At 46.8% G+C, this 71,620-nt stretch overlaps 2 protein-coding genes across 2 annotated transcripts; both read right to left on the bottom strand.

Moving 5' to 3' along the window:
• Nucleotides 1–11,543: 11,543 nt before the first annotated feature.
• On the bottom strand, nt 11,544–13,388 carry LOC132027723 (importin subunit alpha-1-like). The gene has a single exon (XM_059416465.1). It carries the CDS (start codon nt 13,269–13,271, stop codon nt 11,682–11,684), a length of 1,590 nt encoding a protein of 529 aa, XP_059272448.1. The 5' UTR covers nt 13,272–13,388; the 3' UTR covers nt 11,544–11,681.
• Nucleotides 13,389–24,055: 10,667 nt separating this feature from the next.
• On the bottom strand, nt 24,056–50,344 carry OTULINL (OTU deubiquitinase with linear linkage specificity like). Its single transcript, XM_059416923.1, has 8 exons — nt 50,176–50,344; nt 31,326–31,485; nt 31,215–31,246; nt 31,021–31,112; nt 30,127–30,276; nt 27,550–27,678; nt 26,367–26,636; nt 24,056–25,006 (listed from the first exon to the last, which is right to left on the bottom strand). The coding sequence occupies exons 1-8, from the start codon at nt 50,243–50,245 to the stop codon at nt 24,833–24,835; spliced, it is 1,077 nt and encodes a 358-aa protein (XP_059272906.1). The 5' UTR covers nt 50,246–50,344; the 3' UTR covers nt 24,056–24,832.
• Between the last annotated feature and the right edge of the window lie 21,276 nt (nt 50,345–71,620).

Genomic DNA, 71,620 nt, shown 5'->3' with positions numbered 1-71,620 from the left:
AGGAAATGGAGGAAATGTATGAGGGCAGGAGAGGAGCTGGGTTTGTTGCTTTTCAAGAGCCCAACACATCCAAGCAAAACAAAACAAACAAACAAAAAAACAAAACAAAACATGAAAGCTAGGTGGAACCGGAGACCTGGAAGGGAAAACCATAGCATATATTAAGTCCTTTAGTCCTGAGCTCAGCTCCACGAAACCATTACTACCCACATGAAGACATTACACAAGACTATTATTGGCTCCATTTCGCAGAACAGGAAAGTCAGTGATAGAGGCAGGATTCTAACGCAGGTCCGCTAACCTCAAAGGCTGTGCCCTCACCATCCAACTACACAGCCTTTCAGTAAATGTCAGATCTCTACTCTCACCAAGCCCTAGTCTATTAAATATCAGAGATAAGAAGCCCTATCAGAAAGCTACCGTGGGTTTCATGCTATTACTGTTGGGGGTCTAAAGTCAGCTGGGCCTCGGTCCCATCACCTGTTCTTTGTTCTTGGTCTACGTCCTCTCCCACGTCCTGCGGTGGCCCCTAAGCCCTCCCCATCCTCTGCTCTCTCCATGTTTAGCAATGAACTTGCCTGTGGCTCACAGAGAAAACTAGTGTCATTCAAGGCGGACTCTCGGGGCGCGTGGGTGGCACAGGTAAGCATCCCACTCTTGATTTCGGCTTGATCTCAGGGTTGTGAGACTGAGACCCATGTTGGGCTCCATGGTCAGTGCAGAATCTGTGTGGATTCTATCTCCCTCTGCCCCCCTCCAAAAGAAATAAAATAAATCTTTTAAAAAGAGAGACAGACAGACAGACAGACTCCCTCAGCTTCTCTCCTTCTCTCCACTTACTTATCATCAAGAGCACAGTCTCACCCTCTTTTCCAGCCTGTTTCCAAGCAATATGTGTCTGTCTGTCCTTCTGTCTCACACCATTCCCTCCCTTGTCCTTTCATTTCCTCCAGGATTTCCGCCGAGGGTCCTCTCCAACGTCTCCAACCTCCCCACTCTCTGCCAGGCTCTTTCTCTCAGCCCATGAACAAAAGAGGGTCTTCCCTTCAAGTCTCCCCATCCATAATTCGTCTAGACAACAGGAACTTCCAGATCTAGTCCCAGAACTCCTCAATAGTGATAAAATTTTACTAAGTCATTAAAAAAAATGAGAAAAACAGGGATAAAAGGGAGTTTCTCAGTAAGCTAAGGTAATTAAATTTAAGTGATTTTGTTTTGATATTTTGGCCTTTTTTTTTTTAAGTATTTATTCTTTGTATGCTGCCTTTCAAAAGTGTAAAGACCTCACGCGCAAGAGCAAAAAAAAATCACCTTTGCTGTGTTGACTTTGACATTGAGCTTCGGGCGGTTCTTTGTTACTGCACCTTACCTAGCCCGCTTCTCAAATGTCTTGTCTTTGAACACCTCTGCGTTCTTCACATTCTTAACTAGTAAGAACAGTGTTTGAGGAGGCTAGCTTATCTCTAGAGATAACAAGCTACTCCCCCCGGAGCTCACCTTTCACATGCAAACTAACCAATCCAAAGTCCTGCCTTGCCCACACACCTTTATCAGGCTTTCGTAGGGTTCTAACATTTGGACCAATAGTCTCCTATTCTAATCAGCCCAGGGCCAGATACTGGAAGACACAAGACAGCCCCGACACCCTAGGGCCTACTGAATTTATTCAAACTAACCAATTGTAAGCCTGCTTACGCTGACTCCCCTGTTCCTTTTTGTCCTCAGTAAAGGCTCCCACCTATGCTCTCCCCTTCTTCCTCCCTCCTGACTCTGGTGCTTCTCCCGTGACCTTATCTGGCAAGGCATGCTTCCTACTCTTCAGAACAAGCCACTGTTATTTACAGTTGTAGATACTAAAATTGACAGATTTTTTAAAAAAGATTTGTTTATTAGTTATTTGACAGAGAGAGAGAGGGAGACAGTGAGAGAGGGAACACAAGCAGGGGGAGTGTGAGAAGAAGGCTTCCTCCTGAGCAGGGCTTGATCCCAGGACTCTGGGTTCATGATCTCAGCTAAAGGCAGACGTCTAATGACCAAGTCACCCAGGAGCCCCAAAACTGATATATTTTAAATTCTTTTCAAAAACAAATCTATTATACATTAGCATAACATCTTGCTGAAGAATAACCATATTTTTGGGATGCCTGCCTATGAGGATAACCTTATAGACCCACTGAAAGAGTGCCAGGCCACATTTTGGGAATGCTGATTTAAACAATCTTCATTAATGCGACAAGTGTTTGAGCTCCTGAAATTTGCACACTACAAAGGAATTTATTGATTAAAAGTTTAAATTAAAGTTGTCCTCCTCATATTTTATAGTCATAGTCTTTGAAAATTTTTTATAGTTTTTTTTTTTTTTAAGATTTCTCTATTTTAGAGAGAGAGAGAGCACACACCCATGGGAATGCAAGTTGGGAGGGGGCAGAGGAGAGAATCTTCAAGCAGACTGCCTGCTGAACGTGGAGCCTCACATTGGGGCTCAATCTCATAACCCTGAGATCACGACCTGAGGCAAAAACCAAGAATTGGGCACTTAACCTATTGAACCACCCAGGCACCCCTTTTATGATCATAGTCTTTTTTTTTTTTTTTTAAGATTTATTTATTTATTTGTTAGAGAGAGAGAGCAGGGAGGAGGGGCAGAGGGAGAGACAGAGTCTCAGGCAGACTCCATGCTGAGCGTGGCGCCTGTCAAGAGCCTCCATCTCACCACCTGAGATCACAACCTGAGCCAAAACCAAGAGTGAGGCATTTGACCAACTGAGCCAAAACCAAGAGTGAGACATTTGACCAACTGACCCACCCAGGCATCCTTATGGTCATAGTCCTCATTCAGGTCTTCAAGAAAGCAGAACATTGTATTTGATTTAGGAGTCATATTAGTCTGCTAGGCTGCTGTAGGAAAATACCATCATAAATGAAATGACAATATTTAATAAATGAACACTGTAATCCATCTAATGTGTTCATCAATAGATGAGTCTTAACTTAGAACAGTCTTAGCCTATCACGAAAGTTTGACATTCACCGTATCCACCTCCTAATGAGATTGAACACACTGTATGATTCAGATTTGCTTAAAAGCCAGTGGAGTGAATTCCACTGCTATATCCTTCTAATGAAATGTGGGAAGCCTATCAAATCACTGTGCGACGTGTGAGAGCTCAAGATACATTCATAATGGCAACCAAATTGAGTTATCTTATCACCTCCAGGTAATTGTTAACTGAAAGTGACATTGGGAAATGCCCTGAGAAGGGAGCAGGCGTGGGTTACACTTACTACCAAACCTTTATGTCCTTGTTATTCTGAAGAACAGAAATATGTTAGCTCTCATTGACACCGGGGAGCAAGGACTATCATGGCTACCTGCTAAAGCATGAAACATCTTCATTTCCACTGAATCTTTTTTGAGTTTTCAAATTACTTATTCCTGTGGTATTTATGTATGCATTGTTAGTTTCAAGGTTTATCACATGATTGGTCAGGGACGTGTGTGTGTGTGTGTGTGTGTGTGTATTTAAAGATTTTATTTATTTATTTGACAGAGAGAGATCACAAGCAGGCAGAGAGGTAGGCACAGAGAGAGGGAGAAGGCTCCCTGCTGAGCAGAGAGTCCGACGAGGGACTCTATCCCAGGACCCTGAGATCATGACCTGAGCTGAAGGCAGCGGCTTAACCCACTGAGCCGCCCAGGTGCCTCTATGTGTGTGTGTTTTATGTTTAGGGAGTAGTTATTTCAAGTGGCTAATGGGAAAGCAGACATGGTCAGTGGACAATATTAAAACTCTGCAAAGGACTGAAGACGTATATACATTGTCACCTCTGAAATAAACTAGAGTTAATCCAGAGTAGACAGGGATAGCCAGGCAGGCCAGAGGAACAGGCTTCCCAGCAGTCTTAACAGCTCTAAATCCCATGTAGTGAAGCAGATGATGAAGACAAGAGTTCTGGTGGCCAGAAGTCACACAAAACTCTGAGATGCACACGAAGTATATAATGTCCCCTTAATTAGAAACTCGTTCTTTTACTGATACCTCAGCACCCATGGCTTCCAAATGTCAGTCGCAGTCGCAGTTCCGGACCACACATTCACTGTGACGCCCCCTCACGCTGCACACGGAGTCCACTGCCAACCTTCTTTTCCTTCTCTATTTCCTATCTTAGTCAATATCAAAATCCACCTCTTTTTTTTTTTAACTCTCTTGTTCTCTACTCCTAATTGTATTTGAAGAACAGTAAATTGCCCTTTTCTTTTTTAAATATTTTGTTTATGTATTTATTTGACAGAGGAAGAGCACAAGTAGGCAGTGTGGCAGGCAGAAATAGAGGGAGAAGCAGGCTCCCCACCAAACAGGGAACCCGATGTGGGGCTCCATCTCAGGACCCTGGGATCATGAGCTGAGCTGAAGGCAGGTGCTGAACCGACTGAGCCACGCAGGCACCCCTCAAACTCCACTTCTTAAGTTAGCCATTTCATTCATCCCATATCACATGTTTCATGGTAGGCACTGGGGACACAACAGTTAATACAGTGATGTCCCTTTCCTTATGAATTTTATATTCTACTAGTGAAATGAACAACAGCTAATACTTACATGCATGTGTGTGTGTGTGTTAGTGGCAAGTTCTTCTATGGGGGGAAAGCAGAGTAGAGGGTCATAAGTTATAGGGTATGCTATTTTACATAGGTTATCAAGAAAGGCCTTGTTATATTAAATCACTCTCTTCTTCGCCTCCTGTCTCCCATTAATCCTCTCACCAATCTCCCTGTCTCTCTGAATCTCCCCTCCATCTCCTCCCATTTGCCATGCTTCCATCCAAGTCATTCTCTCTCTCTCTCTCTTAAAGATTTTATATTTAAGGGGTGCCTGGGTGGCTCAGTCGTGAAGCACCAGCCTTTGGCTCAGGTCATGATTCTAGGGTCGTGGGATTGAGCCCCGCATCGGGCTCCCTGCTCAGTGGGAAGCCTGCTTCTCCCTATCCCGTTCCCCTGCTCGTGTTCCCTCTCTCCCTGTGTCTCTCTCTGTCAAATAAATATTTATATTTAAGTAATCTCTATACTCCCTGTGGGGCTTGAACCCACAACCCCAGATCGAGAGTCACATGCTGTACTGACTGTCAGCCAGGCACCCCCCAAATCGTTCTTTTAAAATTCAAATGACTGTTCCCCATTGCTTATTATTGATGTGACGTTCTATGCTCTTCACAATTTGGTCCACCCTACTTTTTAAACTATAACTTCTACTATTCTCCAGTTGCCTGTGAGCATTATTTTCTCCATTTCCATTGGTTCTGAATATAGATAGGCATAAAACAGCTTTATCACTATTTGTTTTCCATTAGTCTCGCCATTATAATGTGATCTCCTTGAATAAAGACTGGCCTGGTTCCTGGCACACAGTAAGAAAGAAGTAAATATTTGCTTGGTTCATTTGAAATTTAAAAAATATTTTTCTTGAAAGTTAATTTCCTCCTTGTTCCTTTAATGGAAGTTAGCCCTGGCAGCATTTCAGGGTATCTAATTGTTACATGGTTATCCAATGCTTTGTGATTGTTGCTCTTGGAGACATCCCAGCAGAGTAACATTCTCTAGACCACCAAGTGGTAGGAAATTTGTTCCCCAGGTCTCGTAACAATTTCCAGTGAATCCTTCCCTAAATTTGGTTTTGCGAACTTTATCAGCTCTGTGCCTGCTATGAAATTTTTGACAACTGAGATGGTGGAGGTTGACAGAGCCCACGCCTCTAAAATGTTCTCATCTCTCTGATGCCATGTAGAATAAGGTAATGACCCAAGTCGTGACTTAGCTGAGGCAATTCTTAAGTCAGGACTTTTGTTGTTGACTACGAATTCCCCATAATCCAGTAGGGAACAGTGGTTAAAAAACAAACAAACAAAAACCAAAAAACCCAAAGCAAAACAAACAAACAAAAAAAACTCTTTTGTATTTATTGTGACTCTGATAATAGTACTAGAGAAAATTTTAAAGCCAGTTTTAGTTAATCATTCATGCGTCATCTGTAAAAGATATAAAATTAAAGCAGGAGCTCACTGTCTTCTAGAGATCATGGTAACATCAAAAACAGAACTCACTGGCTTGGAAGGTGGAGCCTACAACTCTTTTTTTAAAGATTTTATTTATTTATTTGACAGAGATCACAAATGAGCAGAGAGGCAGGCTGAGAAAGGGGGGGAAGCAGGCTCCCCGCTGAGTAGAGAGCCCGATCCGGGGCTCTATCCCAGAACTGGGATCATGACCCGAGAAAAAGGCAGAGGCCTTAACCCACTGAGCCACCCAGGCGCCCCAAGCCTACAACTCTTGATCTCAGGGTTGTAAGTTCAAGCCCCACACTGGTTGTACAGGTTACTTTAAAAAAATAAAATCTTAAAAACAGAACTAGACTTCTACTATGTATTTCTTTTAAAAAGCAAATCTACACAAGAACTATTTGGATAAAATATAAATGACCTTAACTGTTATGACTTTGGGATAGTAGAGTGAAAACTACATAAATTAAATGGGAATTTCAGATATTTGTACATAAAACTACTATATCAGTCTGATTTCTTTCCTAAAAATAAGCATTTAAAAATAAATATTAATAAATACAATTTATGCTATGAACAAATTAAGCTTTAAATGTTTGAATGATTCTTCAATTATGTCCACAATTATGTGGACAACAATTATTGATTTTAGCAGGAGGAAAACGATTCTCTTAGCTTAATTAAGCACATAGTGGAGAACTGCCAATAGAGGGGAGAGATATTTTTGGCTCAGGGCTATGAGGGTTAGAAGATATTTTTTCAACTCAATGTAGGTGTTGGATAAATGCTGCATTTTGAAACTTTCAAGGGAATAAAATTGACCCCAGTTAACTTACTAGATTATTTTTCTTATTCTGCTTTCCACTAAGGGGGCAGAAAACTTGCAGAAGGTAATATTTTTCAATTAAAAAATAGTTTAATCTCCGATTGTGTAAAAGAAATGTATTTTCTTGCCAAAGAACAGAATTTGAAAATAAGAACCTAATCTTTGTTGGGATGGAAAATGGTCCTATGTTTCCATTTATTTTTTTTTTTTTCTGGCAACATTTTCAAGCGGAGTTTGTATTAGTAAGAGGACAGTAGAGTCAGTATAATGAGAAAAGAACAGCATTTGAGGCATGTCTCTTCTCCTACAGGGGACAGAGGTCACATATTCTGCATCACCCAGTTTGACAAACAAGTCTTTTAACACAAAACCACTAAAAGTATTCTTTCATATGATATTTCCCAACAAGTGTATTGTAAATGAGTTCCCTGCTTCATAATGTGCTACAAGAGCTCAGATTTTGGAATTCTTACTACACTCTATTAACAAACCCTTGTAGAGATGCTGAGGAGAGGTCTGAGAAGAACCAGAGAAGGACCACTGTGTTGAAAATAATCCTTTACAACATCAAGAAAATGACAAGACAATCCATAGAGTGAGAGAAAATATTTGCAAATGGTATATTTGATAAGGGACTCATATCCAGAATATGTAAAGAGCTCTTTGACTTCCACAATAAAAAATCACCCAAGTTTTTTAAAATGGGCAAAAGATTTAAACAGACATTTCTCCAGAGAGGATAACAAATGACCAATAAGTACCTAAGGAGATGTTTGGCATCATTAGCCATTAAGGAAATGTAAGCACAAGTGAAAAACTACAGTGCAATACAATTTCACATCCTACTAGGATGACTAAAATCAAGAAGACAGACAATAACAAATGTTGGCAAGGATGTAGAGAGATTTGAATATTCATACATGGCTGGCAGGAGATGTAAAGTACTGCATCTACTTTGGAAAAGTATTTTGGCAGTTCCTCTAGATATTGAAAAGATCATATAACCCAGCAATTCTACTCCTAGATACCTATTCAAGAGAATTGAAACCATGTTCACACAAAAAAACTTGTACTCAGATGTTTGTAGCAGCATAGGTAAAAACTAGAAACAATAAATGTAGCATAGCCATACAATGGATTATTGTCTGTCAATAAAAAGTAACAAAGTACTGATACATATTAAAACATGGATAATCCTTGAAAACATGATGTTACAGTAAGACGCCAGTCACAAATCATCACACATTGTATGATTCCACTTACATGGAAAGTCCAGAACAGGAAAATCTATAGAGACAGCAAGTCTGAGGATGAATTTCCTTTTGCAGTAATAAAATGTTCGACATTAGATAATGATGGTAATTTTACAACTTTGTGAATATACTAGAATATGCTGAATTGTACACTTTAAAATGTAAAATTAATGTTGCATAAATAACAAGGTTATAATCTTAAAAATGGTCTTTAAAACGTTCAAGATGGGAAAATATTTTATAAATATAATTTTTATTAATAATATTGTCATTATTGGGGTACCTGAGGGCACCTGGGCACCTCAGTCAGTTAAGAGGTGGCCTTCAGCTCATGTCATGATCCCAGGGTCCTGGGGTGGAGTCCTGTATTGGGCTCCCTGCTCAGTGGGGAGTCTGCCTCTCCCTCTCCATCTACCTTTCCCCTAGTTCATGATCCGTCTTTCTTGATTGCTGTTGCTCTCTCAAATAAATAAATAAATAAATAAAATCTTAAAGAAAAATAGGATTGTGATTGGTAATAGGAGCCCAGAAAAAAATATGTATGAAAAATTGGTGGTCATTTTTTTACGTACTTGCTTTACGGCAGTTTCAGCACCAGGGACAGCTCCCCAACATAGGCTATGCTTTCAAAGGTACCATTCAAAAGGCTACCCAGGTCCTACAGAAGTTTTCTAAAAGTGACATCTCTATTACGCTTTTCTTCTTTTTCACACTGTCATATATTACAGCAGACATGATTGCCTTTATATATACATATCATGAGCATTCAAGCAGGAAATGAAAGCTCTGCTGCACTACTTCATTAGTCCAGGTAGCAAGATATATTGATTGATTGTTACATGCCGGTACTCAGTCAACATGAGCTCTTAGACAAGTCACTAGCCTCTATTTACTTCATTTCCTTACCCAAAACTTGTCAACTATTACACATGCGATAAACTAAGCCATTATTTGTGAAATAGCTCAATATGGATTATATTCATGAAAGGTACTTTTATTACTGAATTCTTTAGCAAGTCATCATCCCATTGTGTTAGCAGGCAATCTTTTTTTTTTTTTTTTCCTGGGCACACAGAGTCTCCCATGACATCAGAAGCCCAGACTACTGTCCTGGATATACTGAGGTTATTCTGTTAACAGCCTTCATGGCAAGAACTGTCTTCTTAATCATGCTTCAGATGGGAACAAATTTCTAAGACATAATCTTGGATCTGGCCTAGAAATGGGCCTATTTCTAAGGATGATGCATAAATGAAAAGCTATGCATCTAATCCTTCACCTTTCTAAATTTAATTCAAAGATGAATTTCAGCACATAACTCCAGATGCATGTCCACAGCACATATTTCTATATGATCAATCCTGTCATAAGAGAATTTATCTGTAGGGTGAATGTAAATTTGAACCCCATATAACACTGTTATAAAGGAATTCTATAAGGCTTAATGCTTCAAAATAAGAAATTATATAGAAAAGTTCCACAAAGTTGGATAGCAAAATTGTGTCAGATCACATAACTTCATGTTTTCATCTGTATTACTACATTGGATTAGGTAGATAAAATGCTCTACAAAAAAATCTAACCAAATGTGTATGGTTCTGCTTCACTGTTTTCCATTCTTACTCAAATGGCTCCATTTTAGTTGCCATTTACTAATCTTACTCATATTTAAATATCAAAATAACTAGTATATGATGCTTAACTCTGCCAAATTTCATAAAGTCAGATGCAGCTTCCTTAAGAAGAAAAAAAAATAATTATTGATTTTTTAAAGGAAAAGAGTGGAAGGTAGCCATTTGATCTTTCAATGTCCAGCCTCTCCTTTACTTTGGCTTAAGTAAAAATGTTGTGTAAAAGGTCAGAGTACATTTCCATAGGAGCCCTGGGGTTCATTAACACAAAAGTTATAAATAAAACTTCTCTTCCTGAGGAAAGAAAGTGCATCAGTCTGAGTAGGCACAAACAGGAGTCCCTAACACTCTGAGATGTTGGAAGGTAGATCTTCAGTCCAAATGTTTCAAAAAGCAAAAGCTTCCCAATTCTGTTTCCTAATGATTCTTTAATCCTTACCTGTTCCCTCTGTGATTATTGTTTACTTCAACTATAAGCCCATCTGATAGATCGCTGTTCTTCTCTTATGGTACACATTATTCTCAACAGTTTGATGCTTTTCCTTAACAATTTCCTCAACTTGCCTGTCTGTCCTTTGCTGTTTGTTCTCTATTCATCCCATCTGTTCTCTGTTCATTTATTCCCCTATTTCCTACTATTTTAGTTTTTAGTGGCTGTGCTAATGTTTATGACATATCTCCTTAGCTTACCCAGTCTACTCTAAATAATAGTTGAATGTTCTGTAATAACCTTATAACAGTATACTTCCATTTTCCCCATCCATCCTTTGTGCTATTGTTGTCATACATTTTGCTTCTGTGTAAGTTATGAAACCAACGTTATTTTTGCTTTACGTAGTTGAATTTTCTTACGAAAATAAAATACTTTCATATTTGCCCACATATTTACCACTTTTTGTGTTCTTCATTCCCTTGTGTAGATCCAAGTTTTCACCTGGTTTTATTTTTCTTCTGCCTAAAGAATTTCCTGTAACATTATTTCATTGATGTTCAATTACAAAGTCTCTCAGCTTTTGTTTGTCTTAAAAAGCCTTTATTTCACTGTAAGTTGAATATTTTATTTTAACGTTTTATTTATTTAAATAATCTACACCCCATGTGGGGCTTGAACTCACAACCCCAAGATCAAGAGTTACATGCTCTTCTGACTGAGCCAGCCGAATTGGATACAGTAAAGGAGGTTTTTGCTGGATATAGAACCCTATGTTGACAGTACTTTATTTTTTCATTCTGCAATTTAAAAACGCCATACCATTGTATTCTGACTTGCATCATTTCTGAATAGAAATCTGCTTTCATTCTCATCTTTGTTTCCCTGTACATCATGTGCCTTGTTTCTCTGGCTGTATTTAAGATTTTCTCTTTATCACTGTTTTTCAGCAATTTAATTGTAATGTGCTTTGATGTGATTTTCTGTGCATGTTTATCCTCCTTGGGATTCATTAAGGTTTGTAGATCTATGGGTTCATTGCTTTTATTAAATTTGGAATTTTTTCAGCCATTATTTCTTCAGTTATTTTTCTGTCTCCTTCTCCTCCTCTCCCACTAAATTACAGTTCTCTGGGATTCCAATTACACATACAATAAACCACTTGATATTGTCCTCAGGTCACTGAAGCCTTATTTTTTCCATCTTTTTTTTCTATGTTTTTTTTTTTTTTTTAAGAAAAGGGTGGAATTTAATCTTTATTTACAGGACACTGCAAGAGAGGAGAGTCCACATAGAAATAAGAAACCCACTGGCAGGAGGAGCTTCATACAGTTTTTACAGTTTGGAACTGGTCAAGTAGAGTTTTGTTGTAAAAAGTGCTACAATAACAAAACACATTTAAAAAGAGTTCTTAGTAGAGAAACAGTAAGACAAACTTCTACCAAACAAAGCACACCACAAACAACTTTCTGCGTCGGCTGTACAAGCTAAAAGTTAAAGGTCCCAGCAGTGCCATCCTGAACCTGGAACGTATAGCCTTCAGAGGTAGTTTCTGGCACAACATTCTGATCTTCCTCTTCCTCTACAGAGAAATACTTCTCAATCAAGTTTAATGAAGCTTTGTACACAGACTCATTTTCATGGTTTTGTAGAGCCTCGATTTTGTCCAAACCTCCACATTCTTTAATCATTATACTAAGTTTCTCGGTTTCACCTAGTTTCTCAGCAGCCTGAAAGATATTGGAAATGGCATCCAGAATGACCAGAATAATTTTGGTATCCTTCGCAGTTAAGAGGTTCATCAATGGTTCTATTATGCCACAATGGACAAGGTATACAATCTGTTCAACTGTCCCACCACTTGTATAGTTGGTCACAGCCCAGACAGCTTCCTTTTGTGTCTTAAAGTCTGCCTTACAGAGAACACCAACGAGGAACGGGACTAATCCATGATTCACAACTTGCTGTATCTGGTCCTGGCGGCCAGCTGTGATGTTTGACATTGTCCACGTGGCTTCCTTCTGAATATTAGTTTTGGGGTTTGTTAGCAGGCTGGGAAAGATAGCAAGCGCTCCTGCGTCTATTACAACCTGAGTCTGTTCATCTGTCCCAGTGACAATATTTCCTATGGCTCTTAGCGCAGGAGTCGCAATGGGCAATTCAGTAGCTCCTAGAAGCTTCACAAGCTGCGGCATAACTCCTGTTTTCACGACCATTTCAATCCGTTCGTTTGGACCATCCGTCAGGTAGGAGATGGCCCAGCAGGTATCTGCCAAGACCTCTGGGTCATCGTGATGCAGGAGACGAACTAAGGTAGGAAGAATCTGCTCGACGGCATCTAGCGGGGGTGCGGGGTTCCTGTTGCGACAAAGGTTTGAAAGTGTCCATGTAAGGTTACGCAAGTAGCCACATGCTAATGATGACATATCAGGAACCGCGAGGAGAGCCAGAAGCGGATCAACCGCACCGTACTTGATAACCAAGTCTCGAAAAACGGAACCATCCCCTGCAATGTTTCCTAAAGCCCACACAGCCTGTTCGCTGATGTGGGCGTGGGAAGATGCCAACAGGGAAATGAACGCTGGGATCGCGCCTCCATCGACCACAGCCTTGGTCTGTTCTGAGGTCCCGGAAGCAATGTTGGTGAGAGCCCAAGCGGATTCAAACTGAATGGGACTACAATCAGTTCTGCCCAAAAAGGACACAAACTTTGGAATCAAACCAGCCCGGATTATGTTGTCTATGGGGGGCTGCTTTTCCCGAGAAAGCAGTTTCCTAGCAGCTTGAGTAGCCTGGAGCTGGCTTTCCAAATTGTTGCTATTTATGCCCTTGACAGTGTCATCACCTGACCAATTTACAGTGCCCTGGTTGTTGCGGTTTTCCTGCAGTGGAGAGGTAGCATCATCGGGAAACGAGCTTACGTTTCTCCTTTTCAGCATCTGGTCATCCTTCTTTGCTTTCCTCAGCTCCACATTAACTTCTATTCGACGCCGCCTCATTTCTGTACTGTCTTTCCCCTTGTTCTTGAATCTGTTAAGGCGGGCAGCTGGTGAATTAGCATTCTCGTTGGTGGACATGGTTATGAGACAAAGGGAGAAAGCTACACGGCCGGCTCAGGCTTCCACGGGAGGCGGTCCGGGACGCGCAGGCTGCAGGTCAGCTGCCCTCAAAACGTCCACCACGAATCACCCCAAAGACGGTGGGTTTTTTTCTATGTTTTAGATTGAACTGTTTGTATTGCCTCATTTCAAGTTCACTGGTCCTTTCTCTTCCTGTGTCTAAGCTGCAGTTAATCCTGTCCAGTGTAATTTTTTTTCATTTCACCAATTTAATTTTTATCTCTATAAATTCCACTTGGTTCTTTTTGTATTTTAATTATCTCTCCATTCTATTCCCATTAAAGATCATTAAATATATTGAGTCTACAGTCAGTTAAGTGTCTGCCTTCAGCTCAGGTCATGATCCCAGGGTGCTGGGATCAAGCCCTGTGTCAGGCTCTCAGCTCGTTGGGGAGCCTGCTTCTCCCTCTCTCCTCTGCCTGCCACTGCTCCTGCTTATGGTCTCTCTCTCGACTTCTCTCTCTACCTCTCTGTCAAATAAATAAATAAAATCCTTTTAAAAAAATATGTTGAGTCCATTTATAATAGATAATTCAAAATTAATATTGTGTACTAATTCCACCAGCTCTGTTATTGATGGATCTTTTCCTATTGACTATTGACTATTTTTTTCTCCTGGTTATGGGTCCCATTTTCCTGATTCTTGGCATGTGTAGGATTTTTTTTATTGAATACTGAATAACGAGTTGTTAGGTTATTAAGTATCTGAACTTTGCTATCTCTCTTTAAAGAGCATTAGCTTTGTTCTGGAAGCAGTTAAGCCACTGGAAGATCAGATGGGTTTGATCTTTTCATGGCTTTTAGAAAAACTGTTTAAGAGTAGGTCAGCAGTAGCCTCTATTCTGAGCTAGTTTAACCCTACTACTAAGGTGTGATCCTCTGGGTTTCTTAAGTAGTCAATTTGGAATGTGATTCTCTTGAAAGCATAAAGTTGGAAGATCCTTGGCTTGACCTTCAGAAGAGATTCACAAAATCCTCACTCCCCTATGGAAAAGTTTGAGACCAAAGAGTTTTGGGGAGGGAACACAGAATGTGAGGTTGGCTGCAGGTGCACTGAAGGACCAAACATGTGACTGTCTGCTGTGAAACAGAATGCTCTTGTAAAGAAAAGTGGCTGTCAGACAGTCAATCATCAATCACAAGGTCAAGAATTCAATGTGACAATTGATTCTCTCTGTATACAAGGATTCCATAGCTTTCTGGCTGGCCACATAGATAATGTTGAACTTCCTGTTCTCTGTTGGTATACAGTGGTACTGAAGATTGTGTTAATCTAACTGTGCATCTCCTTAGGACCATCAATCTCCAAATAGGAACCTAGAGGTAGGATTACAATTTTGAAGAGGTCCTTCCTCATCATGGGTCTTTGCTTACATTCCTAAACTTTAAAAACCTCTTTAAATGGTTTTATGCAGAGAGATTCTATTCCAATTAATATTTAAAGAATATTTTGTTTCATCCATTTGAAAGCAATTTTGGTTGCAACTTTTTATGACTGCCTCTCATTCAACATAAAAACTGACATTGAAAGTCTCATTATCTGGAGGCGGTTTAGAGTATAGTAGGGAAGATGGTTTGGAACCATTTGAAACTATTTCATCATATTTATTTATTTACTTATTTTTCCTGAGCTGGAGTAAGGAACTGTGGGTAAACAATAAGTAACTATGGGTACAGCACCAGTAATATCCTTTTTATATGGTACTTGCTTCTTCCCACATGGATAGTCAACTTGGTAACTGAGGTCATTGGGATAAAGCTTTCAGTCTGACTGCTTTTGTTATTGTGATTTTCATAGCACTGTTCAGCATATTTATATGTTTCATTAGGTCTTGGTGATCATTAACTTGTAAGAAATATTTCCTCTTCTCTGTATTTATTTTAGTTTTTATTATTGACGTGTATTTGACATACAATGTTATATTAGTTTCAGGTATACGACATAGTGATTCACCAATTCTACACATTACCCAACATTCACCACAATAAGTGTAGTTACCATCATTCAGCATACCACATTATTACAATATTATTGACTACATAAAAATATGGAATTTGCATGTCAACCTCATGCAGGGGCCACACTAACCTCTACATTGCTCCAGTTTTAGTATATGTGCTTGCAGAAGCACATGGCTTTCTTTAAGCCAAAAGTGCCCTTGGCTTAGTTTAGCAGTATTGTTAATCTTTGAAATGCAGGTAAGTTTAATGTGTCCAATACATACTGGTCCAGAAATAAATTTAGTGGATTACCCATTTACAATACCAGACTATCTTTTCTGATATCCACCATGAGGTCCTCCAAAGTTTTCCCACTGTTTTTATTTACTTAATGGCTAGAAAACCACAAATGCAATCTGACCAGTGAGAACCATCACCAGGTTTACACTGCTGAGGGTCTGAGTACTCTGTTTCCTGGCCCCAGGCTGTGTCTTAACAAACATAATATCCTGTAGAAGTCATAATAGGCATGGGGAAACAATATTTCATTACAGTAAACACAAAACGAACTTTTGATAGAGCCACTGGGAATTCTGTGCATGAGGTTCCAGGCAACCAGGTTTGACCTTCAGGCTTATGCTTCAGAGTGGGGGAGCCAACTTCCACTACCATGGAAATGTCCTACCCGTGGCACAAAGAGAATAACAAATTAAGGAAGTCGTCATGGAACCTGGAGGAAGTAGACAATGCCAAATCCAACCTTTGCAACATGAAGTGCTGAGCCAGAATGCTTTACCGAGCTAACCCACTGCAAACTAGAAGGGTTGCTGAAAATGCACCCGGGGAAGGTTTGGAGCGCCTGTAATCCGTTCACATCAAAACACTGCAGGAAAGCTCACAGGACTTTGGTTTGTTTTTGTTTTTGTTTTTAAGATTTGGTTATTTATTTGAGAGACAGAGAGAGTCCGAGTGGGGAGGTGGGGGAGAAGGAGAGAATCTCAAGCGGACCTGCGCTGAGCGCAGAGCCCCACCCAAGGCTTGTTCTGAGGACCCGAAATCATGACCTGAGCCAAAAATCAAGAGTCAGACTCCCAACCAGCTGAGCCACCCATGCGACCCTGGTCTGCACTTTTAAAATACCCCACGTGTATCTTATCATCTATTTAAGCAGATCAGCAGCAAGAAACCTGCACCTGAAGGTAATTACTCTGGGCACCTGCAAAGTTTTCTTCTTTTTATCTTCCACCCTGGCCACCGAGAAGACTACTTCAGGAGGGCACCCTTGCCTGACGGTTACCCTGCCCCCTTGGTGCCACCCATTTGTCTTTGCTCCTCTCCAGTGAGCTCACTAACATTTTTATCAGTGAAGATGCTCACTGATGAGATTACTAACCTTAATTGTACGGTGATCTGAGCTAGTTCTTCCACCGCTGAAGGTCACTCACGTGTGACCCTGAGCTATGAAAATCTCCACATACGATAGATACGGTTCAAGGCACACGTTGCTCATGCCTGCTTCGCAGAAATTTTGAACACTCGCTAGAGACACGCTGGCCTCCCGCACGGGCCACAGATGAATGGACAGCGTGGGGCGGGTGGTTCAAGGTCATGCGTGGGCTGAGCCAATCGGCTTCTTAGGGAGTTTGAACTGAGGGACGACCATGCAGTTTCCTTTGGTGGTAGGAGCAGCGTCGTGTGCCAGGAGGAGGAAGACTGGGAGACAGAGGTGGAGACAGACTGAGTGGGGCAGGGAGGCAGAGAGAAGACGTGTGCGGTGAGGCCCTGAAATCGTGAGCGATGAGACCATCTCTCATATGAACTGTGAGAGGCACAGCTGCAAACCCTAATTCTTGGCTCTCTGGGGCCCAAGCAACTTCCCAGGAACAGGCTGTCCCGTCCTGCCCTGTGCTCTGTGGGATTCTCCCTACCCAACTCACTTACGTGGGCTTCTGTCTTTGTAACCTACACTGCAGGAATGGAGCCCGGAGTCGGTCAGGAGCTCCTATTTCTGGCATTCCTGACAAGACTCAGGCAATATTTCCTACTAATCATACAGCAGCCGCTCAAGCTCCGTTTCTCATTCACAATCAAGCCCACACAGGACTGGAATTCATGGATTTGTCCAAAGTTCTTCCTTACTGCAGAAATTTAGCCTGTGACCCCTCTTCTGTACCCCCCCCCAATATATGAGTGCTGCACAGACCAAGGAGACCGGTGGTCTCGTGGAGCTGGGAAGACCATCAGAAACGAGGAATAATGGGGGATCAGGTTAACACAGTCTAGTGGAAACCCCTGTTATTTAATTACACCCCCCGGTCTCACTTGCCACCAGGCCGCTCACCCTCTTGCTTCCCGTGGCCACACCAGCCTGGCCCTGCATCGCTGTCTCCAACCTGAGACCCCCCCCCCCGGAGGCTCGGCAAAGTCCAGGCTGAGGTCAGGCTCCGTCCAAAGGCATGGAAGGTGGCACGTGTGTTCCCCGGGTCCCTTAAGGTTCTGTTCCTTTTTAGAAGTCCATGACCCCCACTTCATAACATTCTTCCAAGAGCCATCATTTATTTAAAAACCTGTTTCTGGGTCCAGTCAGTGTCCTTGGTTAATTTTAAGCTCACTAGAGATACAATGTTAGCCAAGCTGGGTTTGACCTCTGATGTCCTCTGTGGTCATTCCATAGGTCGCCCTGACTTGATGAGTATGCCAGGTTATCAATAACCAGGAAGCGTCTCTCCCCAGGACATCTAAAAATGTGCTCTTTTTAAGTCTGGATCATTAAGAAGAAATTTCAGGGAGAAATACTCATGCTATTAGAGTCTTCGCTTCTTTAAGTAGTAACAGCTGTGCTAAGCCGTCTTCCTCTTTCAATGGGGAACTCACTTGGTATTTGTGTGAGGACTGTTCTCTTCACAACGATACAAGACCCACATCCCTTCCCACAGGAGTCTGATATCTAGTAAAGAAATAAAGTGTGATGATGAAAATTTTTATTAGCACCAAAAACTGAAATCAAAATGAGGTTCTTGCTACTTTCTGCCAAGGGACTGTAGAAACCTATGAATGAGGGGGGATGACAGCCCCCTCCGCCTCCCCGGGAGGTGCCCGGAGAGAGGTGCACCCAGAGCGACTCCACACAGCATTTCGGTTAGAGAAGTCACGGCAAAAACCTACAAAATGACAACACAAATGCACAAATGCAAAATTCCAAACTCCCAGATAAATAGCATCAGAATCTATTGATTCTTGCCTGAAACTCCTATTTCAGTGCTATTTAAGTGCGTTCTCGAGACCAGCATCACACCGTGAACTCTCTGTCGCCAGCGCCAGCCTGCAGTAACGCAGATGTTGAGAGGAAGGACTGAGAAACTTCTTTGATAGCAACTTGATCTCAGTGTAACATTTTTACTGGTTTTTTTTTTGTTTTGTTTTTTTGTTTTTGTTTTTTTTTTTACTGGCAGTCTGCAGAGCATTGAAAAATTTGAGAACTTGTCCCTCACCATGAATACTTTTAAAAGGACTGCTCTGGCACCATTTTCAAAGGGAAAAAGCCACTTCCCTTCCTGCTCTAGAAAAAGAATTGTTCAGGGTTTCCTTTTCTTGCACAGTACGTCGAGTATCTTTCCATTCACCTGCACTTGTAAAGTGCTATACTATTATGTATAACTGGTCTCACAAGCAGGTCCAAGAGTTCCATTATTACCTTGTGAAATTTAAGCCAAGTGGAAGCATTAATTTCTCATTTACCAGCCGCTGACTAATGCATTAAACGTGGCTCACACATCCACCAGGATGAGGTTTCTTTTCATCTATCTAGTGTGTTAAATGGTAGCCAAAGGTTGCTTCTGATGAGAGACATACATTTATCCCTCCCATTTATGGGAATATCTTATAACACCACTTTCAGCATTCATCAGCTCATCTCTGCTCCTTTTTCATTTAAGGGAGTCGTCAGTGTGTCTACTTGGAGTCACACAGTGAAAGTTCCAGAACATTCAAGCAACTTTTCTGGTCTTTGCTCTGACTGTCGGTCACTTTACACCGGCTGCTTCTCTTCACCTGGCCCTGAGGGCATTTCCACAGAGCTCGGTCCAGCAGAGAAGCCAGCACCCAGAGAAAATTCCTGCACATGTTGATGGGTGCGTGGAGCAGTTCTCAAGCTGTTTCCCAGATTTGTCCTGGGGGATGGCCGTGATAGCAGGAAATGGAGCCGAGTAAGTCTCAGGCTTTTGTGTTCTGGTAAACTTGTTGATCGCTGGTTAGCTGTGATGGGGTAAAGTTACACGGTGTGCACGTAGCATCTTTGCATCGCCGATTTGACCTTCCTGCCCCCTTTCCAAACTCCAGGGTGAACAAAACTGTAAAATGCTACACTCAGACCTAGTTTTAACCACTGAGCTCTATTTGGTTCCATCTGAATATTCCATGTGAGGCTTTATAAGTTAGGGGCAAAAAAAAAAGAGAGAAAATTCTTTATTTACAAATAACAAGCAATTTCAATGGAAAAAAAAATATTTTGTACTTAGGAATGCTTCTTGGAACCCATTCCTGGTTTAAATAAGCTCCCGGTGCAGATGGGTTTTACAGCCTGTCTAGACAAAGCTGGAAATACTTACAGCAAGCATTTTTTTTTTTTTTTAAATCTTAGGAACTCTTCTTGACTAACGTTTCCAAGAATCACAAGTAAGTGACTCTGGTGGAAGCAAAATGACTGAAAGAACAACTCAGGCCCCAATGACATTGACTGTGAAGACCAAGAGACCAACTATATACGGAAAGTTCAGTATTTGCTTATTATTTTATTTATTTATTTACTAATCTTTAAGGTAATCGCTATGCCCAACGTGGGGCTTTGAATTCATGACCCTAGATAGAGTCACATGCTCTCCCTACTGAGGCACACCCCCTCACCCCCCAAAAAGCTGGTCTTTAAACAGAGAAGAACATTTCTCCAGAGACACCAGCAAGGACAAAACTTGAAATGCCATGTGTGGTTCACCCACTGAGATGTTTGCACCACACTTGTTCCAACAGTGCTCTCCATTACACACAGTCTGTGGCCTTCAAGTGCAGACCCACAGCACCCGCCTTTGGCTGTTCCACAGAGCGCTTTGGTCCCGGGGCTGTCCGGTATGGGAGTGAGTGGTTTTCTATTACTTACAAACCCATGTTGATATTAAACATAAACATAATCCCCATAAGCTTTCCAGTCCTCAGCCTATAGGAGGATGGATTAAAACCAAAGTGAATTAAGGGAAGACCCAACTGTTTTGAACAAGTAACGTAAGTGATTGCACAATTTGGACCCATTTAATTTTGTGTCTGACTACAAAACGATCCTTGTGAAGAAAATAGGCCTTGAAAGAAACTGAATGTCTGTGGAGAAAAGTATGCCTAAATACAGTCAGTACTCAGGTAATGAAACGGTAGCCGACTAAATGACAAGTAATCCAGTAGACTGTTGAAGTTTCAGATCCACGAAAATATACATGGCTATTTTTATGTTTTACACAGTAGGTAGTCTTAAGCAGCGTGAAGCACATTCTTGTGAGGACAATCATACCATCTGAGGAACTCGGTGGCACTAATTCTGAATTAGTCATTTCTATATTCGAATTTGTATAGGTTTTCACATATCAGCTTAGTTATCAGTTTAAAAATTTACCTTCTTTTTTTTTAAGATTTAATTTATTTATTTGACAGAGAGAAACACAGAGAGAGAGGGAACACAGGCAGGGGGAGTGGTAGAGGGAGAAGCAGGCTTTCCACCAAGCAGGGAGCCTGACATGGGGCTCAATCCCAGGACCCTTGGGATCATGACCTGAACCCAAGGCAGACGCTTAACGACTGAGCCACCCAGGCGCCCCAAAATTTACCTTCTTTAATATGGAATTCCCAACATTTCCAGAGTACTCAGAAGTCAGATTTTTTTTCTTCTCTAAGATTAGCTTGGACAGAATCAAAATGGTCTATTCCTTTAATCCCACTAAAACATGAGAAAGTCACCTGATATAGAACAATAAGTATTTTCACAATAATTCTTTTGCAGGCAAATCCTTGGAGAATTAATGTGAATTCCCCTGGATTTGGGCTGCTCTTCCCTCCCTGAGGCTTGGCAGATCCTACACTGGTTGGTCTGGGGTCTCCCCTGGAGAAGGCTCTGTGGCTTCCCCTCTTGGTGGAAATGACTTTGGTTTAAGATGATGAAACCCCACATCCAAGAAATGCAAGTCACCAGGGTGGCCCAGAATTAATACAGTTTCTTGGGGACCTTTTCACTGACGGTGTTCCCAGGATGAAACCAGAATTCACCTTTGATTATTTCTTTACTTTGGAGACAAAGTAGAATAGGATCTTCCTGACCCATTTGGTCCCTAAACCTCCTTCACATTGGACTTCTGCACGTAAGTCTGGAGAATACACTGAGATGAGAACGACCTGATATAAAAAATGTGAGAATTAGAAGAAGTGCAAGTGCCAGATGGCGGAATTAAACTTGCCCCCTATCAAAAAAGTCTGTCTTTTTTTGTTTTTTAAAGACTTTAATTATGTATTTATTTGACAGAGAGTGACACAGCAAGAGAGGGAACACAAGCAGGGGGACTGGGAGGGGGGAAGCAGACTCTGCCTACCAGGGAGCCCAAGGCGGGGCTTGATCCCAGCTGGGATCATGACCTGAGCCAGAGGCAGATGCTTAACAACTGAGCCACCCAGGCGCCCCAAAAAAAGTCTATCTTGAAGATAAAAAAAGTTATGAGGATGGATGTTGATGATGGTAACAAAACAGTGTGAATGTCTTTAATGTCACTGAACTGTACATTTAAAGATGATTAAATTGGTAAATTTTATGTTATGTACATTTTCCCTCAATAAGTCAGTCAGTCTTATACTGGTATTCATACACATGTATGGACACAAAATTTAAGTGAGAAATATATTCTAAAACCAGAAAGAGACAGGGTGCCTACGTAGCTCAGTCAGTTAAGCCTTCAACTCTTGATCTCAGCTGGGTCGTGAACTCAGGATTGAGGGGTTTGAGCCTTGCATTGGGCTTAAACAAAAATTTTTTAAAAATCAGAAAGGGACAAGGACATATGTTTTCATTTTTGCCGTAATTTTCTCATCATTTAAAACATATAAGGTTAGAAAAACATTAAATGTTCGTTGGCATCACACAGGAAATTCACCTCCAAGTTACTGCTGGCCTTTAAATGTGGTGCTAAATTTATACACACTTCCTTCTAATTCGTTTGTTACTCATTGTACGACTGCATTAAAAACAAAACCCAAAACACCCGGTACCTCCTCCCTTAAAATCTTGCTTGGACGACTTCCCGAAACATAGCAACTCTTTACACGTTGTTGCTTTTTACTTTCCTTGAATCGAAATGCCCTTTTTTCACAATTTGGTCTCACCCCACCCTGCCCTGCACCCCTCAACACGACATTAAGGATAAACATGATTGGTTAATAGATCACAGAGCTATAGGCTGCCCATCCCTGGGGAGAAGCTTTTCCTTTCAATCCTGGACTGATGTGGAAATCACTAGATTGGGGAAGGAGACGCGAGGTCAGTGGTCACGTCCACATGGTAGGTAGGTGCCCCGATGGCTCGATTAGAAGCGTTAAGTCTAGAAGAGACAATCCAGGAATATCACAGTTGCCTGCAGCAGTCTGTCATCACATCTGCTCATGAACACAAAGGATGGAGTTCATTTTTTCTTCTCCCAGTGACAGATCATGGGGAGAGCTTTGGACAGGACCAATGAAATGACAAGAGTTATACAAAACCATAGACACTTCCAAGCAGGAATGCACTGTAAAAATCAATTAAGAAATCCTAAAAACAGAAAAGAACTCCCATTTCTTGTGGCTATCAAGGTAACACGAAGCCCCTTGGTCTGAGATGATTGCTTTCCAGCTCTTCAAGCAGAAAACGAAATGACAGTAGGCACGACACAACACACCATTGGACATCTAGCTTAAGTAGGACGCTGATTATCCTCAGTACCAAAGAATCTGGATGCTATCTTCATATACCACAGCATGGAATGTCCCTTATTTTATTTACAGAGGACACAGTATGAAAATGGGAGAAAACATTAGCATCAAAAATGTTAAGTTACTCTTAGAACGGATTTGTACCTTTGAAGTAGTATAACATTGGCCAAGGTTTTAAAAGTTATTTTGTATTTATTGAAATTCAAGACAGACCAGCAAAGTACCTTCAAAATAAAGATTAACAAAATAAACTAGAAAACTATTTCTGAAATAAAGATGACTAAAAAGTAGTTAGTTTGAATTTATTAGTTGTCAACTGTTGCTCTAACACGTTACCAGAAACCTAGTGACTTATACCACATAAATGCATTATCTTCTAGTTCTGTGGGCTAGAGATCTGACACAGGCTGTGCTGGGCTAAAATCTGGAGGCTCTAGGGAAGACTCTGTTCTCTTGCCTTTTCTGGTTTTCAGAGGCCACCCCCAATCCTTGGGTCATGGCTCCTCCCTCCATCTTCAAAGCCAGAAATGTTGTCTCTTTCTGTTCTGTATTTCACATTTCCCTTTGGCCATGGCATTCTTCCAATTCCTTGTCCCATTTTTAAGGACCCTTGGAATTATACTGTGCCCACCTAGAGAACCCAGAATAACCTTCCTATTTCCAGGTCAGATTAGTACCTTAATTCCACCTGCAACCTGATTCTTCTTTGCCATTTAACTCAACATATCCACAGGTTCTGGAGATTAGGACATAGACGTGGTGGGGGTTGGGGCGGCATGATTCCAGTTACCACACCTTAAATACACATGTAAATAAATACACCACAGTTTAATGTTTTGTAATGGTTCAGTAATTGTCATTCAGTTGCCTTAACCTACAGAATTAATCTTTTTTACCCATATAAAACAGATTGGACTGGCCAGATGCAAAGGTAACCAAAAAAATGTAAAGCAATATAAAACAAATTGTACAACATTACAAAGTAGTGATTATTTGTGTATGTGTTCATATATGTATATACAAAACTATACAATGTATACACGTGTGTATATGTGTGTCCACACACACACACAAACACACACATGACTTTACAGTTAATCAAGTGGTTCTAGAAAAATCAATATACCATAAAGATTCCGGGGAAGGTAATGCTTCTAAAATGAGGCCACACTTATGAAGATCCAAAATCAGTCAAAGACAAGGTTCCTAACGAGAACATCAACGTTAGAGACAAGGTCTTTCCTGTTAGTCCTATTTCCCTTTTCTTCTCGATTTTTTCCTGTTGCACTGCCCAATTTGCAGTCCTTGTGCCCTGAAAAGCCTGCCACATGTGAAATGACCAGAGCCCATATGAACAAGATCAAACCACCAACCCACAAATATTAGTGAGGCCGGTCTGGAGGAAATTGCTGGAAAACAAAGGAATGCCATCCACGCAGCCCTGTGTCCAGCGCACCTGCCACTCCAGAGAAGAAGGTCCTCGGCCTTTCGGGGACTGCAACGCTACCTTTGGTTTTCCCACTGGACTTTCCTTGAAAGTGTGCCTGTTGTCACTGGTGAGAGCTGGTGCCCAGTCCACACCAGACTTAAAAGACGGGAACGTGGTAGTGGCGGTCATTCTCCGTCAGCAGGGAGATCTCTGGCCACTCCCTGGGCGGCACGTCTGGGTAGCAGACCTCGAAGTCTCTGCAGTTAAACTTGAACAGTCTGAACACTTTGATTTTTATTTCAAGGGAGTGTCCAAGAATAAACATATCGATCTGCAGAAGAGAGGAAAAAGGGTTTACAAACACATATCTCCGACTCCCGTGCCCCAGCAGAGGAGGGAGCGGGTTCTCCTGCAGCTTAGGGAGGAATGAGTAACGTGCTTACTTAGATCCACGCATGAACCACTGAGGGGCCACTTGCAGAAACACACGTCTGTGACGTGGAAGGCGCGGGAAGGCAGGGGAACATCTTTGTGGACCAGCGGGAAAAAATTACAGGGAAAAGCTGTTGGGGGCAGTGGGAGGACAACTAAAAATAAAGGAATGCTCAGAAGAAAAAGGTCACTTTTTCCAACAGTTTTATATCAATTTTGATAAGAATACCAGGTAATTTTGTATGTTGCCTAAGAGAACAAAGCAAGACAAAACCTCTTTACGACAGGGATAAGAAAGTTTTCTCTGGATGGAAAATTTTCTTTTCTTCTTCTTTTTTTTTTTTTTTAAAAGATTGGACTCATTTAATTATCTGAGTATGTGTGCATGAGCAAGGAGAGAAGCACAGGGAGAGAGGGACAAGCAGGCCTCGCGCTGAGTATAGAGCCTGATGCGGGGCTGATTTCACAACCCCGAGATCATGACCTGAGCCAATATCAGGAGTCGGGCGCTTAACTGACTGAGCCACCCAGGTGCCCCTGGACTTAACATTTTTCAATAATTTTTTAAAGTTCAAGTTCATTTATTGTTTTTAGTAATCTCCACATCTGTGTGGCATGAACTCATGACCCTGAGATCAAGAGTTGCATGCTTTTCCAACTAAGCCTGCCAGGCGCCCCTAAAATTTTTCAATAATGTCTATTTATCTTCAGCAAGGAACCAAATGCTTTCCCAAACTTCATCTCATTTTCCACCAGGACTTTCTTCTGGTTCAACTCTGTTGTGGGAGAAGCTGCCACCATCTTGGAGGCAGAGTGAAAGGTTCGAAAGGCTTCCCGCCCTGGGGCTCTCTGGTCCCGGCTGAGAAGACACAGCAAACTGCATGGAGCCGTGAGGCTTATTCCTCTTCTTTCCCTTCTTCTTTTTTTTTTTTTTTTTAAGATTTTTATTTGTTCATTTGAGAGAGATCACAGGCAGGCGGGGGTGGGCGGGGGAAGCAAGCTCCCTGCTGAGCAGAGAGCGCCATGCAGGGCTCGATCCCAGGACCCTGGGATCATGACCTGAGCCAAAGGCAGAGGCTTAACCCACTGAGCCACCCAGGCGCCCTCTTTTCCTTCTTTTTAAGGGTCAATGACATTAACCCATTACCTCTTTGCAGTGGGTTTTCTCACTGCTGGAAGGAAATTCCAGACGCCTGTGCGTTCAAGGACGGCCAGTATCGTCCGGAATCAAACCCACAGGGTTCTTCTGCCCCCATTACCTGCTCCAGTCCACACGTGTCGCCCACAGGATTCAGGTGGTTCATCATGAAGCTTAAAGGGTCAGATGATGTTTCCCGGGCAAACAGGAGTCGAAAAAGACTGGGAATGACCTTGTTAGTCTTCATTTGCTCATAAACCCCAGTGACTTGATAGAGCATGATAAACTTTAAAGCTTCATATAGTTTATATTCCAGAAGAACATCAGAAAAAAGGATGTTGCACATACTTCCTCTCTTGTGGTAATCTTTAATTCCACTAAATTCAGCCCACTGAAAATACAGATGCAAAAGGGAAATTTACAGGGGAATGGTGAATTCCTACACCATGGCATCATTTTTAAAGTACTTGTAAAAATAAACCAAAGATGAATAGAGGGGAGCTTGAACTTCTCATTTTATAGCTTTTGACCCTGATTTTTTGTTAACCACAAGTATGTGTTACTTTTACAATCACAAACCAGTTTAAATGAAACATTTTTCAAAAAAAGCACTGTCAACTTCGTAAAATGCCAAGCAAGTGAGTCTCCTGACAGCTTAAGATAGTTGAGTCACACAGAAGAGACTCCAGAGATAAACAGTACTAACTAGTACTCTTTACTGCTCACTTGCCAAGCACAGATTAAAACACTTCGCAGACGTGAAATCACTGAAGCCTCACCATAACTGTAGAGGGGACATACGATTTACACATCAGTTTTACAGACCAGGAAACTGTGGCACAGAAATGCTATGGTTATCTACCAAGGAGAGTTCATTTCAACAATCCAAAATCTGTGTCTATTATAAAGGCAGGAAAAACTCTAAGTTCAAATTATAGCATCTGTACTATCCCCAAATTATTAATAGGGCACATCCCAGAAGGGCATTTCTGAGTGCCCTTCCTGGACTGTGCACCCCATCTTTCAAGGGGAAACAGGTAAGTGTTAAGTGTTAAGGTTTCCCAGAGAGCCCACAAAGGCCTCCTTAACCCATCACTCCAAACCCTCATTGTCACATGCAACATGGCTCGTTCATTACTTGGAAGGTGAAAGAACAGGAAAGCCAATCTCTACTTCCTAGAAGAGATGCTACTGGCCACGTGTTCCCCTTATGTGGAATCGAGTGACATGCCTGACAGAGAAGGGTCACTACATCTGGGGGGCGAGCTTTCATTCCTAGTCTTTTCCTCCCCCGGGACACTCACCTGTGTTTTCAATAATTCCACACATTTACGTAATTTTCCAAACACATTGGAACCTGTATACTTCTCAGGACCAAAACTGTATTGCTGGATCCAATTACAACCTTGTGAAAAGAGCAGTTTTTCAGGAAGCTTGAAAAGGAAGTAGATGCAGCCATGATTAGTACCTCCACATTTATGGCCCACAATTCAGAATACGTCACGGTCTATGGTCTATGATCTCATCTCCCTTAGTAATCTCCATTTAAAAACATGATGACAACAATTAAATAAAAGCATATCATTCCTTCTTTTCAATTTGTGGATTATAGGATTTGGATCAGATTCTTAATTTATAATTTTACAACTGATGAAAACATACATGAAGATTGTGTCTATGGAAACAATCTTTCTGCATAAAACACTTCCTAAACTGCCTAGTTATATCCCTTTAGAAATTGCTTTTGCCCAAACAATGCTAGAACACCACGGTTCATCAGGGGGCATGTGGACTTTAGGACGAGGCGCTGGGGTCCGATCTGCGCACTGTCTTATCAGCTGAGAGACTGCTCAACTGGCATCACCCTCTTGGCCTCACCCTCCACCATAAATCAAGGACAATAACACCCACTTTACAGAACCTTTGTTGGGATTAAATAAGATTACAAAATACATAAGACTCTGATCAGTGAAGGGATCTAATCCATTTTCCCACCCCGCTGAGACTGGGGAGCCCAGAGGCTTGGTTATAGTCTCTGTCCTCAGCAGGTAGCAGGCCTAGCCCACCATGCACACTTGACAAGTACTTGCTAGATAAAAATGAAACTAATAAAAACAAGTGTAATTTTAAAAATGGTAAGGAAATAGACCGTATATAGTTACATATATTCATATACTTTATATTTCCATGCTCCTCCATCCTTAAATGTACGCCCTAGATTAAACACCCTACATTCAAAATAAAAATTCAGGTTGTGGGGCGCCTGGGTGGCTCAGTGGGTTAAGCCTCTGCCTTTGGCTCAGGTCGTGATCTCAGGGTCCTGGGATCGAGTCCCATATCGGGCTCTCTGCTCGGCGAGAGCCTGCTTCCCTTCCTCTCTCTCTGCTTGCCTCTCTGCCTACTTGTGATCTCTGTCAAATAAATAAATAAATAAAAATCTTTTTAAAAAAATTCAGGTTGTTCATTAAGAGGGTTCTGCCTTTGAAAGAAAGCTAGGAAAGAAGGAAAGAAGGAATGAACAAACGATGGATGTACTACCTTACACTCTTAAAATGAAAGAAAAACAAACAGGGCACAGACTGGGAAAAAATATTTGCAAATCACATATCTGATAAAGCACTTGTACTCAGAATATATATAGAACTCTCGGGACACCTGGGTAGCTCAGGTCATAATCCCAGATGCTTAAGCATCTGCTTTCAGCTCAGGTCATAATCCCAGGGGTCCTGGGATCAAGCCCCATGTCGGGCTCCCTGCTCAGCCAGAAGCCTGCTTCTCCCTCTCCCACTCCCCCTGATTCTGTTCCCTCTTTGGTTGTCTCTGTCTGTCAAATAAATAATTAAAAAAAATTTTTTTCCTAAAGAACTCTCAAAATTCAGTCGATAATAAGATAAAAGTAAAAATAATTTTAAAATAAAGTAAAAAAATAAAAAAATTTAATAAAAATGTGCAAAAGACTTCAACAGACACTTCTCCAAGAAGATAACAAGGAAAGACATTCATCCTTCCACACTAGAGGAATGCCAACTAAAAGCAGTGCTACCAGTGAACGCCTATCGGAATGGCTAAAAATAACCCCAAATCGATCCTGGTTAGAATGTGGAACAACTGGAACTCTTATACTTTACTAGTGGAAATGCAAAAAGGCAGAGCCATACTGGAAAACAGATGGCAGGTTCTTATGAACTTAGACCTACACCTACCACATGTCTCTCCCAGGCATTTGCCGAAAAGGAAAAAATCCTGTATGGAGATATTTATAACAGCTTTAGTCATAGTTGTCGAAAACTGGAAATAATCCGGATGTCCTTCAAGTGATGAATGGACAAACAAGCGGCGTCATACTCATGTCCAGGAAAAGCACTCAACAATAAAGAGGAATGAACTACAAGTTCACGTGGCCTGGGTGGACAGCAGTGCATTCTGCTAAGTGAAAGAAGTCAGAGCCAAAAGGCTACATGTTGGATAGTTCCATGTCCTGGACATTCTGGAAAAGGCAAAATCGATAGGGACGTAAGACCTATCAATGGTGCCCCCCGAGCTAGAGGTGAGGGAAGGGCTGACTATTGAGGCATGGGCGGGGGGAAATCTCTGGTGCACTCTACAGGTTTGTCAAAACTCGAGTAAGTGTAGAGGAAAAAGGGAATTTTAGTAGACCACCTTGTTTATGAGGGACACATGCCCTTCTTGAGAAAAGATGGTGACATTAAAAAGAAACAACACTGAGTAAGACAGCCTCTCTGAGATGGACAGGGTATGTGGGGCCTTCGAAGACTCCTTCACTCTTAGGACGCACAGAGCCGCCCACATAAGACCCAGCCACCTGCACGGCAATGCTTATCGACCCGCTGTTCCCCCTTGTTTCTGGCGTGCAGATGTACCTTCACGATGTCTTTCTCTTTCATCCAGGACGGAAAGGAGAGGCCCTGGCTGAAGACCTGGAACAGCACTGACCTCAGTCCATCATAGTTGTCTCTCCTCACTCGTCGGACACATTTGATGTGATGCCGCCAGAACAGCTCCTCGTAAGCCTGTCCGCACAAAAAGAAGTTGGTTTTCAACTCCTCTGGATAAGAAAATAAACAAAATGAATTCACTGTACCATCAGTGGGGCATGGCCCCCCAATAAAGTGGACGACAGAAATGAAAACAATTTCAAATTATGAATGCGACCACGTGTCATTTTAAAGGGACTCCCCTGTGTATTGAGTCCATGTCCTGCTCTTTCAGTCAGTGAATTCCTGGAAGCCCAGGGCCAGGGAATATCACTTAGGGGAGATGATGACTTCAACTGGACCACAGTGAAACAAAAGTACTGGATACGTTTGAGACCACACTAAAGAGCACTTGGAACGAAACTCTCTTGCTGCTAGCAAGGCTGGTCGTCACTGCTGAGAGGAGCTACCAACCCTGGTCCAATGGGCAATTCTAAAAATCCTCAAAATCTTTTATATCCGGGTAAGAAAGTCTCCCCTGCATGTGGAGATGGACCATAAGCCTGGGGGGGACAGGGCTGAAAAGAGTGCCACCCTCAAATTGCCCGAAATTACAGCCTCATTTACGTCCTCATCCAGGTCCTCAGAGGCCCTTGCTCTGGGTGATAGCCCAAAGCCACTGTGTGGCCGCTGCCTGACTCCACCATGAGTCACAATTGCTCCTTGTGGCACATCTGGCGTTAGCGGATCTCTGGGCTTCATATGGCCGAGTGGAATGTTTGTCTCCCAATTTTTCCACCTGCATTCTGCCTCGTCCGGGACCCGCAGTCACACACACACCTTCCTCATCAGCTTGGCACGTGGCGTCTCTCCTTTCCACTCTCTTGCGCAGTAACTGAGCAGATCAACCTCAGCCTCGACGCTGAGGTTCCCTGGACCAAATCAAACGGAAAAGGGATTTGAGTTTCCCTTTCCTCCCCCTTCTCAAACCCTCTCTGCACCTTAGAGGTAAGAAAACATCTGAAAATACTTACTTTTGAATTTTCTCTGCAGATAGCCAATCCACCTGCAAGATAAAAGGAATGGTAATGTCAAATATCTACTTGAAAGGGCAACGTAAACTGGAAGCTGATCCGACCACCTACCATTTCAGCCAGTGCCCTAAATCACAGTGCATCCTCCGGCAGTAGCAAAGGGCGGCCACCAGACAAGCCGCTGCCAACATCACCGACCCCTTCGCTAGTCTCCACACGGTACCCAAAGCCTGGCTGGTGGCTAGCATCCAGGAGTGAACCTGGTCACTTCCTAGGAAAAATAAAAAATAAAAAAATCACAATTACACAAGTATGCTTCGTTTAAGGGGGAAAATGTATTGGCTAATTTTACCTGCAAAGTCTCTATCACTGATGACATGAACGGATTTTATTTTTTAATTTATTTTATAAAGATTTTACTTATTTATTCGTCAGAGAGAGAACACAAGCAGGGGGAACAGCAGGCAGAGGAGGAAGCAGGCTCCCCACTGAGCAAGGAGCCTCATTCAGGACTCGATCCCAGGACCCTGGCATCATGACCTGATCCAAAGGCAGATGCTGCACCGACTGAGCCACTCAGGTGCCCCCAATCACATAAACAGTTTTTTAAATATTCAAAAATTCAATCTGAAAGTAAAAGAAACCCTGGTTCTCTGATAATCAACGTTCTATGTAAGAATATCTTTGTTCCACAGAATTTGCAAGGAAGAACCCTGAAGAAGATAGCTTTCAGAATCCCTTGGACTGTTCAAAAGCTGCCTCCCCTATACCCTGGCGGTGTGACCGCAGGAAACCTAACTTCTCTCCTCTGAATTGTCTTGACTGTAATATTGGGGGAAACGCTGACCTCACTGGGGCAAGACAGAATGAAATGATTCCAGAACAAGCACAGTACGCCTGGGCCCTGCACAGCATATCTGTTGAATCCAAGAATGGTTCTAGGAATTCCGCTCAACACGGGGGGCCTCCAGCGATGCCACCACCAGGTGCTTCTGCCCACTCAGATATTCTTTAATCATTATGAGCAATTACAGATGGTATCACCATCACACACACACAATGAGTGACCCAAACGGCAGGCTGGACATTGTTTCCAGGAAGTGGACCCCTTAGAAGAGGGGTGAGGTGGGGACAGGTGCACTGTGCATGGTATGTGCTCCCATTCCTGACGTGACCAGGGGAAATGAACGGGCCAGAGAGCTCCAGCTGTGTACTCACAGGATTTTACTACGTGCAACTGTATTACGCTGGGGCACTTAAAATACTGACGTACAGGTGAGGAAGAGAACTTTTGAAGAGTGGCCCAGCCTCCCAGGGTTCATTGTGAAATCATTCCCTCTCTGGCACAAGGTTTGGTAAAATTCCAGTGATTAATAGGAAAAGCCTCAGCAATTCAGGATCTATAATTGAAGCGTTTTTTAAAAAGTCAGTTCTATGAGATGTCCATCAACAGATGAATGGATAAAAAAGAGGTGGTATATATATACAATGGAATATCATGAGCCATCAAAAGAAATGAAATCTTGCCATTTGCGATGACGTGGATGGAACTAGAGGGTATTATGCTGAGCAAAATAAGTCAATCAGAGAAAGACAATTATCATATGATCTCCCTGAAATGAGGAAGTAGAGATGCAATGTGGGGGGTTTGGGGGTAGGAAAAGAATCAATGAAACAAGATGGGATCGGGAGGGAGACAAACCATCAGAGACTCTTAATCTCACAAAACAAACTGAGGGTTGTTGGGGGAGGGAGAGGGTGGCTGGGTTATGGACATTGGGGAGGGTATGTGCTATGGTGAGTGCTGTGAAATGTGTAAATCTGGCAATTCACAGACCTGTACACCTGGGGCTATAAATACATTATATGTTTATAAAAAAATAAAAATTTTGAAAAAATGTCGGTTCTACACCCAATGTGGGACTTGTTCTCATGACCCAGAGATCAAGAATCACGTGCTCCACAGCCTAAGCCAGCCACATTCCCCAATTTTAGCACTTTTGATCATATGAATATTTGATATACATTTAAGCTCTGATAGGAAAGAATTTATCAGCAAATAAAGAAATAAAGTTACCAAAAAAGAAAAAAAGAACTAAAGGTACCAGTAACTAAGAATAGATACTTAAAAATGACTTAAAAGGGCATTTTTAAAAGCAGGTACTCATCTGTTTAACAATTTATTCGCTGTTCACTATATATTTACACCTGCCTAGATATTTGGTAAAACTTTTGGGGAGTTGTTTAAAATGTAACACGATACTACCTTTACATCAATAATTTAGATGATTGTTAATTCAGAGTAATTTCCCAACTGTAAAAACTCTGACATAGGCAAATACTTTTAGTAAATCCTTAAACTCAGCAAACACCAGAATTTTGTCTAGATGATACATAATTTCTTTTAATGTATTTATGAACATATTCTAGAAAAATGGAGTATTATATATGGTTTTACAGTTTGTTTTTTCTCTTCATACAAAGTAGATGTCTTTTCATATCACTACATAGAGGTCTACATTCTTCTTTTTAGGAAACACCTAACATTTCAGTGTAAAGACAGACCATCGTATGTGTGCAGTCACTGCCTCACTGATAAATCATCCGGATTGTTTTCCATTTCTCACTCTTGCAATCATTGCCAAGACAGACAGTCTCCTCCAACGGTCCTTGTGGGCCCATGGGGGCTTTTAGGATAATTTCAAGAAGAGGAAACTCTGGACCAAGGGGAGCGTATGTTTTTAGTTTTGACAGATATTGCCAAAGCACTTTCCAAAACAAACCGTCGGTCAACAGCCCCACCAGTCGGAGCGCCCGCACTGTCACTCTACCCCGGTCCTGGGCCCCGGTTGTGATTTCTCTCTGGAGTCTGCACTCCCGCAGGAACAAGGCACATTTCTTCTTCTGGGAAGAGGCTGGCGGGGGCTGGGAGGGCCGGATGTCACCGAGGTGGGGTCGGCTGCTGCCCCCTCCATAGGGCGCGCTGCTCTCATTTGTCACAGACTCTAAGCAACCCCTGGCGTCCTTTGGGGCCTGCCAGGTCCCTTAGGGCTCTAGATTTGAGACCCCCACACCAGGATCCTCTCTTGAGCATGAGCCTCTCTGGCAGCTGCACGGGGCCTCCACGGGATCCCCTACAGACGACAGCACGCCTGACCCCCACACACACGGACAGCACATGACCCTGGCCACTCTCTGGAAAGTAAACCCCACTCCGACCCAAAAAAGGCAGAGAGGATCAACTTATCAGGAAAACACAACACAAAACAAAACACGTGAGGGCTCCGTACGCCTCTCCTGTGCAAAGCTAGCACACAAGCTCACACGCCTTGGCCCCCCTCTACATAACTGGCAGTTTTTGGTCTAGTGGCTTAACCCAGGAAGGGCCAGAGAGCGCCATCGTGGGGGCTGGGGTGGGCGCCGGGGGAGCAGCCTGGGGGAGCTCCCCGAAGCCCCATGGGAGTGGCGGCAGCTCAGACAATCCTGAGGTGTTCACACGAGACACATGACACGATGTCATTACGAGGGCCGGGCTTCTTTAAGGAGAGGAAATGCAGTGTGTTGGTTTTTTGTTTTTTTTTTTTTAAAGATTTTATTTATTCATTTGAGAGACAGAGCACAAACAGGGCGAAAGAGAGAAGCAGACTCCCTGCCGAGCAGGGGCCCGATGCAGGCTCGATCCCTGGACCTGAGATCATGACCGAAGCCGAAGGCAGACGCTTCACGACGGAGCTACCCGGGCATCCCGGAAGCACGGTGTTTCAGTGGGAAAAGGTATGGCTTCGCCGGTCATTAGAATAGTGACAGTCTGAGTTTTGCTATGAGCCTGAGCCGTGCTAGGAATCCACCCCCTCCTGCTCCTGCCGGCCTCCCTCAGCTCCGGCCCCAGCCCAGCCCTGCTCATGCCCTGGTGACTTCACGTCCCTGAGCATCAGTTTCTCAGCCTGGGGATGGCCACAGGGCCCAACACCGCGGGAGTGCAGCCCGCACGGGAACAGAGCCGTTGTGAGCCAGGTGGAAAGGTTAGGGAAGCACTGAGCATGCTGTCTGGCAAACCCTGAGGCCCAAGTCCCTGTCCCTTATCATTTGTTTTGCTATCAGTCCAACCACCCTTCTTCTGAGGAAGCCGCGTGGGAGAGAAAGACTGAATACGAAAGCTGTAAGGCTGCGATTCAAAGCCCGGGCAGTGTGGCGCCCGAGTGGCCCGGGCCCTTGGCTCTCCGGCCCATGCATTATGCCCCTGAGTCAGTCTTCAAATTAGCTTTGCTACAGCAAGTGGAATTGAGACTCTTTAAAAAGAGACTTGAAAATCCATCTCCCGCCCCCGCAGGTATCAGTAACCGGATTACAACTCAAAAGCCGCAGCCACAGACGGAGACACCACACACCAGGGCTCCGCGGAACGCTACCATCATCACGACTTGGGGGATCTCACGGTCAAATCTCCTTTCCCCAAACACAGCAGAGAGGGGATAAAACTTCCCATGTCGGGACCTTCACTGCCCCCCGACCCCGTCCTCCAGCCCGGCAGGGACCTGCCTGGCCTCCCCTGCCCTGTCCACGAAGACCGGGGCTGGGGCGACGCTGACCCGGACAAAGCACCGGGAAAAGAGAGCTGGTCCCACCGCCAGGGATTCTGTCATTCAACCGAATACAAAGAGGGACAAGGACAAGAAATGCGGGGGGGGGGGGGGGGCACAGGTTTGGCAATGAAGCATCTCCAGAAAGTGAGGGCCGCGAGGACGGGCCGGGGGCAGGACAGGTCCCTGCTGGAATTAGGGATTTCGTCGTCGCCCATCTTTGTCAAGAGAGAAAAAAAAGAAATTTCGTTTCAGTATTTTTGGAATGGCCCACCTGGGTGGTGGTCCTGTTGGAAAGCGGATTAACTAGGCCTCACAGCACAAAGACCGGCCAGAGAGCCCAGGCCACACAGTGGGGAAAGGTCGCTCCGGAGTGGGTCGGACCTTGGAGGAACGACAGCAGCGGAGCCTCGCGAAGTCAACAGCGCGGCTCTCAGAAAGTCAGATCTCACCTGCCGCCTCTCAAACTATATATGGCGACGACACCACCACTACAAGTGAAAAAAAAAAAAAAAAAAAAAAAGGCCTTTTTTGTGTGTGTGGTAAAAGTCTACTTAGAGTTTTTTCCATTCTCTAAAATGTACCAAAGCTGAAATAATTCAAACATTCAAACAGGAAACCAAAAAAAAAAAAAAAAAAACCACACACACACACACACAAAACAAACTGAAAACAAAACCAAAAGACACTGCGACTCCAGAAACAGAGTGAATGTGCAGCCGGCAGTCCCACCTGGGAGCCCTGGGCTCCTTCTCATGGAAACTTCTCAGTGTCTCCTTCGCCCCCAACACTTCCAGGGGTGCCCCGGGCTGGAACAGCCCATCCCTCCGGCCTCTACTTCTCTCCCAATCTGACTCACTGCACAGCAGCCCGTGACCCCTTCTCCCTACACACGTCTGTCTACACTGCCAGCTGCATCTGGGTGATGACTTTCTCCTGAAGCACATCAGGGACTCCCCTGTGGACCATGGAGGGGGGACATTAGGCCTGGGCCAAAAGACGTAAAAGATAAGTTAGTGTACATATCTAAGCAGAGGCGGTGAAGAAATATATGCAGTAAAATCATCTTGTTAAGGAAACATAAGATAAAAGATGACAAACTGAATTTAATGATGACAACAGCTCTTGCCTCTGCATCTGTCCTGTGTTGCGGTTAATCAGCGGGATCTGGAGAGAGAGTGCCCGAGAGAGACTGGCGGATCAGGAAGCCGAGGGACCCGTGGGAAAGGTCCCAGGACAGCCACACACTCTCTGTGGCCAGAGGGGTGAAGGGCTAGGGGCAGCTGTGACCAAGCGAGGGACACAGACATGTCAGAGGTGTTGGTAAACTTCTCACACTCTTCTGAGCTGAGTCCTGGAACACTGCCCCCTTCGATAAGGTGGATGTGGCTTTCGGGCTGTTCTCAGCAAGGGCGGGAAGTGAGGCAGAGAAGTGTAATCAGAAGCCAAACAGTGCAGCAGACACAGGAGGGTCTGGGAAGGCCTTCTGTCCCCCCCCAACCATGCCCTCCACGGTTGTACTTCTCGCCCCCAACCCCAGGCTGGGCCCTGGGCAGGCAGGAAGTGAAGTGGAAAGATTTCTGCTCTGTCCTCAAGGAGCTCGTGGACGGACGGCGCGATGCTCTCCTGCAGGGAAGCCTACTGGTCGGCTTGTCCAGGTCCACGGGGCAGGGTCGGCCCTCGTCGGGCTGAGCACACCCTGGTGTGAGGCAGGAGGTCTCTCTGCAGGGACGCAGAATGACACAAGACCCGGGGCGCCTGGGTGGCTCAGTTGGTGAAGCGTCTGCCTTCCGCTCAGGCCATGATCCCAGGGTCCTGGGATCGAGTCCCACGGCAGGCTCCCTGCTCAGTGGAGAATCTGCTTCTCCCTCTCCCTCCTCCTCTCTCTACCCCCCCTCCTTTATCCTTTCTCTCTCAAATAAATGAATAAAATCTTAAAACAACAACAACAACCCGAGGCCCTCTGAACTGGACGCCGGTGGGGCAGGCAGACCTCCATCCCCAGGGGGTCGCGGCTCCCAGAGCTTAGTTCTGAGAAACTCAGAGGCTCGAGAATCAAGCCGACTAGCGCACGTTAGTCTGAACAAGTGACTAAAGAGTATGCGAGCAGCGCGACAAACATGCAGAGCGACTCGGGAGAGGCCGTCGGGGCTCTAAGCGACGCGGCGCGTGGCGGAGACTAGAGAGGAGCGTCAGCACGGCGGTGTGAAGGCCGGGGTTTCAACGGCCTTGGTTCTCGAACATTCACGGGCTAGCTGTTTGTTTTTATATCAGTTATGGAGGAAATATTCAGGAAAGAAAAGAAATCCTCTTAGCAAAACTTGGAAATACGGGGTCCAAAGGCTTTGTGTGCTTTTGCGTCTCAGGCATTAATTCTGCTCCATCAAGAAAGGCCAGACTTCCACATCGTAAAGTACCACAACCAAAAAGTGCAAGACCGGTAGCCCTGAGGCAGAGAGCCACCAAGCGGAAGGTTTTTACCCCGAAAGCCATGACCAGTAAGACAGTCAGCTGTCATCCTGTCCGGCAAGCCGCTCAGGCTTCCAGAAGCATCTGCGCAGGACTGGGCACGCTGTGCCCCAGGCTCCTGCTCAACCTCGTGTCAGGAAGGACGGCAGCAAACGGCTCCTTGCCAAACACTGACAGGATTATGCGTGTGCGTGTGTAATAATGGCAGAGGTCGGAGTTTTTTTCATTTACTGGGCACAAGTTTAGGGGTGTTAACTACAGCCCATGACTTAAAAAATAAGTGTGATTTTCTAATCATGGGTTGGGGATTTTGAAAACCCCCACCTCTAAAAGCACAAGAGCTACGGGTGGGCTAGGCTTCCAGGTCCTAGCAAGCTGGAGCGCCTTCTCGGGGCGATCTCAGCGCTCCAGGATCACCTTGCCAGCCCGGCGGCAAGTGAGACCAGTGACTCGGCGGGACAAGCCCAGGACTCTGTCTTTACTTTGCCATAGTCTATATGCAGGACCTCAGCCAAGTCACTTAGCTTCGGGGATCCCAAAACATTTCCCCAGTGGAGAAGACCATCCGTGGATAACAGAGGGTTAGAAACGAAATTCACCCACGCCACGAATGGGTGCTTGCAAGGCGAGGGCCCGGGGCAAGTGGAAATTCCCCGGCTGAGCCCCCATGCCACCTCCCCTCCACCTCCGGGGGTGGGACTCACTCCCACGTGTGGGGAGACCATTTCTTTTTCGGGACTCTTACTCTCTTTACTGATCCAAGTCTATTATTAGTCTATGAACACAGAGTAAGCTCCTCCTGTGGGCTGAGCCATGGGCCAAGGGCTGAAGTCATCACTGTGAGCCCTTGTCCTGTGTCTGGGGCACGACCGAGGCAATGCTCCACAGAAACAGAGCTCCAGCAGCAGATGTGACCTCCGCCAGCAAGAGGCAGAGTGGAGACCCAGGATGGACAAGCGTCCACAAGGCAATGGAAGCAAGGGAAGCGGGCCAGGCTCAGAGCGGCGGGGCCTGCAGATCCTGTTCGAGATGCTGACGCTACCTGAAGATCAGGGGACGGTCCTGAGCAAGAGGCCGGTGTGGCCGGATCTGTAAGCACGGCCTGAGAGGGTATTGCTTAGAGTCCTGAGGAACCTGTGGGATCGCCCTTCTACATGACACCTTTCAAGTCTTTCACGGAGTCACAGGATGCTCTAGGTGAGGGGGCTAGGGTTCCACTCGCTCCCCAAGGTCCAATGTCCACCAGCCCCTGAGCGGAGAGGGTCCCTCCGCCCCACCCCGGCGCTCCCTCTGCGCTCCGTCCAAGCTGCAGGTGGTGAGGCGTCACCGTGACCGTGTCCCCTGCCGGCCAGAAAACACCTCTGAGGGGAATGGCGAATCTTGAGTCACCACGGACCTGGGCATGTGACGGGCTGTGGCTTGTACCCTTCACCTCCAGGGCGGAGAACCTGAAGCCCAGAGAACAGCAAGTAGAAGTCTGAACTTGAACCAACATGCTCTGACTCAAGGTCAGTGCCCTCAGAGTTAGCCTCAGAGCCACCTTCCCGGAGCCATTCTCTTCTAAGAGTTCAGAGCAATCGCAAGCACGACCGTAAAAGGTGGCCATTGACTCCACCATGCCACTTCTGCTCTCGGTAAACATTCCCATCGCCTCGACCAGTCCTCATGTGACAGTCGGGGGAGGGGGTCCCCTTCCAGCAAGCTTTCTGTAGAGGCTCAGAGAGTAAGTATGTTAGGCTTCCCAGCCATCTGCTTTCTGTCACAAGTTCTCCAATTGTCCCTGACAAAGAGCAGCCATGAGACCGTACGCAGGGGGCTGTGTTCCAAGAACTTATTTACGGACACCGATGTCTGAATGTCATGTAAGTTTCCCATGTGAGGAAATGGTATTCTTTTGATTTTTTTTCTTTCCCCAACCATTAAAAAAAAAAAAAATGTCAAAACCATTCTTTGATGACCAGCCCTCCAAAAACTGAGTGGCGCCAGATTCAGCCATAGACTGTGCTTTTTGTCAAACCCTGTTCTAGATGATTCGCCCAAAGGATGCATACAGCCTGAGACCGTGGTAGTTAGGATTGCAGAGCAGTGAGAGAAACGGCCATCAGCTCGCGATTAGCCTGACATCAACTTAAAGCCCTTCCGACCAGTTGCTGGAGGACGTCTCCTCAAGCGCCGAAGGGAGAGACGAGGCTCGGTGCTTTCATCCCGCCTCCCCAGACGTCCAGCTGGGAGGATTTTCCTGGACACCCAGCTCTGGCCTCAGCCCCAGCCCTCCTCGACTCCTTCCCGAGGGAAAGCAGCTGGTCAGCTTGGCCCACCCTCGCTTGCCAGCAGAGAGGGACCCTGGGGCCTGACCTTTTGGGGGTGGGCTCAGCTCAGGCATTGCTCAGCAAGCCCATCTGGCCACACAGCTAGGACGTGTGGGTTTTATCTCTGAGCTGACATGTAAAAACCCTCTGATGCTGGGCACCTGGGGAGTGCAGTTGGACGCTCGACTCTTACTTTCAGCTCAGGGGGTGATCTCGGAGTTGTGAGGAGGAGCCCCTCTGCCCCTCCTGCTTGGACTCTCTCTTGCAAATAAATAGATCTTCTTAAAATTCAAAGAATAGAAATAAAATTCTCTTGACTCCCGTGGCTACCTTTCAGGTCATCCAGAACCTGGAAGGGAAGCGAGGCGGCCGTCACGCCGGCTCCATGCCCGACACCCAGGAGCTGACGCGTAGCCCCGCTAAACGTCACGTTCCGGGATCTGCTTCGCTGCCCGCCAGGACTTGGGTGGTGCGCTCTCAACTCTTAGACCTCTAAAGATTAAGCCTGTCTTCCACCTCCCAGTGCAAATCATTTATGAAATGGGACCGAGAGAACTAAAGGTACACTCAGACCATCCAGTCCTCATTTCTGCTCTGCGATGGTTTTTCCATCCGTCAGACCCGCTTGGGCTGTCACCACTGGTTACTCATCCCTCTAACTAGCTTCCTTTCCCCAAACCATTGTCCACTCTGTAACCAGTGGTGTCTTTTTCTTTGTCTGGGACTTGTGGCTTTTTTACATTCAATGGACGTGTCATCTCCTATTGAAAAATCTTTCCAGTTTTTTTCTTATTATTATTTTTCTTTTTTTTTTTTAAGATTTGTATTTATTTATTTGATAGAAAGAGAGAGGAAGCACAAACAGAGGGAGCAGCAGGCAGATGGAGAGGGAGAAGCAGGCTCTCTACTGAGTAAGGAGCCCGATGTGGGGCTCGAACCCAGGACCCTGGGATCATGACCAACCAACTGAGCCACCCAGGTGCTTCTGGTTTTCTTACTTGTCAGAACAACCTGACTCCTAGCAGCCGGTGAAGTGAGCGGGAAAGGCTTCTAAACAAGGTGTGAGAGGTAATGGCGCCTCACTTCCTAGCCCTATCCTAGCCAGAAGCCACGGAGAGCCGGTTCTTCTGGAACCAGGAACCAGCCGCATCCCATAACCCACAACATCTAGGAACCCACTGAGAAGTGGAGATGGGCCTGCCCATGAGGGCGGCACAAAGCGGGGCCTCCCTGGGCTCCGGGTGTCTTCCTCCCCTCCCCGCTCACCCACCCCTGCCCCTCTACGTGGTCCTTTAGCTCTGCTCTCCGGGAAAAGAAACCAGAGGCTTCCAGCACTATAGACACGACACGCAGGGTCTCTGGACCAGCAACATCACTATCCAGCGGGTGCTCAGGAACACAGGTCCGCGGACCCCGCGGCAGCAGCGTCTGTGCTGGGCAAGGTCCCCAGCCACCGGGTCACACGCCACGCCTGCGGGCCACTGCGATGCAGCCCACCTCCCCGCCACGGCGCCTGCATTTCCCGATTGACTACCTGGGTCCCCAAGGCACGCCAGCGCACCACCAACTGCCGGGACGGGCCACCGGGAGTCCTGACCGTTTCGTTATCTCAAATAACCTATTATCTCAGGCCAAGTGATTTCCGAAATTCCTCGCAGGAGGAAGCAGGCCTGCTGCAGTGTCAGTGGCCGTGGGATCCCCGGGGAGCGCCGCCTGCGGTATGCGCCTCCTCCCCTCGGGCAGCAGGAGGGCGACCTTGCCCAGCCACCCACCGTGCTTCCGCAGCGCAGGGCTCCGCCTGCCTGAGAAGGGACTTGGCTGAAATTCTCATTCAAGGCATCCAGCTGCTCCTCTGGCCTCCAGCAAGGGTGACGACAAATCCTGGCCTGCTGGGACTCCCCAGTGTCAGCATTAGAAGTTCCACGTCCCGGGACAATCTCGTGCCAGACAGGCCCACGCGGCCGCCCCGCGCGGCCTGACCCCGGCTCTTCCCTCCCCGCTCCCCGCTGCCTCTTGCTCAAAGCGGCCTGGCTGTCGGCTGCTCCCTCAGCGCGCCACGGCCTTCCCGCCTGCCTCCCTCGCCCGGGCTCCCTCTCCTGCCTGCAACACCCTCCATCTCCTCCGGCTCCAGCTGTCCGAGTCGCCGTCACTGCCTGGGGCAAAGCCTCTGGCCCGTTCCCACCCCCTCCAGCCCCCCAGGCTTGCTCAAGTCCCCGTTACGTGCTCGGCACACAGTGTCCCTTCCCTTCGCGGCACTTAGCACAGTTTACACAACCGTGTTTGTTTGATCAGGGCCTGTGTCCCCACATAGGTCAACGTCTTGAGGACTGGGATGGGGTCTGCTCTCGCTGCACTTTCTTGGTGCCTAGGCACGGGGCAGACGGTTAATAAATATTTGTCGAACCAGTAAAATGAATCCACGCAATCAGGATCCAGGCTGCGTATCTCCGTGAGAGACACGGCAGTTCCCTCAGTGTCCGTTCTCTCTCCTCCCACAGAAAGAGAGTCCTGACTTCCAGCTGGGTGCGTGGCTGCTGGCAAAGGCTCCATCTCATCCTCCCTGGGTGCCGGCGGAGCTGCACCGGGGAATTCTGACTCGGCAGCATCAAGTGCACTTTTCAGGGGGCTCTGTTGAGAGGGATGCGGTCCCTGTCCTTCCCCCTCCCGCCTAGCCAGAACATGAAGGAAATAAACTTGATTCGCTTATTTGGGGTTGTTCTGTTATTCGGCCACACCGAGTCCTCACTAAGAGCCCGTGCCTCGGTGGTCCCTTCTGACTGGGAACACCACGCCTACGCCAGAAACAGGGAGCCGCCCGCGTTCTCTCTTCCCCTCAAGACACTCATGGACGTACAAAGCAGGAAACGAGAATGCGAAGCGGTCACCCAGCAGGACGGCTTCCAGGTAGAGCAATGAGCCAGCCTCAGGGGCTCCGGAACCCACAGTCTGGTCCTAGAGAGCTGAGCGCCTCTGGACCGCAGCTTCCCTCCCCGCGGACAGACACGCGGGGCCGTCCACCGCCAGTCCCCGGCCTCCACCAAAGGCCTCGTATGGCGACTGGTTTCTGAGTTGTCCTGCAGGCGCCGTCACACTGGGGCACAAGACCCAGGAGCTTCAGCAGTTGTGAAACAACTGAGCTTCGACGACGCTTAAAACGTTACCCACAACTTGCACCACAGGAAAGATGCCCTGAACACGTGCAGCGGGGACGTGAGAGGTGACAAGTGCCAGCAGCGACCCCCACCCCGAGAAGCCCACGCAGGGTTCTACAGATCGCCCGCAGCAGGGCCACATGGACGCGACCAGTTTCTCAAAAGAGCAAGAATTTTTTTTTTTTAAAGGGACAGTGGAGGAGGAGCCTGGCAGGGAGGGAGAGAACTGGCCTTCAGAGGCTACGGGCTCCGCAGTTTGAGTGAATCAACCGATGAGGCATCGCTGGGCGAGTACCGCGGAATAGTAAAGCGTGAAGAACAAGACGGCACAGGTCAGCAGCCTTGGCTGCACAAGTCCTGACAGTCGGCTGCGCTGAGCCCGTCTGCGGAGTTCAGGAAATAGTTAAAAACCAAACTAGAGGGAGACACGGTGGATAACGTCGATCTCATACACTCTCTCTTGGTTCGAGGAGTTTCTCTCTCTACTTCAGACTGCAGGGGAAGGATCGACATGCCCTTACACCGATTCCTGTGCAGAGCTGCGGGACCCAGAAGTATTATATTAATAATGTCACTGGCGGGCGCCTGGGTGGCTCAGTGGGTTAAGTGTCCATCTTCGACTCAGGTCGTGGTCTCGAGGTCCTGGGTTCGAGTCCCACATCAGGCTCTCCACGCGGTGGGGAGCCTGCTTCTCCTCTCTCTCTACCTACTTGTGATCTCTCTTCTCTCTCTCTCTCTCTCTGCCAAATAAATAAATAAAAATCTTTTTAAAAAAATCTTTTTAAAAAAAAATAATGCCACTGGCTAAGATTGCTTTTCAAGGTAAGTGGCCGACCTGATCCTTGGCTACAAATGAACTCCAAGTTCATTTTTTAAATGCCAAGTGAAATGTTGAAGAGCTGATCTGTCTGCCGGCATCAGGACCGAGCAGCCCTGTACATCTAGATGGCCACTGATTACACGCAGCCCACACCACACAGGCTGGCCACCTCTTTCACTTCCCTTTCCTGTCAGCTGTCCTGCTTCCTCCGTGTCACTGGGACAATCATTTTGACTTGTCCCAGTGACTTGACTGGGAAGACACAGAGCACTCACTTATCCTGTCACTCGAGAGACCTCACAGGAAAGGTGAGGTCCTCCGGGCACAGGTCCACAAACATAGCCACAATGTACCAGGCATTACTCTAAGACCTAGGGGACAATTCTCTCTTGACCAGGCAAGAAGGAATTTAGTTCACTTCTCCTAAATTTGGGGGATGAAAGTCTCCGGGAACTCTCAGCCCTGGCCAAGAGAGAGACACAGGTGTTCAAAGACCTCTGCCTGATGAGCTCTGCCCACCGGCTCCCCCACCCACCTCTGCGGCATTTGTACCCACTGCGGCTGTCCCAAGCCTGGACAGGGCAGGGAGCTAATGTCTGCTGTACCAGGAACAAGGCAGGGCAGTGTGCTCCTTTCAACAGTTAACCCTTGATATGGAATCAGATCCCACTTCTGTCTGAATTGGGGGGAAGGAGGTGTCTGGAGGAACCAACTTGCAATTACAGTACTTTTCCCTCTGCTAGAAGACTAACCCTAACATTCATTAAAGCCAACTACAGGGCAAGCAGAGAAAGTGCTAATACAATATTTTAAATTACTATAGATCTACAATCCAACAATCCCACATAGACTCAAGCCGTCGATACCTGGTTAAATCAACAACAAAAGGCTCACTATCAAATTCTTAATTCAGAGGTTCATGGAGCATGGCATTTTTCATGCGATGGTTTCTAGGATTCTTTAAAATTTATCTGACATAGAGAAAGAGAGAGACAGAGAGAGAGAGCATAAGCAGAGGGAGCAGCAGACAGAGAGGGAGAAGCCCACTCTCCATTGAGCAGGGAGCCCAATGTGGGGCTTGAACCCAGGACCTCTGGATCATGACTTAAGCTGAAGGCAGACACTTAGCTGACCAAGCCACCCAGGCACCCTGGTTTCTGAGATTTTTGTTTATTACTTGAAAATCCCAGCAACAGTATTGCAACAGTCCTTAGTCTCCTAGAAATGAACGTAAGCATTTTATCACCCTCTTATTTTAAAAACGATGCCATCTGTCTCTTCTGGCTCCAGTGAAACAAGAAAGTAGTAAAATGGGGTATGACCAGAACAAAAAGTAACTGGCAATATGGACACATAAACAAAACCTTTTCTCTGTTGATTTATTATGAAATAACATTGATCTGTTCTTCCATTAAGTTAATTACAAGTCAATAAACGTGTAAGCAACCTCGATTCTGAGAGCAGACTGCTTTAAGTTTACTGCTCGTTTACAAGCAATGTCAAGCGAACAGGAGAAAAAGGTCAAATCCAGGGGCCTGATAACTCACTCACTCCTCTCAAGATGATGCAGCGGCTTTCATAGCTACAAAGAAGCAACCACAATGCTGGAAGTTTTAGCTCGATCATGAAGACTTTTTCATAATCTCACTTCTTCTGTCCCCCAGACCTGTGAGTTACACGGAGCAACACGGTATTAAAGAGAGAACCCAACTTGAATTGGGAAGAGCTGACATGTAGGGAGGGAACTGGGAGACGACAGTGCTTGCAGGTAGAATCCTGATCCAAGTTTCAGGAAGCAGAAGAGGTGGACAGTGAAGAATCGGTTTTAGGTGGAGCCAGGCTGCCAGGGTTGGGTTCAAATTCTGGCCGCTACTCACTAGCTGGGAACTTGGAGCAAATTCTGACAGAGTGGCGGTTGTGGAGAGTCCCTGAGACTAGGCACGGGCTGTGTCACCGTCCAACGCCCACTGTTTCCCATGGCAAGGACAACTGTGGTACTATAGGCAGAGGAGACAGCGCCCACCCGCACCGGGAAGCGCCCACCCGCACCCACCAATGACCGGGAAGGTCATTTTCAAGTTCGTAACTGTGCCAGTCAAGGATTTCTACTTAGCTCAGCACCTGCTACTAAACGTACATCATGTCACTGTGCTTGGCGTCGAATCCATCGCACAGAAACATAAAAGTTTCAAAGTGGGGCAAAGAGGCGGGCAAGAAATACCAACTACGGACCGTTTGGTTTTTAACATTCTGTTGTGTGTGTGTTTAACTGCAGCATTGGGGGTTGGTTTGTTTTTGTTCCTAAGCCTTCAAACTTTTTCTTTCTTAAGATTTTATTTATGACAGAGATAGTGAGAGAGGGAACACAAGCAGGGGGGAGATGGAGAGGGAGAAGCAGGCTCCCCGCTGAGCGGGGAGCACGACGTGGGGCTCAGTCCCAGGACGCTGGGATCATGACCTGAGCCGAAGCAGATGCTTACCAACGGAGCCCCCCAGATGCCTCCAAATAGATTACTTTTTCTTAAATGTTTAAAAAATTAACATGTAATGTATTATTAGCCTCAAACTGTCTTTTAAAGATGGAAAATATTTCTCTTTAAGGTTATAAATAGAACACAAAGAACCTCAGCTACTCTCTCCTCTTCTCCTTGGCACCCACTGACCCCTGCCAGCAAACTCCGCCCTGCCCCCGGCCCACCACCCACTGTTCAGGTTCTGGAGGGCAGCGTCTTTGAAGGCGTTGATTCTAGAATAAGATCAAAACTGGTAGCACCCCTTTGCAGTCCACGCTGAGGAGGGAATGTATGAGCCCCACAATCCTCATCACTCTTCTTGCCATGGACCCGCTGGCTGCCTGGTCCTTAGCTGTTGGATCTGCCCACTCTCCCTTTAAACACAGAAGTGCTCACCAGGCGAACTCACCTGTCTCCCCAGTGTGCTACCTAGATTGCCCATGGGAACGGGGCAAAGAATGCATTCAGTGGATCATCTGCTTTGTACATAAAGCCATCCTGGAACGACTTTGGAATAGTGTATTCCATGATACGGAGAAACACATTTTTAACCAGTAGAGAAGTTTACATGGGAAATCTTGTACAAGTTGTATGTGACTTGGTAGCAATAAAATAGGGATAAAAGTAACGGTAACCTCATGGTGTAAGGACACAATGATGATGATAGTGGCAAGTGCTTACTGTGGGCCAGTCACAGTTCTAAGCCCTGTGAATAAAGACAACACAGAATAAACACAACAACAGAACTGAAAAATATTGGCCATGACCATGATTTTTAAACTTTCTGTTTAGCATTAGACTCTTTCCCCCAGGCAAAATTTTACTCAGAATAGCATATAAAACAAGAAAGGGTGTTGGGGGGACAAAAGGCAGAAGCAGAGCTGTTCTATGTGTAGCTGGAGGCAGGGGACCTGGCTGCTGGGTCCCCTGTCCCACCTGGGGCACTCCTGGCACCCCAGACTAGCCCCTAGGGACCACCCTGGGGTCCCGCAGCTCCTGAGGACATGGCTGCAAACTTGCAGCCTTTTTGGTGAAGAACCAGGGCAGAGTGTGAACGAATCCTAACAGTTAATGACCCGGAGGCTGGCCAGAGGCAAGATGAGACAGGAGCACATACCCTCCTCAAGCGCCCCACGGCCAAAGGTATGCGGAGGACTCGGAGTTTCTCCTCCAGTGGGTGGGTCTCCCCCGGCTTCCTCTTCCCCCCACCGGGTCTTGGGGCCTCAGGGCATTGCAGCAAATCATCTGGGGTGCCACTTCCCTAATATTCCAATTCTGACAGTGTCTTTCCCCTCATATTGTGCACAGATGCTTAGTTCAAGATTCTCAATGTCCCACCACTTAAAAAGAATAAAAATGGATACCAGAAAATTCTTTTCATCCCTGCCTGCGCTGTAGGGATGCTGTCCAGCTACTGTCCATTTGGTTTGTTACTGACAAGTGTGACTCGTTAGCTGTTGCCATTATCTCAGAACTGAACCTTGGTCTTCCTCTTGCCAAAAGAAGGGTAGCTGAAAATAACCTGCTCCTATCCTGCCTTGGGGAACTGGCCTTAAAATTCCCCCCGCCCCCAAACACCACCTGTGAAGAAGGGAAACTATGCTCCTAAGTCCTCAGAGGTTATGGGTTCTGTTTTGGAAGGAAAAGAAAAAAAAAAGTTTTCCATAACCTGATCCTTGAATCACATTTTTCCACTGCTGCACACCAACGGCAGTTCCCACAGGCCGGAGAGGAAAGAATTCTCTGGCTCCCAGTGCTGGCACACCTTGGACTCGATGCATTGGAAGGAAAAATTCCTGGCCATTAGGTTAAGCCTAGGCAACTTTCTGCCTCCCAAACCAGCTTTCTCCTGCTGAGCCCTACCTCCATTTCCAGCTTTTAGCTTTCTCTCCCAAAATAAGGCAAGGGGTGGGGGGAATCACATCACAAAAAGTTCAAATGACTACACCCTCAGGAAATATTTGGCGAATCCTGTAATAATTCAGGGTACAGAAAGGTTGAATAATGAGTTTCTTTTCCAAACTTTTGAGATTAGGAGGTAAGTCAATCACAGGATTCTAGACTGGGAGGGGCCTTATGGCCTTAGGGATCTGCTACCCCCATGCCTTCATCCATGAGGATGAGGATATGAAAGTCCAGTATGGCTGCGGCTTCCAGCAAGTGGAGAACTCCTGTCCCGACTCCCAGACGGCACTGTTTCCACCACACCCAACAGCTCAGGTGTGAATCAAAAGTTCCTCCTGAGACCAAGAACCCCAACTAATAAGCAGTCGTGGCACCTGCCAGCTTCGCATAAACGCTGCAATACCTCGGGCCCCAACTTTCTTTGTGAGCAGGCATGCCCCCCAAATTCACCAGCAGCACCGGGAATGTGCTCAAAATGAGAAGCTGCTCGGTCCTCCCCCCCCCCCCCCCCGCTACCCCCCCACCCCCCTATCCCCCGGCGCTGGGGCTGAAGAAGGGAAGGAAAACAGCCTCCCCTGCACCGCAGCCGCGGACGCCTGGGAGCCGAGCCGCCCAGACGCGGGGTGGGTGGGCGCAGCGCCCCCGCCCCAGCCTCGAGCTCGAGACCTGTGCCATTGCTGCTCCGGTGTGTGGGGACACGGTTGTTCAAAAGCCAGTTTTCTCTGTTGTTCAGCAAGTCTTGACGGCTGCGAAGGTGTGGCCCACATCCTCCACCAGCAAAGCGCGAAACCCGTCAACTCCCCCCGCCCCCTGCAACTCCCCCGACAACAAGCAAGTTCTCAGACGGGACGCCGAGAAAGGGACACGGCCGCTCCCCGGCGGCAGGGCCCGACCCCCAGCGGCTGCCTGCGCCCGCCACCGCATTCCTGCCCGCAAGAAGGGCTCCCTCCGCCCAGGAACCTGCCCTCCCCGCCACCGCAGGTCGCTCCCAGCCACGACCCAAACAGCTCTGCCTCCCGAGGCCAGTTCCTATATATGCAGATGCGACGCGACAGTCGTCCCCGACTGCAGCCCAAACCTTGCCGGAGGTGTTTGGGGGTGCAGCCCGTTCCCCACCGTCTCGCCCTGGGGCGCCCCCGGACCTCCCAACCCTCAGCGCACCCCGACCCCCGCCCGCCCCGCCCCGGCCCGCCGTTCCCCGGCCCCGGCTCACCTGCGGCGGGGGCACGAGGACCCTCCCGCGCCCGCGCCCGCGCCCCCGAGGCGCTTCTCCGCGTCGCCATGCCGGCCGCGCGCTGCGGACGGGCGCGGAGCCTCCCCCGTCGGTCAGTCGGACGCCGCGGCCGCCCGCCGGCGCCGGGGATCGCTTCCCCGCGGCTGGCAGGCTCTCTAGGTGCGGGGTGGGGACGGCGGGCCGCGCTCCCGCCCCGGGAGCCCGGCGGCCGACGGACGCGCTGGGCCGCCAATGGGAGGCCGCGGCGGGGGTGGGCGGGGCCTGGGGCAGAGATGGGCGGGGCCTCCGCGCACCGACGGGGTCCGCCGCGGCTCCGCATGCTGTGCGGGGCGTGGGAAGCTGCTCCTCCGGGGACGCTTGGGAGCTCCACCTGGGCGGATCCCGCGATCTGCCTAGCACTTGACAGCGAAAGTCCCTGGAGTGGGAAGCAAAGAAACTCGGTGGGTGGGATGACGAGGGGGAGGGACCCGTGTGTTTTTCCTCTGCCCCGCGAGGGTACGGAAGGATTCCCATCCCTGGCCGGACTTCAAGCCGCTGATGGGTCACGGCCATGGGAGCGCGAGCCTGGATCCAGATGTAACTCCCGGCCCAGGGCCTCTTCCACTAGGCTGGGCAATTTTTATGATCTTTATTTTCCCCTAGGTCAGCAGAACCGGGTAATGCTTACTTAGAAGTCACGCACAGTTTGCTTTGGGAGCGGGAATCTTTGCGTTATTGCCAAAATTAATCCTCTCATAAAACTGCTTATCAAAAGGAAAAAATAAACAGCCCAACAATAAAAAGGCGCTCACAACCAGGTTCTTTTGCCCCTGATTTTTCTATTCAGAGGGACCCTTTCTCAGAAGAAAAAGGAAGAAAACAGAAGTCTGGTGAACACTTCCTTTTTCTCCAATATACACAGTTCCAGAGAGAAACAGACTTGCAAGTTTGGACACTTTTTGAAACAAATCCCATAACTAAAGAAAGGTGTGGAAAACATTGGAACTTTAGGTGGCCCCAGTACTGTTCAGGCAATGTCAGGGATGGAACCCCCTTCTGTTTTTCTGAATCTGGGAGTAAAGGATCATGGGCCTTGGGCAACTCCAGTAAAATTCCAACAGCCACAGCAGTTAATCTAATGCTGGGCATTTACCGGCTGCTGACATCAGGCCACGCACTCTGAGAATTCTTTTAGGTTTTACTTAACACATTATTTCACTTAATCCTCACACCCGCCCATCATGTGGAAACTGAGACTCAGTAAATGCTAATGCCGAAGCCGACACAAGATCTGATCTCTCCACCACCGTGCCACTCTGCAACCCATGATTCCCAAAAGATAATAAAATGTTCCCGAACTCTGCTGCATGTTTAGGGAAAAAAAAATCCCTTTTATCCAGATCAAATGGGAACATAGAGGGGCACTTTTCTGCCTCCTTAAACCATGACTCGCGTGTATGGAGTCATATTACTCATACAAAGTAAATGGCTTAAAACTGCTGTGCCTAATTAAACCCAAAGAAGGTTATGAGCAGTACTGAATAAAATTGTCTATTCTAGAAACTGAAAGGACCAGGACTAATTTCTTGCGGTGTGGTATGATAAGATAAAATGTACCGAAGTTCTTTAACCACAAAACAAATTAGCCAGTAGCCTTGTCCCCCTCCGACAAGATAATATTTATGAACACAGCTGTTTGGACTCAGCCTGAAATCCTTTCAAATAATTCATGATCACGGTTTTGTGGTTTGCTGTAATGTTCATTGTTTCTCCGAAAACTGCGTAGGAGGCCTCTTAAAGCGGTACTGTACTGACAGGCCTAGACCTTGGAGCCAGACTGCCTGGCTTGGCTGCATATTAGCCACACATCTTGTACAATTATTTAACCTTTCCGTGCCTCTGTTTCCTTATCTGGAAATTGGAGTTCCTATGAGTCGCTTCCCCATAGGGTTGTTAAGGCGATGAACTGATTAAATATGTCCAAAACCCTTGGAATAATGCTTGGCACATCATAAACACTACATAAATATTAGTCAAATAAAGGATGTGTTACATGTAGAGATTTAGGATTTCCGGTCTCCCCATGTGTGGTTTACTGCATGTCTTAACAAAACAAATATTAAATCCTAACTCCCCATTCTCCCCCTTCCTTATCCCCAGCTCCTAACAACCAGCATTCTACCTCCCGACGACTGTCAGAATTCGACTACACTTGCTACCTCATATAAGTGGAATCGTACAGGATTTGCCTTTTTGTGACTGGCTTATTTCACGTAGCTGTTCCTGTCTTTACAGTTCATTCATCTTGTAGTCCGTGTCCGAATCTCCTTCTTTTCAGGGCTGAATTATATTCCACTCCGCAGCTGTGTATGTATCTCTCACACTTTGTTCTTCATGCATTCATCAACGGACACCTGGATTGCCCCCAACTTTTGGCTATTATAAATAACGCTGTTGTGAACATGGGTGTCCAGAGAACTATTTCTGACTTTCTACGCTCAGTTCTTCTGGGTGTAAACGTAGAAGGAGAATGGCTGGATCCCATGGTGATTATGTGTTTAACTTTTTGAAGAACAGCCACGTTATTTTCCACAGCAAAAAACCCTCCCACGAACAGTGCATAGGATTCCAGTTTCTCCACATCTTTGCCAATACATCATTTTCTATTCTTTTAATAATAGCCATCCTAATGGGCGTGATGTGATTACGGAGGCTGAGTATCTTCTTATGTGCTTCTTAGGCATTTATATACCTTCTTGGGGGAAGTGTCATTTAGGTTCTCTGGCTGTACATTGTCATTGCAAACGTTATGCCATCGTTGCTGATATCTGTAAAAATAAAACCTAGAGAAACCCTTATCTCTACTTCCCTTTTGCATTGCATCTGAACATATGTTGCTTCTTATTTATATGAAGTCCCTGGATTACTACAAAAATGTCTAGTCCCAAATCAAGTAGGGTCAGTTTTTTTAGCAGAGGAAATGGGAAGAGGTTAGCAGGTGGTGGTGACGATGATGGTGATGCGGAGTTTAACTGAGCACTGATGAAGTGCTCTGTCCAGGGATCTTTATGTATTAATTAATTCAACCCCTCATTTGAGATATATAGTATGATTATTCCCAATGTATAGACAAAGGCACTGAGTCACAGAGGGTTTGAAGTATCTAGCACGAGGTCATTCAGCTAGTAAACGGCAGCCAGGCATCTGAACCCAGCCTCCAGGGCCATGTGGAAAGTATCCCCTAAAAAAAAAAAAAAAAAAAAGTCCCTTCCCTTGAGGTTAGTGAGTCCCTGAAAACCATAGCTGATCTTCTTCCTGAATGAGCTGAGTCTACGAGAACTGTGGTGTATCCTTCAACTTGCCATCTCGGGCGCTGGGGAGATGCGCCACGTCCCCCATCACAGCACGAGGGGGAGTAAACGTGAGGACAGACACTAGTGTGAGCCAAGGCCCAAGCTGTCCTTGCACAAGCCATGCTAAGAAATCCAGGGGGTCCGGGCAGGAAGGGGGATGCCCAGGTGTGACGCTTAACCAGGCAGAGAAGCCAGGAGAGTCCTTGAGGGCGGGGCCCACATGGCAGGAGCAGAAGTAGGCCTAAAGGACCAGAGGATGGTCAGGGGCTACTGGCAGCTCTCCTGTGACTCCCCCCTACTGGGGCCTTTAATCTGTCCAAGCCTGGGCCTCCTGCTGCTGCTTACTTTGCAAGCTGACCCCCTATGCAGAAAGCAAGGAGAGACAGAAGGTAGAGGGAGGCCACTCCAGCTTAGTACCTGACACCTTTTTTTTTTTTTTTTTTAAGATTTTATTTATTTATCTGACAGTGAGATAGAGAGAGCCAGAGAGCACAAGCGGAGTGAATGGCAGAGGGAGAGAGAGAGAGGCAGGTTCACCACTGAGCAGGGAGCCCGACGCACGGCTTGATCCCAGGACCCTGTGAAGGCAGACGCTCAACCGACTAAGCCACCCTGGTGCCCCAGTAGGTGGCACTTTGAATAGGCAAGGGAACTCATGAGGCTTGTCTTGGGCAGCTGCAGGACGATTAGATCTCCGCCACCCCCTGCCAAATCTTCAGAATGTATAAAGAGGCCTTCATTGGGATCAGTCACGCATATGATCCAGATGGTAGCAACAACACTTTGCTCTCTCCAGGCTGTGTCCTTGGAACAGCTCCCGCTGTGGGACTGGTGGGCAGAACGCACATTCCAAGGACTGCGTGTGGGGCCGGTGGGGAGCCTCCCATTGCCCAGGTCAGCCTGCAGCCACGTTCTCTTGATGGCCTCCGCTAACAAATGCTACGATTCAAAATGTGTCGCTTGGTCTGGGATTTTTGTCCACTGTGAAAATCATAATCAATGCAATTACAACACGATCCTATCAGTCATTTACACCTTAGGAGTGATAAACTGTGGATCTTTCTAAGAGCAGCTGTTGAGAAGCACAGTGCCCAGAGGGCCGAAGAGCTGGCTTGCAGAATGAAGGAGGTCAGCTGAGGGCTGGAAAGGGAACCGAAAGAGGAGGGGGTGGTGTGCGTGATTCCGTGATTCCGTGTAGGTCCAGACCAGAACTTAGCATTTCCTTATTTTGTTATTTTTAGCAAATTCCATGGCTTCCCTCTTCCCCAGATATCTGACACCTGTCCTGCTGGAGCTGCCTTAGAGCTGGGTTTGCTTACCACCTCTGGCCTTTTAGCCAGGTGTTTGCACCTGGGGGGGCTTTCCCTCTCCCTTCACCTGGCTGCCGGGAGTCGTCTTTCCCGCCTGCTGTCCCTTGGGAAGCAATTCCAGACCACCCACGAGCAGTCAGCAACCGACTCCACCCTCCTGTGCATTCCTGCTGTTCCCACAGCACCCTCAGTGCTGGAAGCTACTTGTCTGGGTCCTCCTGTCTCTGTGCACTTGACCGTGAGCTCCCAGGGACGGAGATCCATGTCCTCTGGGTTCTGCTCAGCGTCTTTTGAACACCGAACGAGTGCAGCCTGTGGGAATCCTGCCTTTCTTCAGGGGCTCACTGGCCACTTGCTGCTTCACCACCAGGCTCGCCGAGTCGGCAGACAGATTCCTTCTCCTCCTCTGCAAACAGGCTCTGAGCACTCAGACGTCTTTGTCAATGAACGTGCCTTCCGGAGACCACACTTCCTTCTTCGTGCCTGTTAGTGTTTCAAGATTGCAGGGAAAACAGGAGCCTTGCCACATGAAAACACAAATGAAAAAAACAAATTCTCTGTATCATTTGAAGATTAAGTAGAAATAGATGGAGAGTCACAATCTCTAAAACTTTTGGATATTTTATTGGGCTTGCGGCTCTGATTAACCAACAAAGCCTACTTTTTATAGTTAGTTAAAGAGGAACCAACAAAGTGTAACCTTTGTGGCATTGTCTAACCCACTCCATCCCCATTTTTAGAAGCAAATCGAGGAGCAGGGAGAAGAAATCACAATGCTCTTCTCTAACTCATTTATTTTTTAGGATATGGGCAGACTGACTCCATTAGTTCAATGCTTTTCTAACCTCAAAATTGTGCTTCAGGGGTGATGTCTAAGAGAGAAAGCTGGTGAAAGAGCGTGAATCTTAGAACCATCTAGACCTGGCTCCCCACTGGTGATTCTTGAATGACAATGGGAAATCACTTATTCTTTCTGCGTCTCAATTTTCTTTGCTGTAAAAGGCGTAGAATGGACTGGACGATTTCTCAGACCCCATCTGATCCTATAATGAGGATTCTGAAATGAGCATTTCCTCAAACAGGTTGGTTTAAAAATGTATGTTGCATCTAAGGATTATGGATCAGGCAGTAAATACAACTCATGTTGTCAAAAATATTGAATGGCACCAGAAAGACTCATATTTTGTTTTGGGGGGGAAGGAGGGAAGGAATGCTCTTTCCTTCTGGGGGGAGTTGCTGTTATGTGAATTAGAACGGCGACGGGAACTTCTGCAACTACTTCATGTCACTATGAGGAAAGAGCTCTTCTGATACTCAGATGTATATGGAGGAAGTGGAAACAAGAGATGGAGAAAGAACCCTATTACATTAAGCTCTGGATTTAAACATACCTAAAGCTATAATACTCCTGTGAGCCAGAAAACAACTCTTCCTCCCCCCTGCACCGCCCAACTTTTTTAGTTTAAGCCTATTTAAGATACATTTCCCATCGGTTACAAATGAAATAACACTAAGATAGTGTATGTAGCCAAGTTTTATAGGAAAAAAATACTTATTCACAGAAAAGGATTGGAAGAATAAACCCCAAAATATTCATAGTTGTTATCAGGGGTAGTAAGATTAAAGACTACTTTTACATTCTTCTGCATACTTCTCAGTATTTTCTAAATTTTCCAAAATTATATATTACTGGCAAAATTGCTAAACCTTATTTTAAAACATGACCCCTTAAGAAACTGAGGAGACTTTACTGTTTTCTAGAGAATCTTGCTTCTTGCTTTAATTTTTTTTTTAATTTGACACAGAGAGAGAGAGATCACAAGTAGAAAGAGAGGCAGGCAGAGAGAGGGGGAAAGCAGGCTCCCTGCTGAACAGAGAGCCCGACTCGGTGCTCGATTCCAGGCCCCTGAGATCATGACCTGAGCCGAAGGCAGAGGCTTAGCCCACTGAGCCACCCAGGTTGCCCCTCTTGCTGCTTGCTTTAACCCTTTTATCTGAGGTTGAGTTTTGATACACTATTGATGTTTCTCGTGAGCTAGGTCATCTCTCAGGCCCTAAATTCTGTAACGGGGTAGGCAAATTTTCGGCAAAGGGCCAGCTTGTAAACCTTTGAGGTTTGTGTGTTATAGATCTTCATGGCAGCCATTGGACTCTGCCACTGTGTCATGTAAGCCGCCCTAGATAACTCGCAAATGAATGAGCATGGCTGTGTTCCAATAAAACTTTATTTAGAAACACTAAAATTCACATTTTAGATAACGTTCATGGGCCACACAATGGGATGCTTCTTTTTATTACTTTTCAACCTCTTTTTTTTTTTTTTGAGAGGGAGAGAGAGAAAGAGAGAGAGAGAGCGTGCAAGCGTAGGCATGTGTGAGCAGGGAGAGGGGAGGGCAGACAGAGAGGGAAAGAGAATCTCCAGTAGACGCCCCACTGAGCAGGGAGCCCCGCACAGCGCTCGATCCCGGGACTCTGAGATCATGACCTGAACTGAAATCAAGAGTCAGAGGCTTAACTGACTGAGCCACCCAGGTGCCCAGTTTTCAACCATTTATAAATGCAAAAACCGGGGCACCTGGGTGGCTCAGTGGGTTAAGCTGCTGCCTTCAGCTCAGGCCATGATCTCAGGGTCCTGGAATCGAGTCCTGCATCAGGCTCTCTGCTCGGCGGAGAGTCTGCTTCCCTCTCTCTTTCCGTCTGCCTCTCTGCCTGCTTGTGATCTCTGTCAGCCAAATAAATAAATAAAATCTTTAAAAAAACATAAATGTAAATACCACTGTCAACTCACAGACCTTACAGGGACATGTGCCAAGCCCCGTTTCATCTGTGGGATGTAGCTTGCTGACTCCCTGCTCCATAATACAGGGATTTCTGCCGTCACATGAGTTTTTTCTGCAATTTGAATTTGTGTGACCTTCTAGATTGAGTTTCCGTTAGGAACGAGAGTCCCGCCATGTCTGGCATGGTTTTTCAGCAAACCTCACGGGTCTGGGAGTTGATCAAGATGCCAGTGTGTCCGTGGGTGCTGAAGTTCTTCCCTCCTGCTGAGATGCTTAGCAGAGTCTTCCTGCTTCGTCCTCCTGTTTCCGAGGTGCGCCGCGCTCTGCTTGCTCAGGGAAGCAGCCATGTGGGAAGTGACACTTGTCAAGCCCTGTTCTGGAATCTGAGCTTCAAGCTGACAGAACTTTAAAGGACTTCTTGCTGCTACATTGGCTTTCTACCCCGTAAAAGCCCCTAAGTGGGACAAGTTTATTTCAAAAATATTAAGTAATGACCAGTCAATGGCAATTTCAATGTTTAAAAGAATCTTCCCCTTGGGAACATTTGTGAAGTTTCATTTTAAAGAAGGAAAGGAAAAGTAAAGAGGTTTGCGTTGATTGTGATCTTGGTGTGTCAGTTAAGAATGTTTCCAGCTATGACTAACGGCAAACTTCAATTACACTAGATAAAATGAGTAAGAGTGTGTCAGGTCACGGGAAGTCAAGAAGCCCACATTGTTGTGTTGGTTCCGGCTCTCAACCCTGTGACTCTCGTGGTCCTTCTGACGTGAAAGCTGTTGTAGTTCTAAGCATTGTTTGAATTCAGGGAAGGAGGAAAGGGAAGAGGCAGCCCCAGCTACCTGTGTCCTTCCCAGAAGCCCCCGGCAGACGAGTGGGGCTTATGACATTGTGTGGAAAGGTGTCCAGGAAGCGCCCTGACTGCAGGGGAAGCTGGGAAAGTACAATTTAACTTTTTCAGCCTCTGTGCTATGGCGGGGTGGGAGGTGAGGGGAAGGATGGCAACAAAGAAGGGAGTTCGGAAGAGCGCGTCATGCATGTTACATGGGCACATGTTAACATAAGCTAAGATGGCCTTACCTGTTAAGATGGCATATCGTATGTGAAGATGGCGTAACATATATATGGTGCTGAAGATCATTTCCAGTGGCAGGCAAAGCTATTCTACCCGACACCAGTGGAACAGGCCACTCAAGGAAGCACGGACCTCAAGCGTCCCCCTGCACACTGGTATCCCCAGCTCCTAGCCCATCGCAAGCACTCAATGAATATTTGCAGAATGAATGAAGGGACGAGCCAGCGACAAGAACTATTAGAAACTCGTTGTTGGTATAATTTATCCCCTTCCAGACAACACACCAGCAAAGATCCCTTCGGTTCACTCATGCCCTGCCATCTCCAGCCGTGCTTTAAAGCTGCACCATCCAATAGAAGGGCCTTCCCGTGCTCCACTGCCCATAATTTAAACCCTGATGAAATTCTACCTGTTGACGGACAAAGTGAGAGGAGGTACCCTGATTCTACCATCTTGCCCATTCAGAACGGAGCTTCTGTCTGGCTCCCCAGAGCCGGAAATCATGAGACGTATTAAGATGAAGAGAATCAGGTAAGGGCCGGGGGTGCTACCGCAAATCTTTATTCAGAACTTCTCCCTATGTCCCAGACCCTGTGCTGGGGAGTTTACCTATGACTACTCATGCTTTACCCACGAGTAAGAGAAAGCTCACACGATTAAGGGCAAGCTTTTGAGAAACATCTTGGGCTAAATAAAACAAGATTTAAAAAAAAATTAAATTAAGCCAAAAACTCATAGACAATGGTTAACAGGGGCAGATTGCCTGAGTGCATTAGCACATCTACTCTAAAGTGACCAGCGGAATTAAAAAAGAAAGACACAGAAAATCAACATAGAAATACCAGTGGGCAAAAAACTGCATCACATTTTTGGATGAGAGAAGGTAGATGAAGAAGGGATAACTGAACAGAGAAAGCTTCCTCTTAAATAGCAGCTACAGAGAAATCCAACAAGAAGAAGAGCTGATAATAATCTTGATAATATGTATGCAAACAGTAAGTACAGCCAAGAATGGAGCACATCCCAAGTTGATGGTCCTCTCTCTGGTTTTTCCTAGGTGAGCACTACAGTGGGCAGTGGGCACTGGGGGGGGGGAAGCGGAGCGCTTTCTTTCAGGAATGTCCACCTCTCCCCAGTTCCAGATTGTCTTAAACAGGACATCAATCGCAAGGCCATTAGAGCACCCTCACCTCTTCTAGTTGAGAAGGGACCAAGGACCCACCCAAAGCCAACTGAAGCCTTCCCTGGGTTTGGAACACGGACCTGAGTATAAAGAAGTCACTTTTCATTAAGGCTAGTGTAGGAAAGGGAGAAAAATCTTTTTCCTTCACTTATCTTATGTTCTCCAGCTGGGGTCCTGTGAATTAGACAGGCAAAAGGCAGATTCGCATGAGAAAAAAATGAACACGTCTATTCACATATGCATTGCAAACACACGTGGGAGTGCCCAGTGATAAGTGACCCCAGGTGATGGCTGGAATTTGGCTTACATACCATCTGGGGCCAGAGAGAGAGGGGTTTGGGGCTCCTGGGCAAAGGAGGCAAGTTATGGAAAGGTAACCAGGAAAAGTATGGTAGAAACGGGTGGTTTAGCACAGTTTGTTACACAGATTTAAGTTGGCGCCTTCTTCGGGGTAAGAGCTGTTAAGATCTACCTGCTCCTGGTACAGGACAAGGATAGATCCTGACAAATAGAAATTTCCCTTGTAAATGTAAATTTCCTTTACAAGACGATAGCTTGGGTCTTGTTTTTCCTGCATCTGGTGACTCTCAAAGGTCTTTAGCTCAAAATAATCCATAAGCTAAAGAGGCATATTTTGGGGTGGTTTATTCTGGTACCATCATTTGTTAGGATCTGTGGCAAGGGTGGCCTCCTATAGCCATCCTCTGTGTGACGCCAGGCCAGCCCACGCAATGGAAAGAGAAACAGAGAACCCTGATAACACTGAGGGAAGTCCCGAGATGATAGCTGTGCAGCTGGTCCAGGAATTGATCTGTTTGCAGGGACAGGAAGCTAGAGGATTCCCAAAGGGCAGGCTTCTGGGAGGGAAAAAGGGGGCACCTGACAGAGCTGATGGAACGCTTGGCAATGAGTGACATACGGTACGTAGTCAGCAGACAAAATAAGGCGGTGAGCGCCTAGAACAACACACAGGTGTGCGAGAAGGGAAGCGTCTCTCAGTATCACATTTCTTGGCTCCGCAGTGAACTATATTGACATAGTCATAATAAAATTGAAAAAATCAAGACTTACCATACGGGTGGGTTGGGAGGATAAAACTGGGGGACCGAGTAACTGACAGAAATTTTCATCTATGATAACAGGAAGTCAAAAGACAGTGTCTGAAGTAATTAACAGTGGAAAAGGCATCTTATTTAGAAGTGAAGCTCTAGGATAAGAGGTGAAATTTTAGAACAAGACGCTTGGGAGTTCTGCTGTCGTTACGAGCTTTTAAGAACGAGGTGGTCTTTAAAGCCATACATGCTCGTATGCGTGTACACTCTTTTCAATACCTACACAGTGAATGCGTGTATCATGTTACAAAGAAAATCATAGACCCCAAGTGGAGTCACTTCTGTTAGGCCAGGCCATGTCATGAAGCTGGGGCTTAACATCCAATGACAGCTTCAACCGCCCCCGGAAATGTAGTTTTCATGTGTCAGTCAGGAACTTGCTGGTCAGCACCTTAATAAGCTAACCTGACACGTGGGCCCTCGCCAGCTCCCAAAGGAAGATGAGATCATCCATGTAATAAGACCCTTTTGTCCCCAAAGGAAGGTGACCTCACCCAAAATAAGCCTTTTTTCTGTTTATGACTCCTTTGTCCTGCAGTTTCTTCTGGAGCTCCCAGCGACCTGCTAGGTAAGATGTTACCTGACTCACGATCTAAAAATAAAGTCATTAGATCTTTCCCTCACTTAAATTTGTTTTTTTAACAGAAAAAAAATGTGTATATATATATATATAAACCATATGTACTATTATTTTATACATGTAGACATATATATATATAAATATATTTTTATTAAAAATGTAAGTTTCAAGGGCACCTGGCTGGCTCAACTGGTAGAGCACGCAACTCTTGATCTCAGGGTTCCAGCCCCAAAGCCAAGAATAGAGCCTACTTAAGGGAAAATATATATATATATATATATATATATATATATATATATATATATATGTGTGTGTGTGTGTGTGTGTGCGCGCGCGCGCGCGCACACACGTATATATGTGTATATATAGATATATACATATATACTTTTCAAAAATGATGTATTTTGGAAAAATATAATCAATAGTCTCTGAGAAACCAATGATGTGGGTTGTATCATGACCTTCAAAATAAATCAATTATCTTATTGCATTAAAATGAGTCAGCACGTAAGCACAAGAAACTAAATACAGATGCCTCCTTCAACATAAGCCTCTGTGAATATAGAGAAAGTTAACACTATGGAAGGAAGAAAAGTAAAAAAAAAAAAGTTTTCATTAAAAGCAACCTCGGCGGAGTACCTGGGTGGCTCAGTGGGTTAAGCCTCTGCCTTCGGCTCAGGTCATGATCCCAGGGTCCTGGGATCGAGCCCCACATCGGGCTCTCTGCTCTGCAGGGAGCCTGCTTCCTCCTCTCTCTCTGCTTGCCTCTCTGCCTACTTGTGATCTCTGTCAGATAAATTTAAAAAAAAATTAAAAAAAAAAAAAGCAACCTCGGCAATAGGACCTGCAAGGGGAGGTCTCTATCCTGATAGTGGGGAAGGGGAGGTAGCCATGGGTTGGCAGGACCCAGGCTCTGGCCCCAAGCCCTTTAGCACACCATGTTGAAGGGCAGGGCTGAGATCTCCGTACATAACATTTTAAACATCTTAAAAATAATAGCCATGAATATGTGTGTGTGAATTTGTGCCAGAGAGAAACAAAGAGTTTCCATTTTTCAGGAACCTGATACTCTCAGGCCTTCTTTTCTTGCGCATGTGATCTTGGGACTGACTCCCTTACCCTTTTCTCTTTGATCCCGGCCCTCCAAAGTCCTGCCAGTGATGCATGGGGTATCTGTGATGTTATCAGTTCCGCCCGAAGGCCAAAAGAATATTCCCGAGTTGTGTGAACCTCCAGAGAGGATTGCTGCTCGCCTTTCTGCCCAGCCTGAACTTCAGAACCACGAGGGGGATAACCCTCTGGTTCAGATCACCATCTCTAACTCCACCTGGGAGACCACATGCGGAGGACAAAAGATCTGGACGAGAAAGGCGGACCCATGCCATGCAGTGTTGCCTGCCCTCTAATGTATCAGGCAGGACCTCATGGGGGACGGAATCCCAATCAGAACTAGCCTGTGCTAAAAATGGAATTTATTCACTCTGTTGACTGAGGGCCCAGCGGATAGCTCTGGATCCAAGCGTAACCGTTTCCCAACATTCAGACGATGCCATGTCATTATTCTGTATCTCTGTCTGTCTGTCTGCCTCTCCACATCCGGCCTCATGTGATCTTCAACACACACAGTCTAAAAGGGAAAGTCTTTCTTTCCCAGAAGCCACAGAAATCCTAAAGAATGGGTTGCGGCTGTGCACGCACACACACACACACACACACACACACACACACACACTGTCTCTCTCTCTCTCTCCTGGGATAATCCCAGCATGCATCGCTGCATGGGGCCATCCTAACTCATGAGCCCTGGGGCGAGACACTGGGGCTCTGGATTTATCAGCCCCACCAGGTCGGAGAGCAACAGCTCTCAGTGTGGACCCATCTGTTACCAGAGAAGGATCACGGAAGGGATCATGGACAGGCAAAAACCATAAAAATACCTGTTCGTTAAAAAAAAAAAAAAAAAGGTGTAAATATGTATAACTTCTGCTTAACTGTGACTTAGGCCTAATTACATATTTAAGAGTGTTATGCTTGTATTAAGTGATTATCACTGCTTCCCAGGGCATCCGTGAAATCCATCGCCAGGAACAAGCCTCTATCCTGAGCTCTGCCATTTGCCGCCTTCGGTCATGCTGATGGCGCAGGCTTTGCTGGCGTCCGGGTCATTCTCCTGAAAGCAGATTCCAGGCCATGCACCGCGCTCGTCTCCTAACACGGCAGCCTGAGGTCGCTCGGCTACTAATACCGCGGCCTGAGACCGCCGGGTGCCTCTGCTGAGGTTGCCTCAAGCCCCAGCCGAGCTTCCTGAACTGCGTGTCCCAAGCTCCTGCTCAGTCGGTTCTCGTGAGCTTTCACGGAGGAACCGGCCAATGCTGGGACACAGGAAAGGCAGCTTTTCTTCAAAGATTTTATTTATTCATTTATTTTGGGTAGTGAGGTCCTGGGTTTTCTTCTAAGGCAAGTCGCTCCTGTGATTTCCCCCGTCTGTCCCTGGGCCCGTGATGGCCGATTTCCAGGGGTGGCCGCACTGCCCCCCACCCCCGTGCCCAAGGCCATTCCTCAAGGCGACCCTCGCAGGATGAGGCGGCGTCTTCGCCCTCTTCTTGAATCCGAGTGGCTGGTGACTTTGTTGACAACCCACCGGTCAGCGCTGTGGGAGTGAAGCGGTCTGACCTGCGAGGTTGTCACGGAAGGTGATGCGGCTCGGCCCTTGGCCTCTGGAATATTTGCACCTGGATGGCCCAGCCGCCCTGTTAGCAGTCGGGCCGGCGGGCCAGCCACGCCGGGAGGAAGTCCTGTGACACGCCGATCCCCCTGGGAGCCTCCTGGTCCACAGGCCTGCATCCACGTTGCCTCCAGCCTGTGGCATGTGCCAGGATGAACGTGGTGGAGATGCCCCTGGCCCTCCGCTGTCCAGCCACCTCCGCCCGTGAGCCTCTCAGCTGCGGCCTCATACGTCGTGCAGCAGAGAAATGTCCCTGCTGTGCCTTTTCCAGATTCCTGCTCACGAAATCCACGCACAGAACAAAAGGATGGCGCATTCAAGTCACCAAGGTTGGGGTCGGACGTCAGGCCGCAGTGGTAGCGATGCCACCGGCCATACCCTCTAAGGGCCAACCGAGAACCAGCAGCGCCACGAAATTGTCCTGTGGCTCTGCCACATCCACAAGGAATCCTTGCAGAGAGTTTCCAGAGCCACGGATTGTGAATGTGTGGGACGCCGGGGCGCGGGGGTGGGGGCCGTCCCGCTTTACACACAGAGCCACTGAGGCCGTGGCCTTTGAGGCTGAGGCAAACGAGAAGAGTCCTTTTCTGTAGGGCACAGGGTGTGGCCTCGTGATTCGCGTGAGATGTCAGAGCCGGTGGCTGGAGTGGCGTGGAGGCAGCTGCGGCTCACCAACGCCCGCATTGAAGGACAGCGAGAAGCTCACGAGCCACCGCGGGCCGCGCTTCCGTTCCAGTCTGTTCCAGAGCCCCGTTAGGTCACGCTTTACTCCTAGGGCCGCCGGGGCCAGAGCCATGAGTTGGCTCTCCGCGCCGGCCGTTGGAGCTCCTGGGGCCCGAGAGGAGAAATAAGATGCGCACACCCAGGCCGAGCGACTCGGAAACACATTCATCAGCTCCTGAAAGAGGCTGATCAGGGCAGCCGTGCTGGCGCAGGGACACCACACTGGCTTCCCGGACCCTGGGGCTCAGTCTCTGAGTGTGAACCGTGTCTCACCCCTGCCTCACCCCTGCCTTGCCCGGGCACCCGGGGCAAGTGCCTCAGCCTCCCCGAGCCCCCGGGTCCCGTCCGGACCAGCAGGATCACAACAGCCCCGTCTTGCTGGCGCGTTAGCAGGAGGGACCGGGGCGGTGCAGGTGCAGGACTGAGCGGCCGCCGGGCGCATGGCAAGCATCAGCGACGTGGCTCTAGTCCCAGCACGTGACAACTGGGTGGTCGACGGCACCACGTTCTTATTCAAATGGCAGGAACGTCACGGTGAAGAGCGGAAGGCTTTGGGTTCAGGGCAGCTGGGTTCAAAGCCTGACTCTGCCATTCAGTAGCTAGGAGAGCTTGGTTAGATCACTTACCCTCTTTACTGCCTCAGTTTCTAACTCTGCCAAATGGGGATGACAGCGCTGTTGGGGGCTAACTTGGCCGGGCATGTACCATCAGCCGGCGCGTGTTAGCTGTTTTTACTACGACCAGCCATAGGTTTTATATTTTGAAGACTTTCCCGACTGCTCCTAGCTCACGTGTTGCTGTTAGATCTGAAGGGCTTACGTTTAAGACCACAGGTGAGGGGAGGGAGGGGGTGGCTCTGGCTTCCATCTTATCCGGGTTCGAGGGTGTGAGGCTCCAGAAATATTTTATGTCCCCCCGACACTGTGTCTAAAATCCTGGTGCACCTGCTCTGGGTTCCACAAGCAGCTGGTTTGCTGCCCTGCAGCCCGTGGAAGCTATGGCTCTGGCCACAACCTTCGCCCCCGGAGCAGCTTGGGCAAACACAAGAGGTGGGTGGGTGGGTGCGGCAGGAAAGAGCCCGAATTACCCCCCACTAAAAACAGGGCACAGATAAAGAGCCTGGGGCTGGGTTTATAGCCCGGTAGGAGTGCCCGCCGCGGGAGTCTCACCCAGCAGGGCCCACAGGAAACCAGAGAGGAACTGAGTTCACCACACCAGGCACACCACTGGCTCTAACTGGCTTGCTCTGAAGCAAAGTCTTAGAAACCACTTCAGCAGCCGAAGAGAAGAAAAGCATGGAGCCTCAGCCATGTCGGTCCTCTTGCTGGCTATCCTTAGAGGGAAGCGTGGAGAGTTTTCTTTCCTTTCCCATCCTGAGAAAAATCACAGGCAGCCGCCAGCTGGGTACTCTCTTGGGGGTTAATTCACTCTCCTTGGAGGCAAACCCTAAGTCTCCTCTGAAGAGGAGCCAGCGCCCGGTCCTCGGGGCTTCTGCTTCAAGGGGCTTCTTCCCTTCTCTCATTCAAGATGGCGGCTTCAGGAAGCTACAGGCACGGAGGGGTTTCTGCGTAGCTTCCTTTGTGTTCTCCCATGTCCCCTCTGCGGGGTAGTTCCTGCTCATGTCCACACCGGCCCGGTGTCTGGGGAGGGGCTGGTGTGCGCTCTCCACACTCCTGCTCCCTGCGTCTTGCCTCACATCCCGCGGCCTCCTGGCCTTGTTCGCCGGCCCAGCGCTTCTCGGGTCAGCCCCGCGTCCTCCCACGTGACAAGGAGAAGGGGCTACGTTGACACAGGGTTTAGGCCCTCCTGGGGACTCTGTGTCTGGACACTTCCCTCCACCCGCCCAGCAGCGCCCTTTCTGTTCCATTTTGAACGCGGCAGGAAGTAGGGCGCTGGCCTCCACGGGTCTGGCTTTCCCTCCGCCGGTCTGTGGGAGGAGGGCCCTGCCTACGCACCGCGGCTCCCTCAGCTCGGGAGACACGTGCTCAGGGGTTTCTTATTTGGCTGGGGGTGGGGGTACTGGCTGTGGCCCGAGGCCCCATGAGCCTTCCCCTCTGAGAGGACTCAGTCTTTCCCACAGGTTGCACCGGGGCAGTTAGTCACGTCCTCAAGCTTTCTGTGCAGAGACTTCCTTCTCCACTTTTCTCCCCGGCCTTGGTGTTTCTCCTTGTCTTCTTGCCTGTGGGATTCTGATCCCAAGAAGCAGCAAAGTCTCTTCCACGACCCCCTCTGCACTCCCCCCTCCCCTCAGTCTGTAGAGACTTCCCCGTTTTGGCCTCAAGGGAGGTTCTTTTTCCTCCAGGAGGAAAGACTGCCTGAAAGACGGGGAGAAGGTGGAGGTGGGGCAGGAGGAGGATGAGAAACAACCCAGGGGACTGAGAGGAAAATTCTTCAGGAGGCATTTCACGAAGAGCTTCCTCCTTCCATCACAATAATGGAAAGTTTCCTGGTTTTCCGGTTGCTGAGGGAGATGTCAGTCAGCAAGGAGTGACTGGAACCCTGAGCTGTTTGTGTCTGGGTGGGCAGCCCAGGTGGGGAGATCAAGCCACCAGCCATTCTGACCTCCCCCAGATAACTATGGGGGTACCGATGTCTCCCCACTCCCCACACCTGGAAGATTCCCTCATCCTGCTCTATACCCCCTCCCTCCTGCCAACAAGCTTCTGGTTTATTCCTGTTGTCAAGACAAACTGTCTCTCCAGAATTTCTAGGACATTCCCCATTCCCAGTCTTCTGGCAAGTGACCCACCAGAAGAACATTGATAAGGAGTTATGTAATGTCTGTTCAATTTCCTCTTTGAGGGCTGCCTCTGGTAAGCAGCTACAAGGCGAGGAGGGCTCCCTGGCAGTGTTCAGAGCTTTTCAGGTGTCCCTGCCTAACTAGAAAAGCTGAATGGGATTGTGTTGGTTGGCATTGTTTAAAGTGGCACTGCTGTTATGTCATAAAATGTCTGCAGGCGAGGCGGAACGTGCAACTCCTAGCCATGAGAAAGCATCCCTGGAATGTTTATCTATGGTGGAAATACCATAGATAAACATACAGCCTCATGATTCACTTCTGATGGGCAAAACGCACTTGTAATGTGATATAATATTGTAGCCCATAAAATACTAGGGATATGGCATGAATATTGACATCCTTGGCCACGCCCTACGCCCCCACTACTGGGAGGATGCCTTGAGGTGTTCCCTAGGCTCCGACACAGAACCACCCAATTTTTCCATTCAGGTGTTAAGGGGAAAGAGGCCCTGCGAACCCACTGAGTCTGGAGCTTAGAGAAGCAAGTACAGGACGGACTGTGCTTTTCCTGGGCGTCCTGGTTGCCACAAACCTCCAGTTTGATTTGCGACGGACTCCCAGCAAATAACTCGTGCAAGTTATTGTTTATGCACGCAGGCACAGTCAGGACTCTTGCAGCCGTGAAGGGAGAGAGAGATAACTCAGCCATAAACAGAAAAGGGAAACCGTGGCTCCTGTTACTAACGTTACTAACATGTCTGGGGGCTTCCAGCTTTAAACATGGCTGGATCTGCTGTTTCCACCATAGCAACACCTTCCTTTCTCTTTCTCTGTAAACCTCTCTCTCTCTGTTTCTCATCTCCGCATGTCTCTCTACTTGGCGTAGGTTTCAAGCAGTTGGGAGTTCTCCATGGGGAAACCCACACTCACGCCCCACACACAAGTCCCAGGAAGAGCAGGCCTGGCTGACTGGACACGCTCACAAGGGCGGACTCTTCTTGTTGGCTTAGAATTGGTCCCCTGCCCACCACCATCATCCGGGTGGAGGAGAAGGCAGGGCCGGGTGTGTGGAGTGGGTTTCCAAGGGGAACAAAGAGCTCTGGGGCCAGAGTAGGCAGACAAAACGAGAGGGGTCCACTGCAGGTGTCTACAGAAAAATGGATCTATTTCTAATTTTAGGGTCTGGGTTCAGATGTTCTCAACCCATTCTTCGTGTGTGTGTGTGTGTGTGTGTGTGTGTGTGTGTGTCCTTCATAGAGAACTCATTGAAAAATGATTATAAAGAAACACTGGCCTCTGTCTGAACGGAGTCAGGATTTTCAAAGGGTCTTAGAGGATGTTACAGCGCACGTTCCGGCAGAGAAGCCCTGATCAACGAACAGCAGACAGCAACGTGAACGCAGCGATAGCAAGGGGCAGACTTTCCAAGGGCCTCTCTGACCACGAGCTCAGGATTCTTGGATCCCGTGGGATAAAAGAAAATACGTATATCAGTCTCTGCCTGTTTCCTGACACCGAGGTCCTAAATCCCTTGTAATTTCCCAAGTGATAAGAGCATTAGGAACATCTTTTGTTCTAATATTTGGTCTTTGTACCTGGTTTTTGACACAGGGTACCGAGTCCTTCGGAATTTCCCGGGTGGCAGGATGCCTTCCGTTCTCGTGACACGACTCTGGTGGACTCCTGGACGGCTCCTGGGAGGGGGCCGGCCGCCAGAAAGACCATGATTAGAAGCTTGGAACCCTCAGTCCTGTGCTCCATTTTCTAGAGAGAGGAGAGGGAGTGGAGATGGTGTTAATATTGATCATGCTTATATGAGGAAACTTCCATGAAAATGCCAATAGTTTGGGGCCAGGGGGTTTCCAGTTTGGGGATCACATCCACACCGGGAGGCTGATGCACCCCAGACTCCATGGGGACAGAAGCTGCTTGTGCTCAGGACCCTCCCAGACGTCTCCCTCTGTATTTCTTCATCTGACTGTTCCTCTATATCCTTGATCAGACCCTCTCATAAGCTGGTAGACATACATGTTTCCTTGAGTTCTGTGAGCTGTTCTAGCAAATCATCAAATGCAAGGAAGGGGGAGGTGGTCATGGGAACTTCTGAAGGGCAGCCAAGACGGACAGAAGTTGGAGTAGCCGGAGGCCTCCTGCTGTGGTTGGCGTCAGAAGTGGGTGTGATCTTACGGGACCGAGCGTTAAACCTGCGGGATATGATACTATGTCCAGGTTAGACACCCAGCTGGTGTTGCGGAATTGCTTGGTGTGGAGAAAACCCACACGTCTGATCTCAGAAGTGCCCTCAATGTGGCGGTTGTGTGGGAGTAATAAAGAAACATAGCCGCTTCAATCCACAAGCAGGGGATAAGCACGGTAGGGGTGCTGGAAACTCATGGGGCACTTTGTGAAGATTTCCCTGGAGCCTGATTCCACCTGTGAGGGTTCCCATCTAATGGTTCTGACAGAGGAGGGGGCGGGCAGGGCACTACATGGGGTGGGGCCTACACCCTAGAGTTGATCAGGACAAAGTTTACACGATGGTTTCCTGTCTGGGCCAGATGCAAACCGTAGAGGAGAATGAACCAATCTGGGACAATTTTTGAAAAACAAACTTTTAATAATAGTGAGCAGGGCGCGTGGGTGGCTCAGTCAGTTAAGCTACCTCCTCTTGGTTTCAGGTTATGGTCTCCGGGTCCTGGGATCAAGAGCTGCATCAGGTTCCGCGCTCAGCCAGGAGTTTGCTTAAATTTCTTTCTCTCTCTTTTGCTTAAATTTCTTTGTCTCTCTTTCTCTTCCTCTCCCCCTCCCCCTGCTCGCATTGTCTCTCTCTCTCATTCTCTCTTTTCCCTCTCTCTAAAATAAATAAATAAACCTTTTTTTTAAAAAAGGCTACCTAAGCCCTAAAACATAATACTAATGAGCCCACCTGTGAAACCTCCCCCCACCCAGAAATGGACGACCACCGCGCTCAAGAAGTGTCCCTCATACTCTTCCCAAATCCCCACCGCCATTCCTCAAAAGTACTTCTCTCCCATCTTCTGACAACTGGTTAGTTTGTTTAAATCTTTCATGAATTCATACGGTAGACTCTTTTTTGAGTGTTTGGCTTCTTTTCCTTGCCTAAGGTTGTTTCTTTTTAAATCATTTCTGTGTCCAATGTGGGGTTCAAACTCATGATCTGGAGATCAAGAGTCACACGCCCTATCAACTGAGCCAGACAGACGCCCTTGCGCAACGTTTTTGAGATTGTCATGCCACTTGTGTGTCAGTGGTTTGTTCTTTTTTATTGCTGCGTAGCAGTCCATTGTAGGAAGAAACCACAATTTGTTTATCCATCCTACTGTTGAATGGCGCACGGATTGTTTCTAGTTTTGGGTAATTATATATATAGTTTCTGTGGGTATTCTTTTTTTTTTTAAGAGACTCTTCATTTAAAAAAATTTATTTTAAATTTTAATTCCAGTACAGTTCACATAAAGTGTTCTGTTAGTTTCAGGTGTATGATTGAGGGACTCTCTGTGGATATTCTTTTACAGGTGTACACTTCCATTGGGTGAATTCCTAGAAATAACATTGTTGAGCCATATGGTATGAATATACACAATTTTAGTAAATACAGACAATTTTCCAAAATTGTTGTATAGGATATAATAAAGAGAAGAAATCAATAATATTTGGAACATTGAAAGAAATCATTAGCTAGAGGTCCATGAAACCAGCACCTCGATCTTTGTTTCCAAATATTATCCTTTAATAAAAGCCACCAGGATGCCTTGGAGGAATGGCTGATTCTAATGTTGGGCTGGGGAAGCTATAGATGAGCCCAAAGTGTCAGAAAGTAAGGAAGTACTTAAAAAAAAAAAAAGA

This window comes from Mustela nigripes, chromosome 12 (assembly GCF_022355385.1).
Source record: "Mustela nigripes isolate SB6536 chromosome 12, MUSNIG.SB6536, whole genome shotgun sequence".
NCBI classification, from domain to species: Eukaryota; Metazoa; Chordata; class Mammalia; order Carnivora; family Mustelidae; genus Mustela; species Mustela nigripes.
This window is presented reverse-complemented; position numbering and strand designations above follow the sequence as displayed.

Coding starts and splice junctions, on each gene's coding strand:
- OTULINL (XM_059416923.1), bottom strand. CDS start 50,245: ATGGCGACGCGGAGAAGCGCCTCGGGGGCGCGGGCGCGGGCGCGGGAG. Junction 30,277..31,020: donor GTGCCAAGCTGATGAGGAAG/GTGTGTGTGTGA, acceptor TTGTGCGGACAG/GCTTACGAGGAGCTGTTCTG. Junction 27,679..30,126: donor AAGAGAAAGACATCGTGAAG/GTACATCTGCAC, acceptor TTCCTTTTCAAG/CTTCCTGAAAAACTGCTCTT.
- LOC132027723 (XM_059416465.1), bottom strand. CDS start 13,271: ATGTCCACCAACGAGAATGCTAATTCACCAGCTGCCCGCCTTAACAGA.